At 54.8% G+C, this 60,939-nt stretch overlaps 1 protein-coding gene across 1 annotated transcript; it reads left to right on the top strand.

Moving 5' to 3' along the window:
- Positions 1-29,751: 29,751 nt before the first annotated feature.
- ADGRG1 (adhesion G protein-coupled receptor G1) lies at positions 29,752-60,605 on the top strand (the record flags this gene model as incomplete). The annotated part of the gene is made up of 14 exons (XM_082863190.1): positions 29,752-29,838; positions 48,059-48,153; positions 48,647-49,069; positions 50,787-50,919; positions 51,514-51,661; positions 52,298-52,429; positions 52,779-52,895; positions 53,119-53,164; positions 53,423-53,526; positions 54,307-54,425; positions 56,308-56,576; positions 57,676-57,784; positions 58,794-59,062; positions 60,475-60,605. The coding sequence occupies exons 2-14, from the start codon at positions 48,093-48,095 to the stop codon at positions 60,603-60,605; spliced, it is 2,061 nt and encodes a 686-aa protein (XP_082719316.1). The 5' UTR covers positions 29,752-29,838; positions 48,059-48,092.
- Between the last annotated feature and the right edge of the window lie 334 nt (positions 60,606-60,939).

The raw sequence follows: 60,939 nt of genomic DNA, 5'->3' as shown, positions 1-60,939 counted from the left end.
GACTCCCAACCACTGCGCCACCAGGGAAGCCCGATTTCAATTTTCTTAAATTTACTGAGGCTTGATTTGTGACCCAAGATGTGATCTATCCTAGAGAATGTTCTGTGTGCACTTGAGAAGAAAGTGTAATCTTCTGTTTTTGAATGGAATGTCCTATAAATATCAATTAAATCTATCTGGTCTATTGTGTCATTTAAAGCTTCTGTTTCCTTATTTATTTTCATTTTGGATGATCTGTCCATTGGTGTAAGTGAGGTGTTAAAGTCCCCCACTATTATTGTGTTACTGTCAATTTCCTCTTTCATAGCTGTTAGCAGTTGCCTTATGTATTGAGGTGCTCCTATGTTGGGTGCATATATATTTATAATTGTTATATCTTCTTCTTGGATTGATCCCTTGATCATTATGTAGTGTCCTTCCTTGTGTCTTGTAACATTCTTTATTTTAAAGTCTATTTTATCTGATATGAGAATTGCTACTCCAACTTTCTTTTGATTTCCATTTGCATGGAATATCTTTTTCCACCCCCTCACTTTCAGTCTGTATGTGTCCCTAGGTCTGAAGTGGGTCTCTTGTAGACAGCATATATATGGGTTTTGTTTTTGTATCCATTCAGCAAGCCTGTGTCTTTTGGTTGAAGCATTTAATCCATTCACGTTTAAGGTAATTATCGATATGTATGTTCCTATGACCATTTTCTTAATGTTTTGGGTTTGTTTTTGTAGGTCCTTTTCTTCTCTTGTGTTTCGCACTTAGAGAAGTTCCTTTAGCATTTGTTGTAGAGCTGGTTTGGTGGTGCTGAATTCTCTTAGCTTTTGCTTGTCTGTAAAGCTTTTGATTTCTCCATTGAATCTGAATGAAATCCTTGCGGGGTAGAGTAATCTTGGTTGTAGGTTTTTCCCTTTCATCACGTTATCATGCCACTCCCTTCTGGCTTGTAGAGTTTCTGCTGAGAAATCAGGTGTTAACCTTATGGTAGTTCCCTTGTATGTTATTTGTCGTTTTTCCCTTGTTGCTTTCATAATTCTTCTTTGTCTTTAATTTTTGCCAATTTGATCACTATGTGTCTCAGCATGTTTCTCCTTGGGTTTATCCTGTATGGGACTTGTTGTGCTTCCTGGACTTGGGTGGCTATTTCCTTTCCCATGTTAGGGAAGTTTTCAACTATAATCTCTTCAAATATTTTCTCGGGCCCTTTCTCTCTCTCTTCTCCTTCTGGGACCCTTATAATATCAATGTTGTTGCGTTTAATGTTGTTCCAGAGGTCTCTTAGGCTGTTTTCATTTCTTTTCATTCTTTTTTATTTATTCTGTTCCGCAGCAGTGAATTCCACCATTCTGTCTTCCAGGTCACTTATCTGTTCTTCTACCTCAGTTATTATGTTATTGATTCCTTCTACTGTGGTTTTCATTTCAGTTATTGTATTGTTCATCTCTGTTTGTTTGTTCTTTAATTCTTCTAGGTGTTTGTTAAACATTTCTTGCATCTCCTCGATCTTTGCCTCCATTCTTTTTCCGAGGTCATGGATCATCTTCACTATCATTATTCTGAATTTTTTTTCTGGAAGGTTGCCTATCTCCACTTCATTTAGTTGTTTTTCTGGAGTTTTATCTTGTTCCTTCATCTGGTACATAGCCCTCTGCCTTTTCACCTTGTCTATCTTTCTGTGATTGTGGCTTTTGTTCCACACGCTGCAGGATTGTAGTTCTTCTTGCTTCTGCTGTCTGCCCTCTCGTGGATAAGGCTATCTAAGAGGCTTGTGCAAGCTTCCTGATGGGAGGGACTGGTGGTGGGTAGAGCTGACTGTTGCTCTGGTGGGTAGAGCTCAGTAAAACTTTAATCCACTTGACTGTTGATGGGTGGGGCTGGGTTCCCTCCCTGTTGGTTGTTTGGCCTGAGGCAACCCAACACTGGAGCCTACCTGGGCTTTTTGGTGGGGCTAATGACAGACTCTGGGAGGGCTCACGCTAAGGAGTACTTCCCAGAACTTCTGCTGCCAGTGTTCTTGTCCCCGTGGTGAGCCACAGCCACCCCCCACCTCTGCAGGAGACCCTCCAACACTAGCAGGTAGGTATGGTTCAGTCTCCCCTGGGGTCACTGTTCCTTCCCCTGTGTCCCGATGCGCACACTACTTTGTGTGTGCCCTCCAAGAGTGGAACCTCTGTTTCCCCCAGTCCTGTCCAAGTCCTGCAACCAAATCCCACTAGGCCTCAAAGTCTGATTCTCTAGGAATTCCTCCTCCCATTGCCAGACCCCCAGGTTGGGAAGCCTGACGTGGGGCTCAGAATCTTCACTCCAGTGGGTGGACTTCTGTGGTATAAGTGTTCTCCAGTCTGTGAGTCACCCACCCAGCAGTTATGGGATTTGATTTTACTGTGATTGCGCCCCTCCTCCCATCTCATCGTGGCTTCTCCTTTGTCTTTGGATGTGGGGTATCTTTTTTGGTGAGTTCCAGTGTCTTCCTGTCAATGATTGTCCAGCAGCTAGTTGTGATTCTGGTGTTCTCACAAGAGAGAGTGAGAGCATGTCCTTCTACTCCGCCATCTTGGTTCTTGCAGAGATGTTGAGAGGATTCATTGACAGAATGTACATAAAGCACTTTTTTCTTTCCCTTTGCGCTTATCTAGTTTCATTCGAAGTGCACCCAGCTCTTCAGACCAGAGTTCCTAGTGTGAAACGGCTGTGCCCAACACCTCAGCTCGGCAGGCCATGTGCACGAGTGCTACGCTCAACACTGCAATCTGTTTCTTTTTTTTATATTAATAAAAATTTTTAAATTGAAGTATAGTTGATTTACAATGTTGAGTTAATTTCTGCTGTATAGCAAAGTGATTCAGTTATACATATGTATACCTTCTTTTTTTAAAATTCTTTTCCATTATGGTTTATCATAGGATATTGAATATAGTTCTCTGTACTCTACAGTAGGATCTTGTTGTTTATCCATTCTATATATAATAGCTTACATCTGCTAACCCCAACCTCCCACTCCATCCCTCCCCCAATCCCCCCCCCTTCTTTTATTTGTTTCTGATAGGCAGTTGTGACGCTTAAGGTGGAAAAATTTCTGACCGAGTTCATAACTTGAGGTTCCCTGTCTGCCCCTGGCTATTGTACCTGGAGTGGCAAAGTGCGTGTGTGTCAGTCTATGGTTATAGTTCTCAGAATGGGCTTCTTCCCCTGCTCTTTTGCTTCTGCTCTTCTCAATTCCAAATTGCTTTCTGGGGCCAATGGGAGGGGCATGATTTAGTTCTGGTTTACCCTTTTCCCGAGGAGGGGTTCCCAACCTACATGGGAAGGGTCTGCTTTAAGACTCACCTCCCTTGACTGGCCTTTGGTCTTGACTTCTGTCCTGCTTACCCTGAAAGCCCCCAGATCTAAGCCCAAGTGGGTAACATCTGTCAATACCCTTCATACAGAAGTGGCTTTGGTGGTTCTGTTACTTTGCTTACCTCTCTGGGGTTATATTTTCTCCTCAGTTTTAGCCTGCTGCTTCCCCATGATCTTTTTAGCTCTGCAATTTAAAAAAATATTTTACTCAGCATTTTAAACCATGTTCAGAGGGTAAAGGAAATCTGCCATCACTGAAAACAAAAATCTTAATATCAGTTTTAGATGCACTGGGTCTAAGGGTCTGAGGGCACATTTGCATAAAGGAAAGTCTTCTCTTTATTTAAAAAAAATTTTTTTTTTTTAAATTTTTGGCTGCATTGGGTCTTCATTGCTGCATGCAGGCTTCCTCTAGTTGTGGCGAGCGGAGGATACTCTTTGTTGCAGTGTGCGGGCTTCTCATTGAGGGGACTTCTTTTTTTGCAGAGCATGGCTCTAGGTGCGTGGGCTTCAGTAGTTGCAGCATGCAGGCCCTGGAATGCGTGGGCTTCAGTAGTCGCGGCACTTGGGCTCAGTATTTGTGGCGCACGGGCTCAGAAGTTGTGGCTCATGGGCTCTAGAGCATAGGCTCAGTAGTTGTGGCGCACGGGCTTAGTTGCTCCACGGCCTGTGGGATCTTCCCAGACCAGGGCTCAAACCCATGTCCCATGCACTGGCAGGCGGATTCTTAACCACTGTGCCACCAGAAAGTCTTCTCTTTATAATGCCAGTCTCTACATATATCCAGCCTACAACTTGTCACCACTTTGGTGTACCATTGCCAGGATGCTGTGTCCTCTGAGATGGTGTGAGCAGAAGTGAGTTAGATACGACCGGCAGAACTCAAGGAAAGATCAGATGCCTTCCCTTCCTTGGGGAGGCAGGAAAGTGGAGCCCGACTCCCCAGCTCGTGGCACATCTCCCAGTGACCTCACCTGTGTCCACCTGTCCCCAAACTGCTGCCGTAAGGACCTCTTGCCTCCTCCTCCGTGGATGGCTGGTAAAATGGGCACAGTGCTGTGGGCTGACTGCAGCAATGACTAGGCAGAAATCCTAGCTTCCTCACATACGAGTTATGCAATCCAAGGAAGCTACACCTAACCTCTCCCAGCCTGAGTTGACAGATCTGCAATATGGGACAGTCATAATAGTAACTAGCTTATAGCGTTGATAGGAGAATAAACTAGTTAATAACTGTAATGCCCTTGAGAGAGTGCCTGCAACATAATAGGCACTATAAAATCTTTTTAAAAATGGGATGATAAAAAGTGTCTCACATACCTCTCTAGGTCAACTGAAATAACAGAGAGAATATTACTATTGCATTTACTGTTTTAATCTCACGAAACCCTTCATTTTAGATATGAGAAACTGAGACCCAGAGAGGGCATGGACTCCACCAAAGCCACCCAGAAGGCCACCGGCTCCCTAATCTGCAAAGGGGCGCTCCAGGGTTCTAGCCCCAGCTCTGCCACCACTGTGTGATTGTGGCCTGGTCTGTTCCCTCTCTGTGCCTTGGTTTCCCCATTGGTGAGGGTGTTCGGACCAAGCTCCAAGGTTTGTACTGGGAGATTTGGGGGTTGCAGTTGCCAAGGTGACTCGAGGACCCAAAAGAGCTGGGAGGGTGTGCGCTGGATGATGAGTTGAAGCTGCCTGCCGGGAACCCAGAAGCTTGAGAACTCGCAGCCTCAAACCAGCTGCCTCTACCACCAGTAGCAGCACTTAGGAAGGTGTAACCCAGCCACAGTCTTGGGTAAGTGGCTTCTCACAGGGGGAGGGGTAGATAACAGCAAGGGGTGAGAATTCGCAGCAGCCCTCTGGCTGGGGGGGCCCCAGGCAGGCACGCTGAGCCCTACTCAGACTTGTCTTCCCTGAGCTGAGGCAGGACAGCTAGGCTCCGGCTTCTGTCTGTATGTTTCAAGCCAGTCACCGCCCATTCTGGGCCTCAGTCCCCTGTCAATGAAATGGGACCAGAGACAGCGTAGATAAGTCTCAAGGGCCCCACATGACCTGCGCATCAGGCAGAGGTGTGACTGTCCCTCCTAGTGTGGACACTAGGGTCTCCACCTGCACCACCACAGGGGAAAGGCAGCACTGAGCCTGAGCAGGGGCACTACTGCCCTGACCACCTATCGTCTGACCTCTCTGAGCCTCAGGGCCCCTCACCTGTGCATGAGGAGAGCAGCAGAACCAACATGGCAGGGCCGGGAGGACTACCTGACACTGTCACCCAGGGCCTGACACAGCTGTCAGTGCAAAAAGGAATTCCCACTCACCAAGGCCCCCTCCTGCCAGGCCTTAGGGGCTAGAGGCAGCTCCCAGGCCCCGGCCCCAGACCTCCATGCCCAGAGGGAGCCAGACCTCGGAAGAGGCCCTGGCTGTGGTGGTTCCAGAGCAGGTGTCGCAGCCCCACTCCTTGACCAGGGCTCCCACACACCCATATCCTGCCTCCAGGCCAACCCCCAAATTAGTTGTCATTTAGTTAGGGCCACCAACCCGCAAGCGGTTAATTGTGCCCATTAGCAAAGCAAGAAGAACTTCTTTTAAAAAATGAATTTATTTATTTATTTTTGGCTGCGTTGGGTCTTCATTGCTGTGTGCAGGTTTTCTCTGGTTGCTGCGAGCCGGGGCTACACATCATTGCGGAGCACGGGCTCCAGGTGCGCAGGCTTCATTAGTTGCAGTTCGCGGGCTCTAGAGCGCAGGCTCAGTAGTTGTGGCACACAGGCTTAGTTGCTCCGCGGCATGTGGGATCTTCCCGGACCAGGGCTCGAATTGGTGTCCACTGTATTGGCAGGCGGATTCTTAACCACTGCGCCACCAGGGAAGCCCAGAACAGGTAGAACTTTAATGAGCAATTCATTAACAAAACTGGGGACTGCCAGAGCCTCTTCTTTCAGGAGGGACTGATTTCATTAACCACTTCATCACTCAGGCAAAGGCTGATGATATCGGTGGTTTGCATCCTCCAAGATCCTAGGGGAAATAAAACAACTGCTTCTCATTTACAGAGAGCCAGCTCTGCCCAGCGGTGTGCTTTGCAAACCCCTGCAGATTCAGTCCTTCCAGTGAGGTACTACTATTATGGCCATTTTACAGGTGGGGAAATTGAAGCTCAGAAAGGTTATTCTCTTCCCCAAGGACACATAACTAACTACAAATAGATCCCAGTCTTTCTGACTCCAAAGGTATTTTCTCTTTGACCCCTCAAATACATGTTTCCTTTTATGGATGGAAGGTCTCAGAACCTGTGAGCTAAGAAACTGTCACAGGCTTGCAGGGACGGGGGATGTGGACTGAGTTCTGTTCCTAAAGCAATTCCACTGCTTTAGTGCAAAAGGAAGCCCTTAGGTCCTGAGACACACTGAGGCTGGCTTGTCCCCTCCAGCCACTCTCTTGCCCCTCAAGCCACCCGCCTCCATCCTCAAGTTCTGGATTCTTCCTCTGCAGCTCACTTACCTCTTCTGGGTCTGTGGCTCTTTCCATAAGAGGCAATATGAATGGGAGTTTAGCTGGCACAGGGCAATTAATTTTTAACTTTAGTCTAATGAGTAGCTTTTCATTAATTATGGCATGTGACCCTGGTCATTTAACACAGGATATTGTGTTTTCTTTTAAAAGCAATCATTTGGAATTAAATTTTAAAAGATCCATAGATCTAAAAGAAAATATTAAGTAAATATTTGGCAGACTTGATTTCTAGACTTGGAAAAAACTGTGAAGACAAACTTGCCTGCCTGAGTTGGGGATACCTAGCCTGGATTACCCTCCTACACCCCCTTCTTAATCAAACAGGTCCAAGGAGGTGTTTGTCAGTCTCAAGAGAGTAGTCCTTTCCTGGAGGGGAAGTTGGCCTTCCTCCTTGGCCAACAGGCTCATGCTGCAGCCGGTTTACTTATTTCTCTGAAAATGTTATCAATGTACTACACGCACACAGTTTAGTATCATGGTTGCCTGGGGTGGGAGTGGAGGGGAGGTTGACTCCAAAGGGCACAAAGGAAGTTTGTCGAAAGATGAAAATGCTCTATATCTTGATTGGGGTGTTTGCTACACAAGCGTGCACATTTGTCGAGTCATTGATTTGTACACTTAAAATGTGGAAATTTTATTGCAGGGAGATAAAACCAATTTGAAAACAAAAACCAAAGCCACAGATATTCATTTATACTGGGAGCCACTTCATATTCACTGCCAGTTTTAAATTCTGAGATTCGTGCTTTGCTGCATGACAGTATATGCTGGTCTCATTTAGCTGTCATTTCATTTGCTCCCAAAGTCAGCAGTTACAGAGTTCTGCCACGTGCCGGTCACAACAAGGGTGCTTAAAATGTCAGAGAGTTACATTTGGCAAAGGGACATCGCAAGTCAGCCGGGAGAGGATGGATCAATCAGTAAATGTTGGGACAACTGGCTCTCCATTTAGAAGGAAATAAAATTAGATCCTTACCTCACACGTTATACACACATGTAAACATTCCAGATGGATTAAAGATGGATGGATTAAATGTTATACAAAAACTATAAAAATAAAATATAGAAGAATATTTTTAATAAGGTCCAACCAGTAAAAGCTAAGACATGAGGGCCAAAATTCATAAAGGAACATTATGTTTGACTATATAATAATGTAAAACTTTCTATGACCAAAGAGAATTTAGCTGAAAAGCATACAGTAGACTACTGGAAAATATTGCCTCGTGTGTACTAAAGAATTAAGATTTTTAATATGAAAAGAGGTCCTATAGATCCGTAAGGAAATAAATCAGTGACGAAAAGCCCAATTAAAAATGGATAAAGGATAGATACAGTTGTTTCACACAAGAAGAAATAAAAATGGGAAGTAAAGTTATGAAAAGATGTTCAGACTCCTTCACAATTATGGATAGACACATTAAAATAATGGCATCAGCCCTCTCCGGATTGGCATAAGAAACAGTGGTATGAGTATGGGAAAATGGGCATTTTCACACAGTATTGGTGGGAATCTAACCTGGTACTGCTTTTAGGGAGGGCAATTTAGCAGTATCTATAAAAGTTTTAACCGCACAAACTCTGACCCAGCAGTTCCCCTTATAGGAATCTATTCTTCAGAAATAGCCCCACGTGTGCCCAAAATATATATTCATTGCTGTGAAGCATATTATACTAAAAATTGGAAACTGCCTAAGTTTCCTTCAGTAGGGGGTTATGGAAAAATAAATTTTACATTGTGTGCAATGGAATTCTTGCGTCAATTAGAAAGAATGAAATAGAACTCTATGTACTGGCCTGGAATGATATCCATTATGTCTTAGCAAGAGAAAAGAAAGCAAGTTATAAAACACTATGTATAGCATAATAACCCTATTTTTGTAAAACAATTGCTTATACGAGTTACAAATATATAATGATAATGTCTCACAATTATATATGCTAGCAGCCTGGAATTATTATTATTCCTATTCAGTAGATGAGGAAACTGAGGCACAGAGTGGTTTAATAACTTGCCCAAGGTGGCACAGCTTGCCAGTTGCAGAGCAGGGATTTGAACCCTAGCAGCCTGACTCCACAACTTCAGTGGAGTCAAAATAAGGCTTATTTTGACTTATTTTGGCGTTGTAGGCCCCAAATACTTCTGTTAAGAGTGGTGACCTCCCGGGGCTTCCCTGGTGGCACAGTGGTTAAGAATCCGCCTGCCAGTGCAGGGGACAGGGGTTCGAGCCCTGGCCCAGAAAGATCCCACATGCCGCGGAGCAACTAAACGCGTGTGCCAAAACTACTGAGCCCGCGCTCTAGGGCCCACGAGCCACAACTACTGAGCCCACGTGCCACAACTACTGAAGTCTGCGCTCCTAGAGCCCATGCTCTGCAACAAGAGAAGCCACCGCAATAAGCACGCGCACCGCAACGAAGAGTAGCCCCCGCGCACAGCAACGAAGACCCAACGCAGCCAAAAAAAAAAAAGAGTGGTGACCTCCCAAAACAACACTGCAAGGGCTGAGTCACTTTTTAATAAATACTTTTAAGAGATAGATATTTGGGCTTCCCTGGTGGCGCAGTGGTTGAGAGTCCGCCTGCCGATGCAGGGGACACGGGTTCGTGCCCCGGTCCGCAAAGATCCCACATGCCGCAGTGCGGCTGGGCCCGTGAGCCATGGCCGCCGAGCCTGTGCATCCGGAGCCTGTGCTCCGCAACGGGAGAGGCCACAACAGTGAGAGGCCCACATACCGCAAAAAAAAAAAAAAAAAAAAAAAAAAAGAGATAGATATTTAAAAACACGAACTGGTAAATAGGACTTATCAAAAGGCCCAGTTTCCTGCAAACCCCCTCCTCAGAGTCTACCACTTACTTTAATTTATGTGGTGGTTACCTCCAGGGCAATAAATAACATGCTTATACTGCTATTTCTTGACTTATTAACCTTGGGCATAATTTATGGACTTTGGCAAGCACTGGAAAAGAGAAAATTCAGCTTATCTTTTTTTTTTTTTCCTCTTCCTGTTGTGGTGCAGTTTGCTGCTCTAACTCTAGGCTGGACCCTGGGCTGGGCACTTTATTTACTGTATTGTTGCTAAGACTAGGCCCACTGAGGCTCAGAGTCGAAAGGGACTTGCCCAAGGTCACTGTGAGTCAGTGATGGAGGGGGGACAGGAGCCTGGTCTGCATGTCTCCAGGGCTGGGCTGTTTCTGTGACATCCTGTGGCCCACCCCATGGGTGACTGTGGTACATTCCTGGCCTCTCACTCTGGCAGAGGCTCAGCATGGCTGGGGCGTGGCTGCCCTGGCTGCATGCCCGCCAGGGGCTGACCTCAGGCCTCCTGCTGCTCGGAGGCGTGTTTGTGGAACAGCAGGTGCAGCTTCTGGGTGTCTGGCCAGCAAAGGTTTCATTTTCCACCGCTGACGGGCACAGACGTCGACTCTCTGGGCCTCTGCCTTCTGGATCATTTGCCCCCAAGTACCCTATGCCTCCAGGGGAAAGGCTGAGCCAGTGACTGAGGCTGGGGGAGAAATGGGAGCCTGATAACCCAAGACCCTCCGGAAGAAAACACAACTCTTCCTCTTCCCTAACACTGAAGTCACCTGGTAGGAGAGGCTTGAACAAAATGACCAAAGCTGGGCATCATCCAAAACCAATTAACTCAGAAACTATGGCAGGAGGCCTTGGGTCTAGATGGAGAAGAGCCCAGAGAGGGCAGTGATCCGCCAGAGGTCACACAGTTACTGTGGGTTGAGGACATAGGAGTCCAGTCTTGAAGGCCTCCTCTTCAGCCTGGAGAGAAGCAGGTTGAATTTAGCTATATTTCCAATAAGGAAATGCAGGGCTGGGGCAGAGGGCCCGGGTCTGTGTGTAGTGGGGGTGGTCTTCCCAGCGGGGCCTGGCATGACAAAGATGGGAGAGGGAGGGCAGGGACAGCCATGAAGGGGGCCACACGGACGGTGCTCTAGCTGAGCCGGGCCCCAAGTCACTTCATCCTCTGCAAGAGCTGCGTGCAGGTGGTGGGAACGGCGCCCCTTTCAGGGATTCAGATGGGCTTCTCTCCATGGCAGGGCTCCGAGGCAGGGCATGGAGGGGGCAGTGGGGATGTTGGGGGTGCAGGTAGGGGAATAGGAGAAATGTGGCCCCACAGACCCAAATCCCAGAGCCGCCTCCTCCTCCTGAACTACAGCACTCAGCACCCCTAATCCCACCCTCCAGGCGTCCCAGTGAACCCCTCCTCTGACTCACAGCAGATGGGGCATCACGTGAGCAAACCCAGCAGCTGGGAGAACCAGGACAGATGGCAAGTGGGGGCAGGGCAGGGCTGGCACAGAGGGACCTCTCAAACGGGGTGGGGTGGGGTCCTGGCTGGGCCCCAGCCTCCCAGGCTTGCCCTCCACCAGTCTGGCCCTCACGTCCCATCAGGAGTTCCTTGAGACCCATGGGGAACCCTGCAGATTTGGGGGTCAGGACAGGGCTGCCGAAGGGGAGAGCTTGGAACATACATTTTCTGATCCCTGCCCGGTGTCTGCGCTGGCACCAGTGGGTTGAGACACCCCCTGCAGGCCCCTCAAGCTCCCAGCTCTCCCTGGTTCCCTGGTGGCTCGGCTGGGCTAGAACAGTCCTGGACCCTCCCTGCCCTCGGACTCTGCTGGACCCTGGGCTCAGTGCTTTGCACGCACCTTTATTCCTGCCAGGCACGAGCTCCTGATGTACCCATTTTAGAGATGAGGACACTGAGGCACAGGAGGCTTACTCAGGAGTGACCTCTTTTCTTGGGGGCTCCAGAGTCTGGGCTCTTGTCCACTATATTCTCCTGCCCACCTCATTGGCGAGGGGCCTCCCCAGCCAGGCCAGACTCTGTGCTGGGGGCCAAAGACATGTGCTCTTGTCTTGAACCTCATCCCTGCTGCTGCCAAGCCCAAACCTGTCTTCTGGGGTGAAAGGACCCACTGAGATAGCAAAGCTGCTTGTCTGAGGAGAATCCTGGCTTTGTTTCTCTCTGGCTTTGTGAACTTGGGTGTCTGTGCTTCAGTTTCCTCATCTGGAAAAAGTGGATAAAATAGTATCTACTGTGGGGCTGCTGTGAGCATGAAGGAGTTAATGCAGTAAAGTGTGGACAACAGCACGTGGCCCATATCAATGTTAGCCTTTGTGATCTCCCTGTCGGGCCGATGGGGCACTTGGTCACGTGGCCACATTTAACTGCCAGGGAAACCAGGAAATGATGTCTTTATTCTGGGGAGCTATGAGCCCAGCTAAAAATATGAGGTTCTATTCCACTAAAGGGGCATATAGATATTGGGGAACACCCAAAGGCTCTGACATGGGGTCTGGAGGTTGTCAGTGAGAGGCCCATGGGTGGTGTCTGGCCCTATGTAGGCTTTGACTCTCAAAGGCTTGAAATCCATTTGAACTCATTCTCAACTTTTAACAATTTAGATTCAAATATAAAAATCAGCTTCCGGTTTCTCTCCAAAGACTGAAGGATCAGGCCACACGGGGCCCAAACCCCCTCAAGTGACATTTGGCTGGAGCTGGCAGTCATCCCCAAGTTGGCCCGTGGTCTCCAGATCACCCCGGGCTCCCGCACTCCCTCCTGTCACCCACGTACTCCCACCTCCCTCCTGCCCTCACTAGCTTGGTCTGCCCGGACCTGGTGGGCCCTGCAGTTTGTAGCTCCTGCTCTGGTACAGCCATCAGCTTCCGCAGACAATGAAACTGAGGCACAGAGAAAGGAAGGGACTTGACCAAAGTCACGCAGTGAGCCTGGACAGAGTCGGGACCCCAGCTCCAGCCTGCAAACTCAGCTTCAGCGTGTCTTCTGCCATGCTGGTCACCTGAGGTTCAGGCAGATGTCCACGTGCCCAGGGGGAGAGGATGGGTCAGTGGTTAAGCCAGTGGGCATTGGAGCCTGTCGGGCCTGGGTTCAAATCTCGGCTCTGCTACTTTCCGGGGCAAGTAAACGTTGTGCTCTTCTCTGAGGCGTGTGCTTTTCATTTTGTTTTGACTTTGAGATGAGATCATAACAGAGCCTGCCTCATAGAGTCCGAGGCAGATTCGAGCAGGTGCAGGGTCATTGGCTGCTGGCAGTGAGGCACCCGTCCCCCCACCCCACCCTGCACAAGGCAAATCTAATGTTAGGACAGGAGCTCAGAGACCAGGGAGAAAGCAGATTGGGAGGGCATGGCTGCCCCCTCCGTGTACAGGGGCGGACTTTCCTCCCTCCGGGGCCACGGCAGCCCTAAGTTGCTGAGGCCTCTCGCTGCAAGGCGCCGTCAGTGTTGAGGGGAACGGAACCCGTGTCAGCTGTGCAGGTGGGCCTGAGTCGTGCCTGTGCTGGGCTTCCCCAGAAACAACAGACACTCTCTCTGATGCAGGAGCTGTGCGTGCTCACCTCCTCCCATTTCCTCAGCTTGCTGAGGATTTTAGTTCTGACATGGGTTAGCATAACCTCAGAGAGGCGACCAGCTGCATCTCCTATCAGCTGTTCTAAAGATATACCTCCAGGAATGGCACGTTTTGGGGCCAGCCGCAGCATCCTGGGAGCAGCCCCCATCACACACCCCTCCACAGTGTAACATTTGGTTTCAGGCTCTATTCGTATACAGCTATGTACATAGATACCTATGGTTTTCGTTTTGTTTTGATTGCATTGTGCAAACAACCTTAGAACAGCCCTAATGGAAATAATTCTAAAATGGAAAAAAATACCCACAATCCTTCCAACTGGCTTTGCTTTCTGACAGCGCTGCCTAAGTGCTTGCCGCATGCCGGGTACTGTGCTATCTGTGGTTGCTGTCACTGAAGCTGCACAAACCAAGGTGGTAGGAACAGTTTATAGATGGAGACACTGAGGCACAAGGCTGTTAGGTTACCTTCCCAAGGTCACACAGCAAGTGAGTGGTAGAGCTGGGATTGAACTGGCTCCAGCGTCCTGCGCTTACCCACCCCTCAGGGTTGCCTCTCCTTTCCCCACATCTCTGCTATCTGGAAGCTGGACCCAGAGACACAAATTTGATACCACTGGCTCTTCAGAGTATTTCTGAGTAGCCCCTGGGTACCAGCCCTGCCTCAGAGCAGAGAAACAGGTCCTTGGGATGGGTAGAGATGCCACCTTTGTTTTCTGCTTATTTTCACTGAATTTAGTATTTATAAGCTTTTTTTCTTTTTTTTTTGGCCCTGACCGTATGACCATGAGGTGGGGATGGCCAAATGCCTGGTTTGTCAGGGACCGAGGCATTTCCTGGGGCCCAGAACGTTCAGTGCTAAAGCAGGGACAGGCCGGGGCAAATAGAGACCGTTGGTCGCCCTAGGAGGGGCAGAGCTGGGCTGTGCTTTCGGAGCCATTTCCCGGTGCTGGGCCCTTGGACTGTTTCCAGCTCTTGGGTGGTTGTGTTGGGCGGCCCTGAGACCACAGCTTGTCACTGGAGCACCCTTCCCTCAGGACCCCTTCCTGGTAAGGAGAGACCAGGCTCTCAGGGTTCCTCAGAGGGTATGTTCAGGACTTAGACCCAGCTTTCCTGACCTGTCCCTCATCTGAGCCTGCAGGGAGGTCGGCTGGGGACTTGGGACAGGGCTGAAGGGAGGTGAGGGCCACTGGTGAGCTGGAACCTATCCGTACGGGCTCGCAAGAGCAGGTTATTGGTGGTGAAACACAGCCGTTGTTAAGAATTAAATTGTAAAAACTTAAAATTATAATCAAAATAGTAATAAATATTCAAAATATACTACTTTCTAATTATTATGCCACATTTTGCCATTATCTATTGTTATGGGTTTGTGGAATTGTGTCCTTCCCCCAATTCACAGGTCGGAATCCTAACCTTCAGTACTTGAAAATGTGATCTTATTTGGAGATGGGGGTCTTTACAGAGGGAAACAAGTTAATATGAGGTCATGAGGGTGGGCCCTAATCCAATATGACTGGTGTTCTTCTAAAAGGGAGTCATTTGGACACAGACACACACAGGGAGAATGTCATATAAAGGCAGAGATCAGGGTGAGGCTTCCACAAACCAAGGAACACCAAAGATAGACAGTAAACCACCGGAAGCTGGGAGAAAGGCATAGAACAGATCCCTTCCCACAGCCATCAGAGGGAACCAGCCCTGTCGACACCTTGATCTTGGACTTCCAGCTTCCAGAACTGTGAGACGATACGTTTCTGTTGTTTAAGCTGCTCAGTCTGTGGTACTTCGTCGTGGCAGCCCCAGCAAGAGAGCAATCTATGTTCCTGTGGTTTTTGACATCCATCACACTGGTACAGTAGAAATGCTATAGAATAGTGAGCCACAGCACATCTTTTCTCCGGTTCCACGTTCAATGCTTGCATCTTGGAACTGGCCACAGTGGGAGTATTTATACCACGGAAATCTGCAGATGCTGTAAATCAGGCCTTGGTATATCATTTTGTTGATTGTCTAGATAGACTTAAGGAAGTGGGCAAATTGTTAGTAAGGCACATTCAATCCAGTGTGTCACATCTGTGGTTGTTATCTCGTGAATAGCACAAAACAACAGAAAACTGTTATCCCATTCAGCAGTGTATTCAAAAGCTTTTATGAGTCAGCAAGAATTCCAGGATTCGAGGACTATTATCATATCCAGCAAAAAATCGCTCATGTCGTTGATGAACAAGTGAAGTTCCAACATGTCTTTGTCATTTCAGTTTTGTCTTAAATGTTGATGTAAATGAAAATATCAGTTATGGACTTCCACGCTCCCACTGCAGGGGTCACGGGGCTCGCTATTGGTGAGGGGCAGAGGAGGCCATCTCTGGACCCAAGGCTGCAGAGGGCTGATGGGTAAATGGACAGACAGACTGCTGATGGATGGACAGATACCTGCCTTCCAGCTCTGTGGGAACCAGCTACTGTGGGTGGACCAGAGTCAGTGTCTTCCTCCTGGATGGGTTGGGAGGCTGCCCCACTCTCTGCCCTGGGGGACTTCTGCAGGGTTCCTGCCTGCTTACCTCTGTTAGGACCCTTGATCCAGCCTTGACCAATAGCCTTGACCTGGGCAGGGCAGAGCCTAATCCTACAGCTATTCTCCTTGAAATGTAAATCGATGCCCTCACCCCCTGCTTAAGTCCACCCACGACTTCCTACTGCTCTGGGATCAAGATTGCACCTCCCGCCCTGTCTTCACAGCCCTCCTCTTTGGCCTCATCTCTCTTGCCCAGTGCTCCAGCCACGCTTACCAGCTGCCTGTTTCCCCAACGCTCTGAGCTCATTTCCCACTCTGAGCCTTTGTACATGCTGTTCCTTCTGCCTGGTACACTGTGCCCCAGACCCACTCTTTCCAAGGCTGGCTCTTCCTCATCCATCAGGACTTTGTAACAAATGTCACCTTCTCCAAGAAGCCTTCCCTGATTACCTGGCTAAAGCAGGTTCCCTGTTGCATGCCATCTCTGCCCCTATGTTTTTTGGTTTGCTTTCTTCATTGCCCTTACATTTTATGTAATTATTTTTCTTCATACTTCTTGAATTACTTGATTCATTAATTACATCATTGATTTTTTAAAAAATTCCTCACCCCATCACGCTATAAACTCCATGAGGGCAGGGGTGGTGTCTGTCTCATGTCCACAGAGCCCAGGGTGAGGCCTGGCACTTAGTGGGCACTTGGAAAATGTTTGTTGAATGAATGAATGAAATACATTTACTGAGAAGCTGCCTGAAAGAGACAAATCATGGTCCAACACAGATATGGGTTCAAATGCTGGCTCTGGCACTTACTGGCGATGTGTTCTGGGGTAGGTCACTAAATCTCTTTGGGCCTCAGCCTCCTCGTCTGTAATAGCACCCCTCCGTAGGATCGTTATGGGGATGAAATGAATCAGTCCATGCAGAGTTTAAGGAAGGGGCCTGGCACGGAGGTGCTCAGGAGAGTTGGATGGTAATATTCTTGTAGATAAAGTGCTGCAGGACTTTTGAGATGTCGGGGCTCAGGGAAGGCTGCCCCCAATACGTCACAATGGCACATTGATTATTTTGAATTGAAGTTGCTTGAGAAGCAGCCGATGCAAGAAGGAAGCTCTGACCCTCTTCTGTTCCCCTGAAAAGCAGGAAACAATTCTCTCATGTGAACAGTGCCCTTCCTGCATCTGGAGGAGTAAGGACAGCCTTATCGCCAGAGAGGGAGAATTTGGGGCCAAGAAGCCTGCACAAACAAACCTTGTTACTTCTTTACTAATTTACTGCCCCAAGCCCAAACTCTGTTTAGATTCTTCACTAATTAAGTGCCCAAACCTAAGTTTCTTTATCCTGTCAATTCCTCACAAATTTATTGCTTCTCTGTCTAAAAAGTATAAAAGCTGCCAGCTTTGGCCATTTCTTGGGTCTCATTTTTATTTTTTTTTTTGGCCACGCCGTGTGGCATGCGGGATCTTAGTATACCGACCAGGGATCAGACCCACGCCCCCTGCAGTGGAAGCATGGAGTCTTAACCTCTGGTCCGCCAGGGAAGTCCCTTGGGTCCCATTTCTGAGATCTCCCTGCACACAAATTAAATTTTGTTTCTGTTTCTCCTATTAATGTCTTGTGTCAATTTTATGATTAGTCCAGCCACAAGAACTCAAGAGGAGCAGAGGTAAAACGTCCCCCTTCCCAACAGAGGTTCAGAGGCTGACTTCCCGTAGGGAAGGATGGGATAACTCCAAGAGGGTTTCTTGGAAGAGGGGGCATTTGAACTGGGTTATGGGGGCGGGTGGGTGGGATTTGTCTGGGCAGAGATGGGGTGGGAGATCAGGAGAGACGAGGGACACCCGATCCCTATAAGAGACCCATGGGCAGGTCAGGGCCGTGCTGGGGCTGTGATGAGATGCCCTCCAAGCTTCTCCCAGACACAGGCCCGGCATGAGCTGTTCTAGGCCCACAGCTCCTGCCCCTGTAGTCTTGACGTCGGGTTTGTACCCATTTCCTGTGTTTGGTTGCTACACAGGGAGTGCTGACTCCGAGGAGATGTGGCGGGACCCCAGGAAAAGGTGACTCAGTTGCCCTAGAACTCAGTCACCTTGACACAGGATCAACCCAGAGAGGACCCCTGAGACTACACAAGGACAGCTTCTGCTGTCACGGAATGCCAAAGATGTGGCCTGATGCCACAGAAACACATGGGCTATGAGCAAATTTTTCTCTCTGCCCTTGGTCTCATCTGTAAAATGGGGACAGACACTTGTCAGAGTTGCTGGGATGGTGAAGTGAGTCTTTTGGTTGGCAAAGTGGTTCCCTGCCCCAAGTCTCCTCATGTGAGTCATTTGAAAACACTGCAGCATGGGTCCACTTACTGTCCCCATGACACAGACGGGAACACTGAGGCTCAGAGAAGGGCCCTGACCTGTTCAGCGTCACAGGGCCAGTGAGTGGCAGACCCAGGATTGGAAGCAGGTCTCCTGTGTGCAGACGGATGAGCAGGTACAGACAGAACCTGGAAGGTGTGTGACCAAGGATGCAGATGGTGGAGAATGAACTCCTCACGGGAAGCAGGGTAATGCCCTTGGCTATCTCTCTGCCCATCCCAGCACAGTGAGGGCTGTGGGCTTGTACACCCACATCTGGCCGGGGAGGTCACCTTCTTCCAGATGTGGCCAAAAAGGAGGAAGAGGCCAACTCCGTTCAATACAGAGGCCACAGTGAAGACCAGAAGGGGCTTTATAAGGTCAGTAACTTCAATTCCCCTCTGCATTTGGATATGGCAAACATTGACTTAGCCCTTACCATGTCCCAGCCACTGTTGGAAGCACTCAGCATTTTCTCATTTAATCCTCATGGATTGATACCGCTATCACCCCCATTTTGCAGATAAGCAAACCAAGGCTAAGGGAGGCAAGTGGAACTGGGATGCCTCACCCAGGCAGTCTGCTCTAGAGCCCGACGCCCAATCAGAGCGCTGCTGCCTGCCCTGTCGGCAGTTTGTTTTTGTTTGTTTGTTTCCGGTATGCAGGCCTCTCACTGTTGTGGCCTCTCCCGTCGTGGACAGGCTCAGCGGCCATGGCTCACAGTCCTAGCCGCTCTGCAGCATGTGGGATCTTCCCGGACTGGGGCACGAACCCGTATCCCCTGCATTGGCAGGCGGACTCTCAACCACTGCGCCACCAGGGAAGCCCAGCAGTTTGTTTTTAAAAATGTGAGGAAGGTCCTGGCACCCAGTAGTTATTCTGCAAATATCAATTTAGCGAGTGAATACATGAATTAGTAAAAAGTGGCCCACGTGAATTAACCTGTGATTAGAAAATGATTTTAGAGACCACTGAGTCCTCCTCACAGATGTGGCAGGTGTCTTCTCTGAAACACTCCAGCTGAGCACCTCCTTGGTTTCCCCTGGGGACGGGGAGCTCACTCTCTCCATTGTGGGCAGCACTAGCTCTCAGAGGGAGCTTGGAGACCGAGCCTGAGGTCCTGCTACAGCATGGGAGGTCACAGCTGGGGCCCTTCACACCCCTCCACGCTTCCCCCTTAAAGGAAAGGGTCCGCATGTCCTGAGGCTCCCCTCTGAGTGGGGGTGGGGGGAGCAGAGGGAGGCTGGGCTCGCCCAGGGTCAGATAAAGGGCCCCAGTCCTGGATCAGACTGCCTGGCTATGACCTCAGATGTGTTACTTAACACTCCCCCCACCCCAACCCCGCCTTTATCTGTAAAACTCACATTAAAAAGTGGCTCCTGCCTCATAGGGTGTAGCGAGGAGTTGATGGGATAATCCACAGGTCCTGGATGGGGCTCCTAGAGACCGAGCCCCCGGCCCCACCAATGCTCCTCAGACACCTGCTCTGACAGGTGTCTTTCCCAGGGCACTTTCCTGACCCATCTATCCCTTTTCCTCCCTTGGCCTCTGGAAGACAAGAAGGGCGAAGGCATGTGTTTTCATTTCATAGATGACCTGAGGCACAGAGGTTAAGCAACCTCCCCAAGTGCACCCAGCGAATGAGGGCCCAGCCCAGGGCTGTAGCCCCAGCCCCTCCTGCTCACCTGACAGAGCCTGGTGATTACATCACTAGCCAGGGCCCTGGGGGCAGAGTGGCATAGGGTGGGGGGATGGAGTGTGGGTGTCAGGAGTGGGGGAGTCACCAGCGGGTATACAGGAAGTCAGTGGGACTCCCTTGGTGTCCTTACTGGGGTGGGTGTCATCTCTGGGGCCATGGGCACAGCTCTCAGGACACTGGGGAAACTCCAGGGTTTCAGGGGTCAGGCCCTCTTCCTAAAGGCCTGTTTCTCTCTGACACCCCACTTCTCTCCTGGTGCCCGCATCTGTGCTCAGCCATGGGGGTAGGGGCACAGCTTCCTGCTGAGCAGAGCAGGCACCCGTGCCCATGGGCAGAGCAGAGGCCGTATCAGCAGTTGGAAATTTCCCCAGGTGAACTGGGGAGGTGATCTGGGGACAAGGAACCGCCGTGGGATCTGGGCTAGCCTCCAGGAATGAGTCTGAGCTGTGGCCAAGAGGCAAACCCTCCCTCAGGGGGCTGGAGCTCTACCACACTTCATCAGATCCAGGTCCACCACCCTTGTTCCCATCTGTCCATCTGTACATCCATCCTTCCTTCAACTCCCTGGGCTCCTCTCTACCTCGACCCCTTCATTCAGCCATGCCCGGATCCTCTTTTTTCCTTAAACACACCAAGCAGCCACCTACCACAGGGCCTTTGCATGTGCTGTTCCTGCTACTTGGAATGCTCTCCCTCCAGACATCGCAAAGTCTACCTCCCTTGTCACATCCAGTCTGTGTCAAGTGTCACCTTCTCCAAGAAAATCTAAACCAACCCTCTCTCCTCCATCCTTCTCTCTGCCTCCCTTGCTTTGTTTTGCTCCATAGTTCTTGCCACTGGATATATTTCATATTTATTTCCTTATTTAATTTATTATGTCTCCCACAGCTCTAAGAGGGCAGAGATTTTTGTGTTTTGTTTGCTGCTGTGTCCCCAGTGCCTAGAACAGTGCCTGGTACACAGTAGGCCCTCAGTAGGCACTCTCTAAATGCATGGCTGAATCTATCCACCTGTCCAGCCTTCTGTCCATCCATCATCCGTTCCTTCTCCCCACATTTTCTCCTTCACCCACCAGTCACCCACCAGGCCCTGGGCTGGGGCGTGGCTTTGACGATCTGGCAGGGCACACGGGCTAGGAAAGAAATGACTCTCACACTAGGGGATGGGCCCCAGGTGAGGGGGAACCCAGGGGACTGTGGGAGACATGGTGTGTGTTGGCAGGGGAGGCAAGGGAAGGCTCTCAAGGTTGCAATTATGTACCTCAGTGCCTAGCCTGGGGCCAGCCCACAGTGGCTCCTGGTACAGGCTTTGCCAAATGAATCAACAACTGCCTGGATGGCTTCTTGGAAGAAGAACGGGTGGCTCAGTTCTTAATACTATGGGTACTGGTGGTGGGGGTGGGAATCAGAGCCACCTCGGGGAATGGGTACATGGAGTGAGAACTTTGAAAAGCTCCCCAGGAGAACTACTGGTCTCGGGTGAGGCCTCAAGGGTGATGCAGGGGCTGGGCAGGCAGGGCTCGGGGGGCAAGTGGTCCAGGAGGAGGCTGGGAAGGGTGTACTCAGAGGCTCCGTGGGGACGTCGTGCGTGAAGCAGAGCCTCCCTGGACCACTCCCCTCTGCACCCCGGGATACCCCAATCCCTGCCAAGGAAGAAGCTTCCATTCTTGCCCCCTCCCTTCGTCTGTGTCAGCTCAACATTCTGACAGCGAGGACCGTGCCCCCCGGCCCCCATCACACCCCCGCACTCCACCCTCGCCTCCTGCCTCTAAGTAGATGCTGGTTGCTGGCTTGTTTATCTTGCAGGCAGGTGAGTCTGGGGCCAGGCTTCAGGTGGGGCCTGAGCACGTAGGAGGCAGGTGGAAGCTCGCAGAGTTGGTGATTGCATATGGCGGTGGGGCAGCCACGCCCACCAGCCCTGGGGAGGCGGGCACTCAGAGCCCTTTCGGGGGCCACGCTGGGCCAGCAGCCCAGGGGTCCCTGGGTAGGGGTGCTGAAAGCCCATTAAGGGCTGAGGTGAGGGTTTGGGGCATGCAGCACCCAAGGGGCCAGGTCCGCTCCTGCAGGGAAACGCAGGAATGAGAGAGGGAGGCGGGAGCTGTGAGGCCACCGGAAATCGGGCAACACGGGCAGGCGGAGCCACACCTGGGGCCGCCGGGCCCGGACGAGCTCAGGTCGGTGCCTGTGAGCCCTGGGAGGAGGTGGAAGCGGGACAGGCGGCGCAGGCAGAGTCCGGCCGGGGCCTGCCCAGACCCGAAGGTAAGAAGCTGCTGTTCGGGCCAGGGAGGAAGAGGATGGGGGAGTGTGGCTCCTAGCCTGGCGCGCTCGACCTTGGCCGACCCCCGGTCTCGTTCCACGCCTGAAGGCATGTGTGAGGCCCGGCAAGGCCTCAGGCTTCTGCGCTGATTTGGAGGCCCAGGCTGTCGCGGGGTCACCCCTTGGCGCTCCGAGTGTGGGCCGGCCATGCTCACGTGGTGCTTATGTTGGCACAGGGAAGGGCGCAGGGTGTGAGCTGTGCTCTCTGTGCTCGGATGAGGAGACTGCCGAAGGGAGGGGACTGAGGGGAGGCTGCAGACCTGGGTGCTTGGACGGGGAGGCGGGAGGCGTGCCCCCGGCGCCCAGAGCCTGTTTCCACCGGGGGTCCCACGGAAAACGGGTTTGGGAGCTGCTGGCGCAGGTCGTTTGGCTTTTGACAAGGAGCAGGAGGGCGGCCTCCCCAGGTGAAAGGGAACAGGGCCCAGGCCTGGGGCTGTACCTGCCCCTCTGGCCAGCACAGGGTCCCTCCGCCTCTGCGCGGCTCCCCCAGCGCAGCGCGGCCCTCCCGGCCGTGGCCGCCAGAGGCCGGAGGCGAAAGGCAAGCGGTTCCCCAAATGGCCTCTTGCTGACCCGGGCCAGGCCTCCGTCAGGCGACTCGTAGGTGGCGGCCCAGGACACACCAGGGTGAGGGCCGCCGTCCTGAGGAAAGGGCCGGCCCTGCCGGTGCCCGCTGTGGGAACTTCAGCCAGGCCTGCGGGCTCTGGGCTGGTTCCTTATCTACCTGGACCGAGGTGGTGGGAGCAGAGGTCTGAAAACAAAGACGGGAGCGGCAGCCTTCCAGCCCCACCTCCGCCCCCACACACCCAGGCTCCTGGCTCCACTCGGCAGCCAGACAGAGATGGGTGGCTAGGGCGGGTGGGGTGGGGGCCTGGCGCCCGGCCAGCTCTGCCCCTACCCACTTGGCTCCCTGGGGCATTGCGGTAGCAAAATGGGCCCCCCGTGTTCCCTCTGTTGCTTAGGCCTCCGCTGCTAATGAGTGTCTGTCATCCTTGCCCCATTACGCCTCCTAAGCCATCTGCGCCCCAGCACCTATGGGGAGACCCCGGGGGCGCTCCTTGGCTGCCGGGCCAGACGCACAGGCGGGAAGCAGTGCTTCTGAGAGGCGCTGGGGGTGTCTCTGGGGGCGAGGCTGGCCTTTCCACAAAGTACGCACGACTGTTTATTTCACCAAAAGAGAAGTGATGGCCGCCCCGGTTGCCAGGTGAGCACACTGAGGCACCCTCTTTATGACTCCCAGGTGTGTCTCCTGTGCCGGGTGCCAGTGAATGTGTGTGTGGGTAGTGGGGGGCGGGAGTGGCAGTGGGACACATGGGGACGTCAGAGTCGAGAGCCTGGGCCCTGGGAAGCCTGTGACATTCAAGCGAGATGGCACATTGTCACCCCAAGACAAAACAAGACCTGCCATCTTTGCCCACTGCTGTGCCACCTGGTGGGTAGTCGCTCAACCTCTCTGGGCCTCATTTGCCTCCCTTGGCATGGGCGTGGCGGTGCCTCACCCCTGACCAGAGCCACCTGGCCCAAGTCTTGGGCGTCTGAGCAGCCGCCACCCAAACCTCAAGGGCCAGGGCTGGGGTGGGGGGCACTGACAGAAGGGGCACAACCACAGAGACGTCGGCGGCAGCTGGGATGGCCTGTCTGGGCCCTCATGTTCAGGAAGGGAGGCTCCTATGAAGGAGTTAGAAGCCTCTTCTGCTCCTCCCACGGGGGGCATCTGCATTGAAAAGAGAGCCTGGGATAATGACGGTACCTGTTACTCCCCGGAGGCCCTGGCTGCAGACAAGCCCGCGCGGCCCCATTTTACACCCTTGGACCCTGAGGCTCAGAAGCTCAGATCTGGACAGTTTGATGCCACGTCCCATGCAGTGCTGTTTGGAGGACTTTGGGGGCAATGCTGGGAGGAATCTGGGGGGGTGGGGTGATGAGGGGCAGTTTGGAGCCTCCCAAACCCAGTCACCGGGTCTCCCCCAGGCAAACCTGCCTCTGAGCAGAGCCCCAGGGGGGGTCCCCTTGGGAAGAGTGGTTCTCCCAGGTGTCACACCCCAAGGAAGGGCTGCACTTCTAGCTCCAGTGACTGAGTGGTGAAGCACCACCCAGCCCACGGGCTCCAATCCCCTGAGCTGCAAAGGGGCACCCTGTGTTTACAGATGGTTAGGGTCTCACCTGAGGAACCCAGGCCTCTGGGTACCCGGTTCTGTGCCTGCTTCCTGCAGTAAGGGTGGTCCAGGCCAGTGGCATGGGAGTGGGGTTGTGGAGAGGGCTTGTAGCCTGTCGTTGGTGGGCCTTCCCTTGCCCTGGGATCAGGGGCTTCTGAAGGCTGGGAGGCAGGAGTGTGGCCTGTTCTGGCTGGATTCAACCTTCCTGCCAAGTGTACTTGAGGGGCTGGGCTGAGGTCAGACATTCCGTCATACCTAGGAAGAGCAGGCGGCCACCCTGTCTACCTTCTATCTTGGGTAGCTGGGCACCCAGCCATGCCCGCCTCCCGGAAAGGTCAGCAGGGGTGGCCCTTGGAGACCCAGCCAACCTGAACTTTGTCTAAGGCCCTGAATTATGTTCCTGGGCAGGAACAGGGTGACCGTGGGGTTTGGGGGATGTCCGTCTGTCTGCCTGCCTGTCTGGGGCAGGTCCAAGGACACTTCTCGTAGGCATGTGGTCACTGGAACCAGGAAGAGGGTATTGGGGGAGGAAGGAAGCCTTGAAGTCAGATCCTGTGTGACCTTGGGCTGGGCGCCCTCCCTCTCTGAGCCTGTCTCTTCCTTCAGCAAAAGAGGCAAGGCTTCCTGGGCAGGATCATGGGAGAAAATGCAAGTCACTTGCGTGGTACACAGTAAGAGCTCAACAGTGGTGCATGGGCTCTGAGTCTGAAGCCTTCAGGGGGAAGGGGTGGAGAGAGGTCAGTGCTGGGGACAGGAGCCCAGACCACAAGCCCCAGTACTTTTGAAACCTGATGCAGGTAAACGTGGGTGGGGCACCTGCCTGGGCTCCACCCCCGAGAGAGCCAATGGGGTTGAGTCTGTCCTTGGAGCTCCAAATAAGGCCTCAGAAAACCGGCTTGGACCTGGGCAGTCCCTGCCCTTCTGCTCGCCTGGCCCTTCATTCCATCACTGGGGCTGGCACCAGCCTCCTGCACCCCAAGCCTGGGCTTGAATCTCCATTAGACTTGTCCTGTTGGCTGATGGTGCCTCTAATTCTCCCTGCGTCTTGGATATGTCAGGCTCCCCGCTCCTTCTGCAGCTGGGGGATGGGTGGTGGGTAAGGGCGGCAGGCCTGAGGCACTGGGCACACAGTTCCCTTTGTGAGGGCAGCTGAGTCACATGGGCATTGCCATCCCCCTGGGCCTGGGACGGCTGTGATGGTGTTATCATGGGACTGCGGCTGCCCCCGCGCCTGCGGCCAGGAGGCTTTCCCACGAGAATGTACTGGGAGGTGGCTGGGAGCATTGGCCACAAAGCACGTAGTCTGGGTCACAAGACAAGGGTTCGAATCCTGGCTCTGCTGCTGCTGTGCTGTGAGGCTTTGGGAAAGTTCTCTCTCTGTGCCTTGGTTTCCATCTCTGTTAAGTGGGATCAGTCATCACAGTTTGTAGAGGAGACACTGGCCATGAAAGGGCTCTGTCAATGGCGGAGTGCTGGGCCCTTGACATTTGTGTTGACTTGATGATAATCATGACATTGGCCAACATTTGTTGAGCACCTACTGTGTGCCAGGCGTGGTGCTCAGTGATTTACAAGACCACTCAGCTTGCAAGGGAGAAGCCTGAACTCGAACAGCTCTTGTCCAATGGAAACCCACCTACACACAGGCAGTGGTTGCCCATGACTCTTCCTGCAGGTGGGCACGGCTCTTCACTGGTTGCAAGGCTGCCCAGGCTGGAGAGTTAGAGATGGAAAAGGGTGAGGCTTCCAGGAAGAAGCCCTGCTGTGTCCTCCCACTTGCCCAAGCCTCTGTCACAGTGGCCACCACGGATGTCCCGTCCTCCCTCCTGTCTTGGGGAACACACGCCCTCCCACCTCCCTGGCAGCCCCCTCTCTGTCTCCTTCTCAGGCTGCTCTGAACAGCAAAGCCCTCACAATACATCAGAGCACGCATTTGTGCCAGGGCTAGGCCATGAGCTTTACGTACGTGGCCTCATTTTTACTATTGGTGGTGCTGTTATTATCCCCACTTGACAGTGAGACAGCGGATGGCTAGAGAGATGCTGCCTGAGTCACCCCGGCTGGCAGAGCCGAGCAGAAGTCCGTTGGCCTGAGCCCAGAGTCTGAACCAACCTCCAGGTGGTAACATTACCCCCTCTCCTCCATCCCTTCAAATGAAGACCTTTCTGCAACTTTCTGCACTCTCCACCCCATCTCTGGTCACCGTCACCAGCCAGTAATGTCTATGACCTTCCCTGGGCTTGGGGGACCCCAGCCCTTCACCCTTGAGTCCTAGCGATATGTTTCCAGTTGCCTTTTGGAGGGTTTCCCAATATGTCACAAGGGTACCCCCATTCCACTGTGCCTGTCTTCCAGATCTGTACCCCGTCCCATCCCCCCACATACTTGAGGGAAGTTTCTGACATCTTATCCCCTCTCACATGTGAGAAGAGGTCCTAGCCCTGCTTCTGGTTTCTTGGACCAAAGTCTCCCCCCTAGCCTCCCACCCACCTCCATCTTCTCCAGTGCCCCCGCTGGGTCCTGGCCTCCTCTCCACATCCCATCCCATCCATCATTGCTGGTATAGCCCCTAGAGTAGACCAAAATTTCTCCTGCTTTAACAAACGCTGGGGGACTTCCCTGGCAGTCCAGTGGTCCATGCTTCCACTGCAGGGGACACTGGTTCGATCCCTGGTTGGGGAACTAAGATCCCACATGCCATGCGATGTGGCAAAAAACAAATGCTGGAACCACCTGGGATCTTGTTCAGATATATATTCTGATTCACCAGGTCTGGGACACACCTGAGATGCTGGATTTCTGACAACTTCTCTGGTCATGCCATAGGTCTGTGGGCCATTCTGAGTGCTTCTCAGCAACTTTGACGAAATACCATCAAAGGCAAACTCCATGCTTTCAGAATCTGCCATCTGCCCTTAGCCCCCTAATTAGATTCTACTTCCTTCCAAGGATGTCTCCCATGTCCCACCTCTCCCCCTCTGTTGATGCCGTTCCCTCTACCCAGAATGCCCTTCCTGCTGGTCTCTGTTCACTGAAACCGCTTCTTCAAGACCCAGCTGGGGCTCAGGGGCCGACGAGCCTGGTTCAAACCCTGGCTCTGACCCTGAAAGGTGAGGGCAAGGTCCTCGCCCTCTCTGTGCCTCCTTCCTCTTCTGTGGAGCAGGATAGCAGCTGTCGTGAGAGGCAGAGGAGACGATGAATGTGATGAACCTGGCAGGGGCCTGGCACCTGGTGGGTGCTTGGTTGGAGCCCACAGGTCTGGAGGTCCAGCCACAGACCAGCTGTGTCTCTGACATACCAGTGGGACCAGCCTACAGGGTTGGGAGGATACAGTGAGAAGGATCCACAGAGAGCAGAGGTCTTAGACAGTGAACCCTATGGACACAGCCCCTGTTATCAATCCCATAGACGTATCGAGGCTAATAAGAGGTAGTGTTGTAATTAATAATAACTTATTTGGTTTCTCTCCTCTGACTCTCAGAGGCCTCTGGGGCTCTACGGTGCTGATAACTGACTGTCTGGTGTCACCACCACGTGAGCCAGGGTTGTCTCCACCCTCTGGAGCCTAGCACAGTGCCCAGCACACAGCAGGTCTCTGAGCAGCCTGATGGTGAGAGGGCAGGCAGAGCTTGGCAAGCAACTCCTGCCCCGGCTGGGCCACCGCATAGGCCTTTCCTGGGTGGCCAGGGTGGCAGCTGGCTCCAGGCTTCTCCATCCCTTGCTTGGACATCCAGCTCAGCAAGCCCGTGCCAACCGCAAAGTAGCGCCACTGACCCTCCATCTGTGCCCTGCAGGCCAGCACCCTCTGTGGCATGTGTGTGTGTGTGTGTGTGAATGGGTGGGTGACTGCTGTCTGGCTGGCCTGGACCCCGGGGAACAGCTGAGGCTGCCCCAGTGAACAGCTGGCCCAGCCCTGAAGGACAGACCTTGGGGAAAGTGAACCCTAGAGGTGGTAACTTGCCCAAAGACATGCATGTAAGGGAATCCCCATCCTTTCCCGGATCCTTTCCACCCCATCCTTTTTCTGCTGCCTTGTTTCGTGGTCCCCCTGGGGAGGCTAAATTCATGAGTGGTTAGGACAGCAGGCTATGGAGCCGGATCACCTGGGCTCCCACCCCATCTCTGCCACTTCCCAGCTGTGTCATCTTGGGCGAGTTAACTCCCTTCTCTGGGCTTCATATCTCTTCCTTCTGTATCACCACATTCACCATGAATATTGACCGAGGGCTCATCAAGTGTCAGGCGCTGGTCTGAGCAACACGTTTTCCTGTGGCACCATGGCGACAGTGCCAGGGAAGGGTCTGGAATGTAGTAAATGGTCAGTGAATGTAATCATTATTATTATTACTCTTGGTATTGTTGCTGTCATCGCTTGTCCTCATTAGGTTGTGAAATCCTTCCAGCATCTGTGACTTGGGAATCATCTGTTCACATTGGAGGGATGAGGGAAGAAGGGGTTCCCCGCTCCGTGGAGGGTGGGGGGGATGCCCTGGGCCATCCGAAGCTTCCTGACTCCCAGGATGGCCATGAACCTTAGCAGTGGGAGGGAAATGCTGACAGAGGCCAGTGACCAGAAGGGGAATGGGGGCATCGGCCCATTTCCAGATTTCTCTCTTTGAGCTTTTGGAACCACCAGGAATGGTTCCTCACCTGGGCCTCAGTTTCCCCTTTGGCCCAGCAGATGGACTGGGCGGCCATTTCCAGAAGCCCCTGGGGTCTCAGAATCCAGATCTTGAGTCTTGGAATGTTGAAACTGTGAGTGCTTGGGGGAGCGCTGAGGTGGATCCCCTTGCCGGGGGGGACTAACAGAGGCTCAGGGAGGAGTCAGGTCAGGTAGCCAGTTGTGTGTGGCCTGGGTGGCCGCATGCCAGGCTGCTTGACACCCCCCTTCCCCAGCGTGCCTTCCGCCCTGCTGGTCAGCGCCGGCTCCTGCCTGCTGCCCAGGAGGCTGGGCTTTCTTTCAGGAAAGGGCCGTTGTTGCCGGGCCTGGGTGCGGGGTCGGGGTGGGGGGGGCAGCATCGGGGTGGCCTGTTGCCATAGCAACCCTGGCCTCTCGGGCGGGAACTCTGTGGAGAACAGCCCTGGGGAAGTAACAGATGGAGGGCGAGGAGGAAGACTTATCTCCGACCAGCATCCGTCCATGAAGCCTGGCACCTGTCTGCCTGGATCGGGGGCGGGTGAGGCTGAAGTGCCCCCCTTGCCCAGAGCTGAGTCATGGGCATCCCCCAGTGTCCCCGCCTCGGCTCTCTCAGCCCTGCCCCCTCCCAGCCTCCCTCTGAGAAATCTGTGACTCACGTACGGTCCCGTCATCCCCAGCCGAGCTGGGAGCAGGGAGGAGCCCAGCTGGGGCAGGAGGGGGGTGTCCCCCGACCCAAAAACACAAGCCGGCGCGTCTCCGGGCTCCACACTGGCTGCCTGCCTTGCCCTGCCTCAGGAGAGGGGCTGGTAGCCTCCACACTCACCAGCTCTCTCAGAAACGGGACCACAGCTGGCAGGTTAAGCCTCGGAGGGGGATCTTGAAAGGCGGTTCAGCTGCCCGGCCCCGCGCAGGACCTTCTACCCAGGTACCAGATCAAGGGCATGACGGCAGGAGGGAGGAGGGATGGGAGTGTGTGCAGCAGAGGGTGGGGTGGCAGTGGACCGGGGCGCCGAAGTCTTGGTATCTGGGTGGGAGCTAGCCCACAAGAGCAGTGCTGTGCAGGGTCTCTAGAGTTGGGGGTGGATGGACAGGGAGACGCCTGGGAAGGGGACGGGCCTGAGAGGATGGAACCTCTCAGAGCCACTAGCCATTTGTTAGCTGGGGAAACTGAGGCTCAAAGTGATAGAGTCCCTGGGCGCTGCAAGCTGGGTCTGCTCTGTGGGTGGTGAGATACTGTGCTCTCCTGCCCCCACTGTACAGATGGGAGAACCAAGCTTGTGAGAGGACAGGGGCCTTACCTAAGGTCACAGAACAAGTCTGGGGATGGAAAGCCAGCCTCCCGCCTCGGGGAGGAAAGGATGCTGCCGGGGGCTGAGCATGGGCACGTGAGGGCAGCCTTGCCTCAGCTGCCCGGATGCTGCATCTGGGGCCCCCCAGTGAAACAGGGGCAGTCTGGCTCTTCATGGCCCGGGCCACCTTTAGGAGGAGATGGTCCTGGCAGTGGGGTCTGAACATGGGGGACCTGGGATGAGAGAGAACGTCCAGGAAACCAGCAGCAGTAGACGGGGAAGCAGCGGCTGAGGGCTGGAGCGCTCCCTGCTTGTTAACCGCCAGACCCCAGGCCCCCGTCTGCCCGGTGCTGATAGGGTTTCCCCACCTGGGAACTGCTGGTTCCTCTCCTCCCCGCCTCCCCAGCCAGCCTCCTTCCTGTGGTAACGAGTTGGGGTCTCTCATGGCCCCATGGGAAGGGGCTGGTGTTCATTCTACTGAGGCAGTGGGGGGGGGCGTGAGTTAAGGCAGGACCCTCTCACCTGCCCCACTCCCATCCTGCCTTGGAGCAGCTCTGGCCTGGGCTAGGTGGGGTGGGGAGGAATAGCCTTTGTGGCTCTAGAGGGCCAAAGAAGTTTTGTTTTTTTTAAAATAAATTATTTTATTTATTTATTTTCGGCTGCGTTGGGTCTTCGTTGCTGTGCGCGGGCTTTCTCTAGTTGCGGCGAGCGGGGGCTACTCTTCGTTGCAGTGCGCGGGCTTCTCGTTGCGGTGGCTTCTCTTGTTGCGGAGCACAGGCTCTAGGTGCGCGGGCTTCAGTAGTTGTGGCACGTGGGCTCAGTAGTTGTACCTCGCAGGCTTAGTTGCTCCACGGCATGTGGGATCTTCCCAGACCAGGGATTGAACCCATGTCCCCTGCATTGGCAGGCGGATTCTTAACTACTGTGCTACCAGGGAAGTCCCAGAAGTTATTCATATAAACAATTATTGAGCACCTACTGTGTGCCTGGTACTGTTCTGGGGGGGGACACAGCAGCGAATGAGACAAATGAGGTGTGGGTGGTCCAGAGCCAAGTCCCTGCCCCCTTGCTGCAGATACCCTGAGGGCAGAGGGTTGATTCCTCTCGATTGGAGGCTGAGTGGGGAGAAGCGTCTCGGGTCAGTGAGAGCCACCAGCTGCTGAGTTGGTTCCCCAGAGCCCAGGCCAGGGGTCCCGTGAGGTCTTCCCTGCCAATATCCAGGGCAGGAATAGATCTTGGGACCAGATCTGAGTCCCTTTACTGCAGGGACTCTAGGGACCTGAGATGCAGCCCCACCTTGGTCATAGTATCACCGTGGCCGCCTTGCCTTGCCTCTGTCTCTGGGCCTCAGTTTTCCCAGCTGCTAAGTGGGCATGTGGGGTGGGTTAATAGCTGCCCTGCCTGCTGTGGTCCCAGTCTTGGCTCCGAGAACGTCAGGGTCGTGAAGGACGCCTCTCCAAGTGTGGTGTGGGAGGCGGAGGCTGTGCTAGGGAGGCTGCACTGTTGTGCTGGCTTTGGTGCCCTGGGCCACTGGGCAGGACCTGGTCAGCCTGGCCGGGACACCCTCATCTTGCCAGGGACACAAACAAGGCAGGATCTGAGGCTGACGAGTGAGATAAGCTTGCTGGTGGAGGAGGAGAGAACCTCCTGACCTGGGAGGACCCGGAGGCTCTGCAGAGGGCCCAGAGTCTGGCCTTGGGTGCTGGTGGGGAGGGGAGGAGGGTTTGGTGTACACGTATGGGGATTGGAGGGAAGAGGGAGGCAGCATTCCTGGCAGAGGAAGCTGCATGGGAAAAGGTTTGGGAATGATGAGAACTGCGGGGAGTGGGGCAGGCAATGGCACTGGAGACCCGGCATGCGTCATTTTGGGGACCTGGAGTGCCAGGCTGGCAGATCCCAATCTGCTCTCAGGGGAAGGGATGGCGGGGAGACTTGGGTGGTACTGCAGCCAGGCCAGGTGGGTGCCAGGTGGGGTCTGGGTGCCCAGGATGCCACCCCAGCTGGGTAAGGAGGGCAGGGTTGTGATGCAGGGCTGACCTGGTTGCCCCAGGCCCGGGGCTTCTACTTGGAGGGCAGCTTCATGGCTGTGGGGATAGAGAGGGGCGGTGGTCGCCCAGCCCAGGAGAAGGGCAGGTAAAAGAGGGGCCGGGGCTGTGGCCGGGTCTGTGTGTAGTCGGGGTCGCCTTCCCAGCGGGGCCCGGCATGACAGATTTGGGAGGGGCAGGGCAGGGACAGCCATGAAGGGGGCCACACGACGGTGCTCTCGCTGAGCCGGGCCCCAAGTCACTTCATCCTCCGCAAGAGCTGCGTGTGGGTGATGGGTGGTGGGACTGCGCCCCTTTCGGGGATGCAGTGAAGAGTCAGGGGCAGGGCTGGTGAGAGTGGTGGGGGAAATGTGGCAACACAGCCCAAATGTCAGTGCCGCCAGCCCACCCAGAACCAGAGCAGTCTCAGCACCCCAGCCCGACCCGGGGTGGCCCTGTGGACCTTCCTTCCGACTCGCAGCAGATGGGGCATCACATGAGCAAACGCGGCAGCTGGGGCACCAGGACCCCGGGGACCAGGCAGATGGCAAGTGGGGGCAGGGCGGGGCTGGCACAGAGGGACCTCTCAAACGGGGTGGGGTGGGGTCCTGGCTGGGCCCCAGCCTCCCAGGCTTGCCCTCCCCCAGTCTGGTCCTCACACCCCATCAGGAGTTCCTTGAGACCCATGGGGAAGCCTGCAGATTTGGGGGTCAGGACAGGGCTGCTGAAGGGGAGAGCTTGGGACATACATTTTCTGATCCCTGCCCGGTGCCTGCACTGGCACCAGTGGGTTGAGACACCCCCTGCAGGCCCCTCAAGCCCCCAGCTCTCCCTGGTTCCCTGGTGGCTCGGCTGGGCTAGAACAGTCCTGGACCCTCCCTGCCCTCGGACTCTGCTGGACCCTGGGCTCAGTGCTTTGCACACATGTTTTTGTTTTGTTTTGTTCTTTTGGCCATACCATGTGACCTGTGGGACCTTGGTTCCCTGACCAGGTATCGAACCCAGGCCCCCTGCATTGGAAGCACGGAGGTGTAACCACTGGACCGCCAGGGAAGCCCCTGCACACACATTTATTCCTGCCAGGCACAAGCTCCTGATGTGCCCATTTTAGAGATGAGGACACTGAGGCACAGAGGCTTACCCAGGAGTGACCGCTTATCTCCAGAGTCTGGGCTCTTTTCACTGTGCTCTCCTGCCCCCCTCAGTGGGGAGGGGGCTCCTCAGCCAGGCCAGAGTCTATGCTGGGGTCCCGCGGACATGTGCCCTTGTCTTGAACCCCATCCCTGCCGCTCCTAAGCCCATGCTCTTCTGGGGCGACAGGACCCACAGAGATAGCAAGGCTGCTTGTCTGGGGAGAATTTTGTTCCTCTCGGGTTGTGTGAACTTGGGCGTCTGCCTCATTTTCCTCATCTGGAAAAAGCAGATAACACTATTAGTGTCTACTTCAGGGGGCTGTTTTGAGCGTCAAGGTGTTAATGCAGTAAAGTGTTTACAACAGCACGTGGCCCATATGTTAGCCTTTACTATTAGGATCCTCCCCTTGGGCAAATGGGTGCACTGAGGCCCAGAGATAACGTGTAATAACTTGGGGGCAGTTCTTCCTGCCTTCCCGCCCTAAGGGAGCTGGAGCCACCTGGGCATCAGCAGGACTCTGCCCACCCCCACCTGCAGCCTGACTTGTGCTTTGGTGGGGAGGCCAGGGTGGTGGGAGTTGGGCTGGCGCTGGCTCAGGCGGTTTGTGGTGCACTTGGCAGTTCCAGGCAGGCCGAGATAAAAGCTGAGCCCTGGAGGAGCTGGCAGGGCTTCCAGGCACCAGGGAACAGGCCTCTGCATTAGAGGAAGATGGCCTGGGGGTGGGGGCCTCTCTGTCCGGGAGCCAGTCCTGCTCCAGTGCCCTGAAAGGCCGGTGGTTAGAGCAGAAGGCGTGAGGCAGGAGGGTGTGATGGAGGAGTTGGGAAGGGGGATGCTCACCTCCCAAATTATCAGGGAGCCGATGCTGCCCCTCGCTCTCCCTCATCCGATAGGCCTGCGCCTGGTAGATGCGTGCCTGGCCTCGTTGTGGGACTTCCATCTCCCACACACCTGCATGTGGCATTGCCTGGCGAGAGCTGTGGGCAGTGGGCAGGGCCGGAAGGAATCCTTGTGCGATTTCCTCAAAGCTGTACTTATCCTTTGTCCATGACCATACCTGGTGCACTCTCACGGGGCTATGCACACACCCCAGACCAGATGGGCAGAGTCTCTTCTCCGTCTCCTTGGCTGGCAGCCAAGAATGTGCAGGTCCCAATACCTGGGCCGGGCCCTGGTGCAGCACACGTCGCCATTTGTACTGGAAAGGACAGCCAATGTCTCCTCAAGGAAACCCTGCGCCGGGTGTCAGCACACCCAGGAGTCTGGCCTCTGCTCCCCCAACCTGGGTTTGGGGAACCGGAGTTGGGAGCTGTAGTAACTGTTGTCCAGGTAGGATGGGGATGCTTGCAGACCCCAGGAGCCTAGGGATGAGGGTCTGGCTCCTGGGCTGCGATGCCTTGGACCCACGGCACATCCTCTTGGGCCTCGTGCCATTCCCTAGGGAGGTTGTCACCTCCTCTCCATGTCCTACAGATTCCAGTGCTGCAGATGGGGTGCCGTGCGAGACAATGGGGGCAGCACGGGCAAAGGAGCGCACAGAGCTGGGTGTGGGTCCAGTTTCATCAGCTGTGTGACCCCACCCGGGAGAAGCCAGCTGGGAGAGTGGCTTCTTTCTGAGCCTCAGTTTTCCCAGTTGTAAAATGGGCTTAATAATGCCCACCGCTCACAGAGTGGCTGTGTGCATTGCAGGAGGCCAGGTGCACATCGTGTGGTTCGTCCTCCCGTGTGGTTCCCGTCACTGCCCCAGCTCCCTCACGAATCTCTGCAGGCTGGTTCTTGGGATACACCTGCCCCCAGGTGCCTAGACCCCAGGATCCTCCCTGGCCACAGGCACGTGCCATTTCCCCTCCTTGCTCCACCTTAGGGAGCCCACGGGGAGTCCAGACAGAAGCTTTGGCATTTGCAGCAGTGGGAATGTGACCCACCTTCATCAGCAAATCCCATGCCTGTGCCTCCTCTAGCCCTGGGCCCCAGGAGCAGGTGGTTGAGGGGCGTGGCGGTGGTTACTTTGCCTTCATGTAGAGAGAAAACTCAAATTTTGATCACAGATTCAGATGGGATCTCAGACCTCAAATAATCCAGCACCTGCAAAAGTATGTCTGTGGTCCCATTGGTTTAGGAAAGCCTTGTGCGCCCAGGCTTCTGCACTGCAGGACTTCTTAAGAGCCTTTACCAGGTGGCTCTGTATTGGATGTGAAGTTTCGGGTCCTGTCCTGGCTCTTAGGCTGTGCACAGTCTTGGGAGCTCCTCTCTGGCCAAGCACCTGGCAAAGGTGTATATGCCCCTAATCCCATCAAAGGCTGGGGAGTGGGGACAGCTCAGTGCTGGAATCTCCCTGCCCTGAGCATCAGGAACTGGCTCCGATTGGGAAGAGGCTTGGAGCCGGCCTGGCCTAGTCAGAGTCCCAGCTCTGTCTCATTCACTCATTCATTTATTAACTAGCTGTCATTGAGCATCTACCGTGGACCAGGCACTGTGGTACTAGGTACTGGAGATATGAGTGATGAGCAAGATGGATGAGACAGAGCAAACATGGAGAAATGGATAACAAGCACATTGCAGGGTCATTTCAGACAGTGTGAAGTGCTATAAAGTTCATAAGATACGGTGACATGGAAGAGAGTGATGAATGGGGAGGATAATTTTGGTTGGGTTGACATGGAAAGCTTAGGAGAGGGGACATTTGAATTAAGACCCGAGAAGGAACCAGTCAGGGAAAGAACCCCGAAAGAATGTTCTACGTTGAAGGGAAAGCATGTGCAAAGGCCCTGAGGTGTGTCTGAGAATAGAAAGAGGGCTCATGTGCTGGAGTTGGTGAAAGCAAGGAAGACGTAGGGTGGCGTAAGGTGGAGGGATTGGAGGGGGTCGCTAGCTTGTTTTCTTGGCAGTCGTGCTGCTCCGTGAGCGTCAGTTATCTGATTTATGAGGCTTACCATTTTGTCGCCGACCTCCACGCTGGTCAGGAGCGTTGTGGGTGTTAGATGAGGATAGTCAATCTCTCTGGCAGAGACTTGGTTCTGGGCAGCCCTGCGTTATTGTAGGTTTTAAAAATTATTGTCATTACAAGTGCTTAGTGACTATGGGTGGAACCGGGGATCCTGTGCCTCTGTTTCTCTGCGTGTCACTGCAGTTAGTGAGTGCCAAGTGTGTGTACAAGGCCAGGGGTGCCCCATCTGTGCCCTCCCTCTGGCTTCACTGAACCACAGCCCCCTGCCAGCTCCTTTTAAGTGTAGGATCTTTTGATCCAACAGTGATTGCCTTCTCTGGCCCAGCAGGCCCTGGAATCCTTTCCAGGCAAAGGTTCCACTGAGAACAGGAACTCCTTTCTTTGCTTTCTTTTCCTCTTCCTCTGGGGGCCAAAAATAGTGCCTGAATAGGACACAGCTCTGGGCCTGCAGTGAGACAATAGCCGCCTCCTGGCTCTGGTCCATCGGTGGGGGAGGAGGTGATGTTGGTGCAGGGGCACACCATCCCAAGGACCCCAGCCCCTGCTGCTTTTCCCATGGCCTCGGCCAGAAAGCATCCCAGAGCCCCTTGGAGTATGATTGCCAAAGGGATTCCTGCTTTTTCTGGGGAAGTGCTCTGAAGACCCTGGGCCCCTGAGCAGCCCCACTCTGCCTCCTGATCTGCTGCTGGTCTGGAGCTGAAGGCCTCAGTGGGGGCGCCCGACGGCCCTGGTTCTCTTCTGGGCCCTGGGTTCTCATGGGGCCACCCCATAGCTTTGATGTCCTTTTCCCTTTGACTCAGTGGCTACGAAAGACGTTTTAGAGATCAAAGGGATGTGTCCTCTTCAGATGAGGTGAGCTCCCTGTCACTGGAGGTGATCAAATAAAGTTTGGATGTGCACTGAATGGGGGGTGGGATTAGTCAAGCATCAGATGGATATTGGGTCTTGATGTCGTCGTGTCTCAGAGGAGATCGTGGGTTGAATTCCATACACCGCTCTTACCAGCTGGGTGGTCTTGAGCAAGTCACATCATGTTCCTGAGCCTCTCTCTCCGCATCTGTAAGATGGGTTCAACAGGGCTAACCTCGCAGAGTGGTGGGAATGGATCTCCAGAATGCTCAGTGTAGTGCCTGGCACATAGGCAGGGTTTCAGAAGCTTTGCCTCTGTTCTCCTCCCTCCCCAGACTGGTACTCACTCTGGGGTACAGAAAGGACCCACTCTTGGCCCCCAGGGAACTCTGGAGGAAAGCCAGGGGGAACCCCCAGCCCCAGGGCTAACTCAGAAAGAAGATTCCTGGTGGATTGTGGCAATCTGGGAAGGCTTCCTGGAGGAGGTACTCCCCTAAGATGCTTCCAGTGAAGTATTGTGCACATTCTGTGCTCATGGCAGCCAGTGGTGGAGATTAGACGGGTGTCTAGTGTGGGTCAAGGCCAAGGCCACAAGCTGGCAGCCTTCAGGGGCATATGTAGCTGATAGCAGGCATTTTTCATCACAGGGGTAGCCCCCACTAGTGTTCTAAAAAGATTTGGTTTTTAAGTCAATATTGACAAACATAGGCAGGTGTCCGCCAACGTACCCCATAATCTGGTGTCCTAAACTCTGCCTTTCTTCCTGCCAGCTCCCTACCTGGCCAGCATCCAAGTAAGGGGACTTGGGCACAGGACAAGTCAGGGCCTGCGCTGTGCTGGGTTGGAGCTGGGCAGTGACGTAGTCCCTGCAGCTGCCAACGGTTGCCAGGGCAACGGTTGCCAGGGGCTGCTGTCACCTGCGCCCCTTTTCCCGGGTTGGCGGCTGGGACTTGCAGCCCGTCTTCCCAGGCTGCCCGCTTTGTTTGAGGCTCCGGTGAGGGGGGCAGGGACCGAGGCTGGGGAGGCTCAGCTTCAAAGTGCCCGTCTGGCCTCTCGAAGTGGGGAGAAACTGACCCACCACCCCAGCGGGCTGCATCCTGCAAACAAGGCGAGCCCTTGGCCCACTCATTCACGCTCTTTATGTCTTTATAATCCACTTGATGACACGAAGGAGGAATCCAGGTATGATTCTTCCCCTCCTCCCGCCATTGCTTTCATTCGTGCTCCCGCTCCCCTCTCCTCACCAAATCCCCGCTTCTTATCCCCTCTCCCCTTTCCCTTGTTCACCCCCTCCCCCTCCATCTCTCTTCCCCTGTATCATCATCTTCTCCCTCCTCCTCTCCCCTCCATTTCCCCTCCATCCCCCTTCCCCCTCTCCCTTCTTCCCAACACTGAGAACTTAGCGGATGGGTAAGGTGGGGTTGGGGCTGGGGTGACACTAGGGACCCTGGGAGAGTCAGAGATGCTACTCTGAGGGGACCTGGTCAGTGAAGCAGACAGCAGATCAGAACCACCAGGAAGTGGTTGGGGGTAAGGGCCTCACACCCCACACCCCTTCCCTCTGCCACACTCCAGCTAAAATTCAGTTTCTGGGCTGTACCCCCATCGTCAAAGACAAGCCTCCGAGGATGCTGGAAGGGGAGGTCCAGGGCCTGCAGGTGGCTGAGAGTGTAGGAGTGGGGCTGGGATACGGTCCTGACAGAGCTCCAGGTCCAGGGTCCTCGGAGGAAAGTGTTCATCTCATCTCGAGGAAACACATTTTTGGAAGCATCTTTTACTACGAATTTTAAAGAGAAGCCCTTTCTAACAGTCAGTTCATGTCCAGGGGAAACGCTGCAAAGTCAAGAGCATGGGTTCTGGAGTCAGGCTCTGAGGCTGCACCTCGAGCTGTGTGATCTCCGGCAGGTAACTTGATCTTCTAGGGCCTTGTTTGTTAAATGGGCATAATGGTACTCGTCTCATAAGATTTGGGGGAGGATTAAATGTGTTCGCTTGTGTAGAGAGCTTAGAATCAAGTCTTGCATTTTCAGAGAGCTTCATTGATGCTAGCTTTGTGACCAAGATCTATTAGTGATGGCATCGTGGGTCTGCGACATTTGGTAATTCTGTTAGAGGGCAAGATAGAATACTATATTTCCACTTTTTCTGTTAGACATCCCTAACAAATTTTATATTATACTCCAATAAAAATTAATTAAAAAAAGAAAAAAAAAATGCTAGCTTTGTGGCTGGAGGTGGTGAGTGCCCTGTCTGTGGGCGTGTGCAAACAGCAGTGGAGGACCCGGTGAGGCAGCGATGTATGCTCAGAGAGCTGGGATGGGATCCTGGTCTGTGCCTCCGCCGACCTTTCCCGGAGGGAGCTGGAACCTCAGCCTCGCCCAGGCCCACTGCCCTCGTGGGGGAGGACGCCTGGCTGTGTGTCCTGTCCACCCCTCAGCCAGGGATCTGGGACCCAGAAGAGAAGATAAAAAAGGGAGGGCTGGCGGCTGACCTTGGGAACGCTAAGGGTCCTGTGCTCCAAAGGCGGGCATTCTGCCAGGCCCGGGGGAGTCGAACTGCAGCCCCCCTCAAAATGAGCAGGGAGGTGACTGGGCTGACCTTGTAAGCCTGGCCTTGGGCAGTTCGGGAATATAGATGCTGAAGGGGAACTGCAGCCATACAGCTGAGGTCCGTCTGTGGTTTGAGAGGGAAGACAGGCTGGCCAGGAGAGGAGATGGCCAGCATCTTTTCCCTTTGCTGGCAGCTGGGAGGTAAGCCCTGCCCTTCCCTGGAAGCATCCTGAGACCCTGGGCTATGGAGAAGACAGACAGGGGACAGGGATCATAGTCACCTCCTCGACGGAGGAAGAAGCTGAGGCCCAGGGAGGGGACAGGCTGGTCCAAAGGTCTCAGGGCCAGTTAGCTGTGGAGCTGGTCCTGGACCCTATGCTCCCCCTGCTCTGGGAGTCTGCATTCCTTGGGCAGGTGCTGACTGGTGAGTGCTCTGGGGTCCTGGGGTCCAGCCTCAGCTGCTCCTCTTGGGGAGGGCTGTGGGGAGACTTGGCTGTGGGCTGCAGGCTGCCCCAGGGGCGCGGAGCTGGGCAGGGCCGGAGCCACTGTCCCGGGACAGCTCGTGAGAAGTCCTGCTGCCTGAGCCCCACTCCAGACTGGGCCAGACCTGGGACCCTTCCTAATCCCTCCTCTTCCCTGAGGTTCTAGGTCTTTTCCATCCCCACTCAGATTCTGAAAGGCTTTGATTCTCAGCTCCTAGAAGCTCTTGCATTCTCATCGCCTCTTTCTCCCTCTCTTTCTTTTTCTCTCTCTCCCTCCCTCCCTTTCAGTCCCAACATTCTAAGTGTCTCAGCTGCTTGAGGTGACTGTGGCTGGCTTTAATGGAATAGCCAATCTGGAAGCAGGGATGGTAGTGCCCCTTTCCCCAAGAGCTGGTGCTGCCGGCCAAAGGGAGGTGGGATGGGGCCGAATATAACCCAGGCTCCCCCAGGACCTCTCACCTGGAAGTGTCAAAGATGGTGATGAGTTGCCCTCGGGCACATCACAGCCTAAATGGCTCCTGCTAGTTAATGGCCTCTGGGACAGCTCGGAGGGGAGGGGAGGGGAGGGGAGGGGGCTTAGAGGCTGGGAGGGGGCATGCTGACAGGCTTCTTTTCTATGTGGTGTCAAGATTTCCGAGAGCTCCTTTTTTCATGTTGGTAACCGGCGTCCTGCAAAAGAGGCTGCACCTCCACATTGGGCTGGGAAACTAAGCCTGACCAAGCTCTGTAGATTTTCTTTCTGCAGGACTTATCAGAACCTTTGATGTGTTAATTCACAAGACCAAGTAGTGCCTGCAGTATTTCTCTAACTTGGGAACTAGAGCTTCTTAGGAAGTGCTTAGCAAAGTTACCTCTTGGTAAAATCAGGGAGGTAGCCCCAGAGAAGGGAAGGAAGGGACTCCGGAGGCCACAGTGGCTAAAAGCACGGGCTTTGAGATCTGGCCGACTGGAGTTTGAATCCTGGCTTGGCTACTTGCTCTGTGATCCTGGCTGCCACTTAGCCTCTTTGGACTTTCGTTTCCTTGTCTTTAACGTGGGGGTAATAAGAGCATTTGTTTCACAGAGGTAAGGTGAGGATTGAACGATCATTTGGGAAAAGTGCTTTGCACGGTGCCGGGCGCAAAGTGAGCGCTTGCTGAACGGGAACTGTCATCCCCCTCACTCTTCTTCTTGGATTCCAGGGCCCTTTTCACTGTGCCAGACAGACCTCTGTTTATTCCCACTCGCCATCTGCTGTTCTGCCAGGCACTGTGTGGCTGGAGTGTGGGGGGCAGTTGGGTGAGGATGTGGAGGCCTGAGGCCCAGGGTGTGGGGACCTTCACAGACGTGTCACAAGGCTGGCATCCCAGGGAGGAGGACTGGTGTGTGCAGAGCTTTGGAGGTGGGAACACTCAAGCCCAGGCTCATCTCTGGTGACTGTCGGTTGGCCTCTCTGAGGCCTCGTAAGTAAACACTCCAGTTCCAGATAAAGCAGGTCACCAGGTGGGTGGCTCTGGTTAGCTGGCTTTCCGGGAGAACCCAGCGTCCTTTCACCTGGGCAGGTGCCCCGTTCCTCCCCTTCCCGGTCTCCCCGCAAGGCCAGGGCCCGTCTGGGCACGCAGAGGGAGCCATGGCCCAGGGACGTGGCTGGACCACAAGGTGTGGGGTGGTGGGCCCTGCGCGGGCGGGGCAGCCCTCCAGCAGGTCTGGTGCACGAGTGTGGGACCCATCCAGGCAGTGAGCAGGCCAGGCCTTGGCATCCGCCGGCCCCTGCGGGCAGGCAGCTAGCTTAATTTTTATTCTCTTTTATTGTAGAAAAATTCCTGAAACCTGAGGTCACTCTGTTTTCCCCAGCCAGGCCAGAACACCCTTCCTGTGGGGAGTTCTGTGTGGTCACCTAGCTGGGGCCTCGGTCACCTGGCTTGCAGAGCAGGACGAGAGGGAGGAGAGAGGGGCTCCATGTGTGCCAGCTGTGCTGCCAGGAGCCACGGGCACTGCTGAGAGGCTGGCGGCTGGGCTGGGAGTGAGGCGTGGTCCGGGGTCCCACCGGCTCTGATGGGGTACCTCATTTGTTTGTTGGGTACGTGGTGTTTCTAAGTTAGATTGACATTTACAAAAGAGTTTGGAAACGGCTGGTGGAGGGTCCTCTCCACCCCCGACACCACTCCTGTGGAGGAAACACCTGCGGTAGAGCCTCTGCTCTCTTCTAACGTTCCTCCTCACTCTCGCACACGTGTGGTGCGCACACGTGCGCGCACACCTACATCCACACTCGTGTGTGCTTCTACCCTCAAGGACTTCACGCTCGCCAACCCTCTCTTGGCCAAATCCTTCTTTCCTAAGGCCCTTTGCCCAGGGCTGGGGGAGGGGCCTAGCCGGCAGCTCCGTTTTGCCCCCTCTTCCCCTCCCCCCACTGGAGAGCAGTTGAGGATGGGGGCTGGAGCTGCAGAGCTGAGCTGGGTCGTCTCCCTACTGTCCCTCCCCCCGCCTCCCCCAGGAGGGCAAGACCAGGCTCACACCTGAAGACCCACTCAGGCAGGGGCTCCTTCCCCCACCCACGCCCTCCTGCGCCCAGCTGTGCCTTGGGAGGCTCCTTCCAGGTTCCTGGCACCCTGCTAAATGCTGGGTGAACCAGCCAGGGTGGTGATTCATCCTCACCACCAGTGAGGTTGAGAAGAGGTACTGCGGGGAAGCAAGCTGTCCCGGACCCTGTCCAGGGCCAACCTCTCACCATCTGAGTGATTCGGGGCTGGGCCCTCCCCGCCTCTGCCTCTGGTAAACAGGACTCCTGGTGTTATCCCCAGACCTGCAGCATCTGCTCCTCCGGGTGCAGGGGCCTGTGAATCTGCATTTTAGTGAACTTCCTCGGGTGGTTCTGACCCGTGGGTGGGTTTGGGTACCTCTGATAGTAACGCCTCATGGCAAAGGGAGCACATAGGGTTGAGTGTAGGTCATGGTTGGCCCCCTTCCCTGAGCCCCACCCAGAACACAGAAGTTAGTTCTGATGGCAGATGGGCCCTTAGGCAAAGCTTCATGGGGAGGGTGTGTCTTCACTGAGTTTCAAAGGATGAGTTGGGTCATGGAGTTAGGAAAGGCATTCCAGACAAAGAGACAGGTTGGCCGGGGGGTGGATAAGTTTGTGGTCCACAGTGTATGTTACGGGCAGGAGAAGGAAAGGTATGGGGGCCCAGGTCCAGGTCATCTTCCTGGGGAGGTGCCTTCCCAGGAAGGGTTAACCGCAGAGCTGCCCAGGTCCTGTCCACTCAACTTCCACCTCCATCCTCCGAGGAAATGGGTTTTCCAGGAGCCTGGACTGGGCCCGCGGTGACTCGTGGCTCTACATGGATGGCAGAGGAAGTGACTCAGGCCCCGGCGGGAGAAAGTGAGCCACGGGTGCCCTGCCTGTTTCCCCCTCCCCCACCACGAGGATGGGCAGGGCTGGGCCTGCAGCCCGGGCCCAGCCAGCCCTGGGGATGGGCAGCCGGGGAGTCTCGGCTTAAAGGAGCCCTGGTCCCCTCCGCTCTGCCTGGATCCTTGGGGACTCTGTGATCGTGGCCCCCATTGTGTCAGGCTGGGCCAGACTGTTTTGTTCTCTGTGTTTACGGAAGGCCTGAGGTCAAGGGCAGCTGCTCCAGAAGGGGAGCTGGGGGATGGGGGCATCCCTAGGGGGCTCGGCCCCCCCAAATCCTCTCTCCCAGGCTGGAGTTGTCTGCACTGCCTGTGGTCTTGGCTGACCCCGGCCCCACCATTTTTCTCTCCTTTTCTTTGGGGGTCTGCCAAAGCCAGGGGGGCATGCATCTCTAGAAACTGACAGTGCCAGCGCTGCAAGGAGTTCTCTAGGGTGAGACGGAGGTCTGTGTCTTGGCTCCACTGGTGGAGATCTCGGAACAGATGGCCCTTCCCTAGTCTCAGTTTCCTGATCTGTGAAATGGCAAAGGATTTCTTGATAACGTAGATGGTGCCCCAGTTCAGCTCTCCTGTCCTTCAGAGGCTTCTGGGGACAGGCTCAGTTCCAGGCTGTGAGGAGGGAAGTTTTCTGGGTGGGGTTTCAGTCTTCCCGGAAAGGAAATTCATGCTCTAAGAATTTCCCATCAAGGTGCTTTGGAAGTTGAGCTGGCTGTGGGGGCCCCGAGGGGATTACATGGAGGGTGGGAGGGAAGGTATAGGAGTAGGAACCCGTGACAGGCCCAGGGGTTGATTGAGGGGCACGCGTGAGCTGGTCAGGAAGGATACAGAGATATCTAGCCGACACCTATGGTGCCTGCCGTGTGCATGGCCCTGCTCTAAGTCCTCTACAGGTATCAATTCATTTAATTCTCACAACGACCCTTGCAGGAGTCTCAATTTTTATTCCTATCTACAGGTGATGAGAGTGAGGCCCAGAGAGGGTGAGTAACTAGCCCAAGGATACACAGCTATTGAGTAGGGGGACTGGGATTTGAACCCAGACAGTCTGCCTCCAGAGTCTACTAAGGGTGGGTTAAAGGAAGCCAGGCAGTCCCTCCCCTCAAATCCCAAGAATGTCCATAGGACTAGAGTTGTTCACCTTGGAGTGGCTATTCAAGTTGCCAAGGTAGAGTGGGGATGAGCCAGGAATGTCAGGTCATGCCATTGATCCCTGTCTGTTGGAATCATGGTAGTTCACAGTGGTGCAGCCTCACTTGTATCCCTCCAGTGATGGGGAGCTCACTCTCTGTTTCCACCTTTTTGCTCTCAAAGGAATCAGTCCAGGAGGATTGATGAAAGCAGATGATTCTGCCCTGTCCTGGGCCCTGTATACCGATAGTGGTAGCTCACTTTGAAGGTCAGTGGGCCGGAGAGATACATGGATTCTGGCCAGCTCCATCCTTGTTTTCTGTATGATGTCAGGAAATCACTGGCCCTCTCTGGGCCTTGAGTCCAAATGCCATAGATGGAAAATTGGGGCCAAATCTGCAAAGTGATTGTGAGCTCTGAGTTCAGAAATATAAAGCAGGGGTCAAAGCAGGGGTCGGGGGGGGGCTTCCTGGAGGAGGTGTCATTTGGATTGGGGATCAGATGTAGACAGCGACCGGCAGAAAAAAGAAGGAAAGAGAAAGGGTCCAGGAGAGACATGTTTCTGTCCCTGGATGCTGGATTTCCTTTCACTGGTCTGGAGTGGCAGTTTCAAAAGGAGCCAAAATGGGAGACACTGCTTTGGAAAGATCCCCAGTGTTCTCCTTACTTGCAGCAAGTAATAAATCAATCCTTCTCCCTAAAAACAAAAACACCAAAAACCAAAAAAAAAAACCCCAAAAGGAGCCAAAATGCTCAGAGAGGACGCAGAGTGAAACCTTAAATATCACAATGTAGGAAACAGCGGCCATTCCCCCAAACACTTTCACATCCTTCCTCTCAGGGGTCTTGTGATGTCACCAGGGCAGGATGATGAAGCCAACTGACCAATGATTAGACTGACCAGGCCCTAGAAATTGGGGTTCCATTACACATGGTGGGACACTGGAGACGGGCTCTAGCTTGAGGGGGCCAGCTTTGTTCAGGGAAGGCCCAGCCCAGGAAGGAGACAGTGAACTCCTGCATGGACCACCCCTCCATTTAATGCTGCCCTTAAATATTCCATCCAAAAGCCACTTCTTCCTGGAAGCCCTCCTTGGTTTCCTCCCAAAGTCAAACTCCTCTCATGCCCCATAGTTGCCAGGCTTCCTTTTGTCTGGCTTGTGGCAGATGATTGCATCTGTCACCACAGCCATATGTAGTGCCTCACAGGATGAGGATGGCTGTTCGTGACTGCCAGCACCCAGCTCAGTCATAAGGCCAGCTGGCAGTGGGGAGGGCCAAGCCACCCAGCATCTCTCTATAAGTACCAGGCACGCAGGTTCCCTGCCAGGCACTACAGTCCTGACCAGGCAGAGAAAGCCCTTGGTGTCTGGAACAATCTCGGGCAAATCATTTAATTCATTGGATCTCAGGTTCCCTGTCTGTGAAATGGGCCAATGGTAGGGCTGACTTCACAGGGGAATGAAGATTAATACAGGTATAGGGGTGAGGGGGTGGGTCAGCACAGGCTGGCAGGTAGTAGGTACTAAGCTAATAGAGGCTGGGGTGGGGGGCATTCTACAAGAGGATGGGGCTGAGGGGAACTGGATCTCCCCCGACTTGGGCCACACTATGTCTCCCGGCCAGACTGGGACGTCCCCCTGCCTTTCCAGCTGCCCTGGGAACTGGCTCCCCCTGGTGGCCATAACAGGAAGTGCTTGTCTCCTCTATCCCCTGGCTGTAGAGGGCGCTGTGGCTGCACTGATCCTTCACTCCATTTCCCTCACTGTCCACCTGCCCAGCGACCTCCGTGCACACTAGGCCCTGTGCACAGAGATGGACCAGCAGCTCCCTGGCTAGCACCAGGAGGAGGGATGTACCATCCTGCACCTCCCAGAGTTGGCTAACGGGACCCTATGAAACAGAAACAGACACACAGACATAGAGAGCCAAAGGAGGCCAGGACTGACTGTAGAGGGAGTTGAGGAAGGCTTCCTGAAGGAGGTGACCTCTGAGCTGGGTCTTAGGGATGATGATGGTGAGGTTCCAGGAGGAGAGCCCTGCAAGCCCCCTTTTTCCTGTGTCTTCTTCAGGCCTGGAGGGGGCAGCGTGGTTGGGGTGGTTCCTGGTGGTGCTGGGGAACCTCTCCCCCCACCAGTTCTAGCCTGATGAGCCCATCACTGCTGGATCTGGAGGGAGGTACTATTATTCGTCCTGTTTTCCACGACCCTTTTACAGGGTCATGCAGCGAGCAAGAGGTGGAGCTGGGACTTGAACTCAGCCACTGCCTCTTTTTAATTTTTTTAATTTTTGCATTTTAATTTTATTTTATTGAAGAATAGTTGATTTGCAATGTATTGATTTCTGCTGTACAGCAAAGTGACAGTTATACATATATATTCTTCTTCATATTCTTTTCCATTATGGTTTATCACAGGTTACTGAATATAGTTCCCTGTGCTATAAAGTAGGATCTTGTTGTTTATCCATCCTATATGTAATAGTTTGTATGTACTAATCCCAAACTCACAATCTGTCCCTTCCCCACCCCTCCCTTGGCAACCACAAGTCTGTTCTCTATGTGTGTCTGTTTCTGCTTCATAGATAATGTTCATTTGTGTCATATTTTAGATTTCACATATAAGTGGTAGCATATGGTATTTGTTTTTCTCTGTCTGACTTACTTCACTTAGCATGATAATTTCTAGGTCCATCTGTGTTGCTGCAAATGGCATTATTTCATTTTTTTATGGCTGAGTAGTATTCCGTTGTATATATGTACCACATTTTCTTTATCCATTCTTCTGTCAATGGACATGTAGGTTGTTTTCACATCTTGGCTGTTGTAAACAGTGCTGCTATGAACATAGGTGTGCATGCATCTTTCTGAATTATAGTTTTGTCTGGGTATATGCCCAGGATTGGGATTACTGGATCATATGGCAACTCTATTTTTAGTTTTCTGAGGAACCTCCATACTGTTCTCCATAGTGGCTGCACCAATTCACATTCCCACCCACAGTGTAGGAGGGTTCCCTCTTCTCCACACCCTCTCCAGCATTTGTTATTTGTAGACTTTTTAATGATGGCCATTCTACCTGTGTGTTGATACCTCACTGTAGTTTGGATCTGCATTTCTCTAATAATTAGCGCTGTGGAGCATCTTTTCGTGTGCCTGTTGGCCATCTGTATGTCTTCTTTTAGCCACTGCCTCTTGATGCTCAGCTCCTGGCAGCTCTGGGGAGGTCCACGGACTGTTTCCACACTTGCCTCCCCACCTCATATGCCACATCCATGCTACCCTGGCTTCTCCCTCTTCAGGGTTGGCACAGCCACCCTGTGGGTCAGGACCTCGAGCCAACACTCCTGTCCTCTTTCAGGCGGTGACTTCTCAGGGTGACTTTGGGGAGGAAGATGGCTGCCCAAGTGCTGCTGCAGACAGTGCCGTTCCTGCTGGGTCTGCTCCTGGTTCCAGGTAGGCTTTCCTGGAGGTACCCTAGGACTTAGTTAAAATGCCATCCTTATGTTAAGGATGTCTAGGTCAGCTGCCAGCACATCCACTAACCCCTTTGGGCAGGCACAGGCCTGAGGACACAGCTTAGCAAGTGGATGATGGTACCTTGGAGAAAGGAACATGGACTGGGTTTTGGCCCTACTCACCTCTGCAGCCAGTGCATCCTTGTGCAGTACACAGCCTGCACAACTGTCTGTGGCAGGCATGGCCTCATTAAATGTTTTATTGCTATTTAAAATATTATTTTGTCTTTGAAATTATTATTGATTTTGAGTTTGTTCTTTTCATATTTTGAAGCCAATAATCTTTGAACAGGGTAGACTCACATTTTTGGAGACCCTTTGAGGTATAGGTCCTTGGAATGTGTGTGGGTCCTAGGCACTGGGCTCCTGTGTTCTGGGCCCGGAGCCTGCCCCTGGGCCCAGAGTCCCATCTGCAGTCTCTGCTTCCTCAGGTGCCCGTGGCGGGGGCCCCCGGGAAGACTTCCGCTTCTGTGGCCAGCGGAACCAGACGCAGAACAGCAGCCTCCATTATAAGCGGACATCTGAGCTGCACATCTCCATCAAGAACACTGAGGAGGCCCTCGTAGTCCATGCGCCCTTCCCTGGAGCCCATCTGGCTCCTAGGTCATTCCCTCATCCCAGGGGCCTCTACCACTTCTGCCTCTACTGGAACCGCCATGCTGGGAAACTGCATCTTCGCTACGGCAAGAGCGACTTCGTGCTGAGTAACCAAGCCTCTGACCTACTGTGCTTCTGGCAGCAGGAGAAGAGCCTGGCCGAGGGGGCCCCACTGTTCGCCACCTCTGTCAGCTCCTGGTGGAACCCCCAGAACACCAGTCTGCCCAGTGCGGCCGGCTTCATCTTCTCCTTCCACAGTAAGGCGACTTCCAGGCACAAGGAGCAGCTGGGCCGAAGGCCTGGAGGCGGGGAAGGCAAAATGCGCGGCGGGGTTAAAGCAGACGGGCCCGAATGTCAGGTCACGGAGCAGGGGCTCTGTCCACAGGCAGTGGGGAGCCAGGGAAGGTGTCCGAGGAGTGGAAGAGTGTGATCCACGGTGTGCTTTGGGGAGGTTTGTGGGAAGTTAGGGGTGAGGGCGGAGGGGCGAAGTGCCGTCCAGCGGCTGCGGGGAAGGCCCAGGTAGAGGACGGTGAGTGAACGGGGTGGGAGCAGAGCGAATGGAGCGACGGGACTGCGGGGAAGGCCCAGGTAGAGGACGGTGAGTGAACGGGGTGGGAGCAGAGCGAATGGAGCAACGGGACTGCGGGGAAGGCCCAGGTAGAGGACGGTGAGTGAACGGGGTGGGAGCAGAGCGAATGGAGAGACGGGCCTGGAGGTCAGGAGGCGGAGGAAAAATTCTGCTTCGTCAGCATCACCTAGAGTGTTTATCCCCATTTCTCGGAGGAGAAACTGAGGCACAAAGTTGCACAGCTAGTGAGTGAGGGAGCCAGGATCTGAACCCCGCAGCTGACTGGCATGAGGGGATGGGGGCAGGGGTGCGGGAGAGAGCAAGAGGTGAGAGGTCAGGACGCAGCGAGGCCGGAGGCTGACACAGGTGTGCAGACTGTGTGTCTGGCTGGGGTGTGACAGGTGTGGTGTGGCCGCTGCCTTCTATTCAGTGCTGAGTGGGGGCAGGGAGGAGGGGGTGGCCCAAAGGAGGTGGAGGCTCTACTCAGGGTCTAGGATTTCCCTGATTCTGGGGCCTTTCAGGCAGCTCCAGTTTGGGGCGGGGCTGCCCTGGGCGGGGGGGGGGGGGGGGGGGGGGGGGGGGGGGCAAATGGCGTTGAATATGTTAGCAGCTCTGGGCCCTTGGAAATGCTAAGGGGTAGCAGCAGTGGGCCCAGGTGCTGCCGAGGGCAGCAGACAGGGGCCAGGGCGGTAGATAGGGCTCCCTGCCCCCAGGCTGGGATTCTGCCCCAACCTGGGAGGGTTTAGGGCAAAGTCAGGCATAGCTGCAAATTGACTTCCTGAAGAGCAGATCTGGCCTGGCCTTATTTGGTCTGTAGAGAGTTTTTTGAAAACATGAGCCAGGGTTTTCAAATGATCTAAAAATCAGGCTTTCTGCCTTGTAAATTCAGATGGGAGCACAGGGCCTGCCTTCCTTGCTGGCATAGGGCATGCCCCCTCCCCACATGTCCTTCCTCCCGTCTGCCTACCTCATCTGAGTCCCATCTGAGCCCTGGAGGTGCCTGAGTCTGCAGCCCTTGGGTGCATGGTACCCGGGTGGAGGGCCTGGAGCCAGCACACAAGCCCCCCACCCCCCAGCTCCTCCTGAAGGGGGCCTGGCTGGCCCTGGGGAACTGGCCCTCCCAGCTCCCTGTGTGTGTCAGAAGCATGCCTGGGTAGGTGTGTCCCAGCCCACCCTGCTGGGGCTGGAGTTGCCGGGGGCTCCACAGGACAGAGCCCCGTCTGGCTGGCTGCAGCTCTGAGTGACTTGGGGGAGTCCACTGCACCTCTTGGAGTCTCAGTTTCCTGCTCCATAAAATGGGGATAGAAGCTTTCAGAATCACTGGAGGATTAACGGAGAGTGTAATGAGTGTGGCCGGGCACCTCATTCAACAGCCGTTGGTGGGTCTGTCCATCCCTCTCCCCCAGCTCCTCCCCTGAAGACCTCCCACAGCGCCTCGGTGGACACATGTGAGCTGAAAAGGGACCTCCAGCGGCTCAGCCAGTTTCTGAAGCATCCCCGGAAGAGCTCAAGGAGACCCCCGTTCACCCCCACGGACCAGTAAGTGTGGGTCCCAGTGTGTGAGGGGGAAGGAGGAGGCATCCCCCAGACCCGGGTAGGGCAGGGCAGGGCAGGGACCTGGAGCAGGCGGCTATATGGAAACCTCCCCTGGGGCTGGAATGTTCTCATCTTTCCATCTTCTCCGGGAGAAACTGAGATACAGCCCTGGAGGCCAAGCCCCTCCCCTGCCTGAGTCGTTAAAAACAAATGTCACACCCACCAGCCCAGGTCAGCGGCACCCAAGCCCTCCTCTCCACCAATAAAGTGAAAAGGATTGACCCATTTTACAGCTCAGCAGACTGAGGCCCAGAGATGGGTAGGGCTGCTCTGTTGCACATAGTGGGTCGGTCCAGGCAGAACTGGGCCCACAACCTGGTGGCCGAGTCCGAGGATAGGTCCCCACCCGCCTCCTTTCCTGTTTACTCTGACGCTCTGGCTAACTCCCTGCCACCCCCGCAGGTCATTCTGTCTGCCCCACATTCTTTCCTGTGTATCTGCCTGAATCTCTCCTCTCCCTCTGTCTCCCTGCCTACTTGCCCGCCTGGATCCGCCCCTCACACCCAGCAGTCACCCACCCTCTCTCCCCACTGCCAGGCAGCTGCAGAGCCTGGAGTCGAAGCTGACCTCCGTGAACTTCACAGGGGACACGGTGTCCTTTGAGGAAGATCTGGTCAACGCCACGGTGTGGAAGCTCCAGCCCACAGCCAGCCTCCAGGACCTGCGCATCCACTCCCAGCGGGAGGTCAGGGGTCAGGATAGTGGCCAGGGCAGGAAGCAGATGTGGAGGCCGTGAGCACTCCCCTCCTCTGGGCCTCCGGGAGCCAGATGTGTGCTGATGAGGAAGGCCTCAGGCCCAAAGACTACCTCAGTCAGTGGCTACCCGGTGGAACTGAGGACCCTTCCTGATACAGTGGTGGGGACAGAGGTGGGGAGGGACCTGGTCCCTGCACAGGGGGCTCCTGTGGCACGTCCTTGTGGACAGACAACCAACACCAAAATGCCTGTGCCTGCAGCCCTCTTGTGAGCCTGCCCTTGGTGGGCCTAGTTGGGGGCAGAGGGCTACACACCCTGCCTTTCTTATGCCCCAGCACACCAGGGAGCCATAGGCAGGGTCAGTGTCTGAAGCCCAGACACCAGAATACCACGTGATTCTCCCAGGCCCATTTGCCCCTGGGGCCCTGGGCTCTAACGACAAGCGCCCCAGCCAGCGCTGGTGCCAGGGAAAGGAGGGGTGAGAAGGGCTGTTGTGAGTCAGGCCTGGCTTCCTGGAGGAGGTGGGCTTGGAGATGGCAGCGTCCAGGAAGGCATGTGCTGGGGGGATGTGGGGGGATCTGGAGGCCCACCTCTGGCTGAACCCCCGTGGGACCCTGGTCTGCAGGGGGAGCAGAGCGAGATCCTGGAGTACTCGGTGCTGCTGCCCCGCGAGCTCTTCCAGAAGACCAAGGGCCAGAGGCAGGAGGCTGAGAAGAGACTCCTGCTGGTAGACTTCAGCAGCCAAGCCCTGTTCCAGGTATGGGGCTGTCGTCCTCGGGCCCTCCCCCGGGGGAAAGCAGCTTCTGTCTGACGGAGAGGTGGAAGGGTAGGCATGGAGCCCAGCCCCTTCCTCCAAGAGTCCTTGTAAAGTCAGAAATCGGACAGCAACGTGCAGGTCTCCCTGGGAGATTTAGACCTGGGAGAGAGTTATTCTCACTATGGTGTAAATGACTACCCTCGCAAGAATTGTTTCCAGAGGGAGACTCAAAATCTGGGAGCAATGTGCTGGGCAGAGACAGGAGTCTAGAAGGTCTGGGGAACTCCTGAGCTTTTCTTCTCAGTCCTGAGCCCCCTCCCTACCCTCTTCCCCCACCCCATATACCTAGGACAAGAACTCCAGCCAGGTCTTGGGGGAGAAGGTCTTGGGTATCGTCGTGCAGAACACCAAAGTAGCCAACCTCTCGGAGCCCATGGTGCTCACCTTCCAGCACCAGCCACAGCCGGTGAGTGTGAGCAAAGCAACCGAGGACACAAGGGTCCCCGTTGTCCATGTCCTCCTGTCCCCCTCTCTGCTGAATCACTTGTCTTTAACGAAATGACCGACTGGCTGAGGGCATCGGCCAGTCAGGTACAAAAGGGGTGGGGCCCTGGCACTGACTCCCTCAGCCTGGCTGGAAAGGAGTAGGCTGTCGTGAGACCCACTCCCCTTCTTTCTTGTCCCTACAGAAGAATGTGACTCTACAGTGTGTATTCTGGGTTGAAGACCTAACATGTGAGTGTGGAGGGGCCTCTGAGCTGGGCAGGTACCTGGAGGCAGGTACCAGGGGGTCCTGGAAGGTGGGGGAGATGGAGTTAATCAAGGGGGGCTTCCTGGAGGAAGGTGGGCTTTGAAGAGGGAGTGATGTCAGGCTAGGGATCTGCGGAGGGGAGCAGAGGCTCAGAAGAGTGATGCAGTCGTGCATTTGTGGGGTATAGTGGGGTGCTGGGGTGCTGGGCTTGATCTCAGAGCCCCATGCTGGCCCCTCCTCAGTGAGCAGCCCCGGGAGCTGGAGCGATGTGGGCTGTGAGACCATCAGGAGAGAGACGCAGACGTCCTGCCTCTGCAACCACCTGACCTACTTTGCAGTGCTGATGGTGCGTGGCCCCCTCCTTCCCTGCTCCCATACACAGGCCGGGTTCTTGCTGTGTGGCCGCCACTTCTCGCATATATGTCATCCATTCCTCACAACAAGCCCCGAGGTGACTCCTGTTGTTGTCCCATGTTATAGATAAGGAAACTGAGGCTCAGAGAGGTTAGGCAATTTACTCAAGTTCACACAGCTAGTAGTAAGTAGAAGAGCTGGTCTCTAAAGCCCTTGTTCTTTATTCCCAAAATCTGGTGCATGATAAAAATGCAGGTTCCTGGTCCTAACCTAGGGTTCTGATTCCACAGGGCTGGGGTGGGGCCAGGAGTATGTTTCTAAGGAGCCCTGAAGGGGATGCTGAGGCCCTTGTGATGGACCTCAGTGCCCCCAAGATCTCAGAAGCTTTGTGTCCTAGGCTCATTCTCCCCAGCTCTTAGGACCCTAGCATCTGAGGGACCGGAGTGGTCTTCCAGCTCTCTCTGGGCGTGGCGAGCTCACTGCCTCACAGGAAACTTATTTCTGTTTTGAATGCTACAGAAAAATAATTAGTGCCAGGACAGAAAAGGGATTCTCCGGTGGAGGGTTCTTGACCTTGGTGGGACGGGGATCCATTTGAGAATGTGGTGAAAAATGCACTCATGGGACCACACTCTTCTCAGTTTGGGGGGCAGGTGTGGTTCATAGACGCCCAAGGCCGTCCAGGGACCACGGGTTAGACCTCCATCTGGGCAAACCCTCAGTGTCGAGTTGGGGGCACTGAGGCCAGCCCTGACCTGCCTCGTGGACCCAGGTTACCTCTGTGGAGGTGGACGCCATCCACAAGCACTACCTGACTCTCCTCTCGTACGTGGGCTGTGTCATCTCCGCCGTGGCCTGCGTCCTCACCATCGCTGCCTACCTCTGCTCTAGGTAGGACCTGGGAGCAAGAGGGAAGGGGGCAGGGAGAACCTCCATTCCAGGCCCCCGGGCTGGGACCCCACGTTGAGGGAGACCCACCCTGGAGATTGGCCTGACCCCGAAACGTGTGTATAGTTTTGGAAGCCCTGGGAGGTGCAGCCAGCTGACCCCCAGGGGGGCATTTCCTGCTCAGATCTGTGGTGTTTGGGTAACATAGCATTTCCGGTTTACATTAACTGCCAACATTTAAAATTGGGAGAGTTGACATAAGAATCTAGATTCCTGTCTTCGAATAACCAGATGTGCTACCGCTGGGGGCACAAGATAATATGACAGTGATGGTAATGATAACGGTGGACAGTTACATCAAGCGGCCCACATGCCGCACACTGTTCTAAGTGCTTTACACGCGTGAACTTGGTTCATCCTCGCAAGGGCCCTATGGAAGAGTGCTCAGAGAGAGCAAGTGACTTGACTGAGGTCACACAGCGGGGAAGTGGTAGCAGCAGGCTTGAACCCAAGCAGGCTGGCTCCAGGCCCACAAGGCCTGGGTTAGCGGAGCTGCCTGGCAGTGGCCGCTGTGGACAGGTAGAGCCCCCAGCCCCTGTTCCCTAGTGCCTGTTTTGAGGCCCGACCCCTGGCTCCATGGAGGCGTGTGTCACCCCAGTCGTTGGGGTGCCTGCTGAGAGAAGGGGCCGCCTTCGGTGGAGTGAAGAACGCCTCCACCCACCCTCAGACCGGCTGTGTGTGGGTCTGGATTGGCAGTGCTGGGCTCGGCCTAAACTGAGGTCCACCTGTAGTTGGGCCCTGGACCCGTCTGGGTGGAAGGGAGACATCCTTAGTTCTGCTGTAGAATGAAGACTCTTGGAGTGTGCTCACTGTTCTTGCGGGGACCGGGGAGGGTAGAGCCGTGTGAAGGCGTGGCCACAGCTGCACACGTGGTGGGGCTGGAGCAGGCGGTGAGGAGGGACGGCTGGCAGGCTGAGTGGAGAGCTGGGGGTGAGGGCACAAGCCCCTCCCAGCACCTGCCCATTGATCACAAAAGTGCCCCAGGACAAAGGGACAGGAACCCTTAGGGACTGAGCACCTTATCTGTGCCGGATGCTTCATATCAGTGTAACTCTCACCCCAACCCTGCGAGGGGGGCCGTCCTCCCACTTCACAGATGAGTACACTGAGGGTGAGGGGGATGGGGCCAGCCTAAGGTGGTGCCTCAAGTTAGGGGTAGGGTGGGCATGGGGATCCAGGATGGTAGGTGTTCTTCTGCACTCTCTGGAGCAGGCAGTGGATGGTGCCAGGCGGACAGAAAGGCTGGGGACAGGAAGGCTGACAGTGCCCTGCACCACACAGTATCTTGGGATGGGAGCAGGACGTGCACACACAGACTTGCAACCTCAAGGACACAGGCCACACAGCGTGTGCTCACAGATGCACAGTAGTGCAGACAGACAGGCAGACACAGAACATGGGTGGCATGGATTCTCCAAAACAGCAAAAAAAAGTCTTTCCCTTCTGACTTTGGGAGCATCTGGTTGATTGTAGTGGCTGATTTGTCTTCCTCGCTGTGCTTGGTTAAATCTGCCGTTAGATGCACACACGGTGCCTGAGCCTGTGGGTGTTGGACACATGGAAGGTGCATGGGGACAGAGCCTAGCTGTAGCCACGGGAGGCCGCGCGTGTGTGTAGCCTGGGAAGGCTGCCTGGAGGAGGAGGGGTGGGCGGGCATACCTCCCTCCTCCCTCCTCCCTCCTCCCTCCTCCCTCCTCCCTCCTCCCTCCTCCCTCCTCCCTCCTCCCTCCTCCCTCCTCCCTCCTCCCTCCTCCCTCCTCCCTGCCTTCCCACGCTGGCCACCAGAGTGACCCTGCCTGCCCTACCTCCACCCTCCCCTGTGCAGGAGGAAGTCTAGGGATTACACCGTCAAGGTGCACATGAACCTGCTGCTGGCCGTCTTCCTGCTGGATGTGAGCTTCCTGCTCAGCGAGCCGGTGGCCCTGGCAGGCTCCGAGGCTGCCTGCCGCGCCAGTGCCATCTTTCTGCACTTCTCCCTGCTCGCCTGCCTCTCCTGGATGGGCCTCGAGGGCTACAACCTCTACCGACTCGTGGTCGAGGTCTTCGGCACCTATGTGCCAGGCTACCTGCTCAAGCTGGGCATCGTGGGCTGGGGTGAGTTGGTGGAGGGGGTTGGTGGGCCCCCCAGACCTGCCTTTTCCTCTTGGTTTCTGGCAAAACATGGGCACCTGGTTCCACTTCTCCACCTGCCCCTCTGACCATTCCCTCACTGCTTCCTTCACTCACCCATTCTCAGGGGTTGTTCACCTTGGCTAGGTCAGGGTCCTCTTTAGGAAGATGAGGTGATGAGCCCTGTCCCCACGAAACGCTTACATATTCTCTACATCTGTCACTCTTTTACAAGTGGGGTTTGCAGACGGAGCCACCATGTATGGATGTGCAGGTTGCGCACTGCTCAAAGGCACCCAGCTGTGGATGAGTGGGGCCGTAATTCAGTCCTCACCTGATTCACCCAGGCTCATGGTGGCCCTGCCTGTGGATCCCCATGAACCTCAGGTAACAGGTTCCCCGTGGCTCTGGTATTTGTTCTTGGCCGACAGCAACCCAATTCACCTGTGGCCCAGACCTCTCTTTGTCAGATCTGGAGGCCCAGGGGCACACACCACAAGTCCTTGAACATCGCACAGGCCCACCAACCTCCACATGTCCCCGACCCCAACTTGTGGCTCCTCCCGTGTTTCTCATTCGGCCCTTTCTTGGTTCACTTCATTGATATATATGAAATTCCTTCAGAGTTGATTCTTTGTCAAAATCCAGGTGTTTGGTGGTGGGCAACCCTTCCAGGGAGCTCTCAATCTCCACCTCACGGACAAGGTCGAGGCCCAGGGCAGACATCCCCTCGGGGTATAACTCTAGATGTCCCCTGTTGAACTGTCCTCCACCCCACCAATGTCCTGTCTGCTCCTCCAGTCTCTCCTTGTGACAGCCAGCCCCTCAGCAGGGAATTGCAGGCCCTCTCCCCTAGGGGGCCCCAGGATGCTGAGGGTGCAGGGGTAAGGTCAGGGGAGATGGGCTCCCTTTATGAGAAACCAGAACTGGAAAGGAGAAGGGTGGGTCCGAGCTTGGAGGACCTGCCCCAGATGGGACTGGGTAAGCTCTGGGACCACAGGTCTGAGAGGGGGTCTCACCAGAGGGAAGGGGAGGGCAGGCCTCAGAGGGCGGGAGATGGAGCTCCATGCTTTGTTGCCTGCAGGCTTCCCCATCTTCCTGGTGACGTTGGTGGCACTGGTGGATGTGAACAACTATGGCCCCATCATCCTAGCTGTGCACAGGACCCCAGAGAGTGTCATCTACCCTTCCATGTGAGTGGCTTGTGCAGTGGGGGCAGGAAGGTGGGCCTCATGGTGCAGAGGTCAGAGAGTAGCCTGGGCCCAGGTCACGCTGACCAGGAGACTCCTGGGTGCCAAGCTGCTGGAGGTATTGGGGTGACCCTTTTCTCAGGGAGGGTGAGAACGGGCCTGGATCTGCCAGTCACTTGCCAGATGACCTTGCACAGGTCCTAGCCCCTCTCTGGGCCTCAGTTTCCCCACTTGCAAGTGGGAGTATGGGTTGGTGCAGCTGAGCCTCCAGCATGTTCCTTTGCTGCACCCTTCTATCCTCTTCCCCATGGAAAAATGGAAAGGCTGAGACCCAGAGAAGGCAGGAATCCACACCACGCTGCTCAAAGGCACCCAGCTGGGGGATGAGTGGGGCTGAAGTCCAGTCCTCCTCCACTCACCTAATTCACCCAAGCTGGTGGTGGCCTGGCCTGTGTGTCCCCCTGAACCAGACTAGACTCCAGGGCTCCTGAGCCCTAGGCTAGGAAGGAACCCTTTCCATTCCTTCAATGTTTTGAAAATTTCAGTTGATTCTGCCTCACTTTGTGCCATCTGTATTATTATTTGTTTAATTGTTTTCTTTAAATCATCTGGCTTGTTAAATGTATTTTTTAAAAAATTATATCAACTCTAAATGGGAAATAAGCATTACTTGTCCTAAACAGTGAGTAGTCATGAAAGCAAACACAGGAATAAGGAAACCCTGGTACTAAATTCTTGATGAAAGCAGTGGGCCTAAAGTCTGGCTTTTTTTGGAAAGGGAGACTAGCAAGTGTTAGAAGTGTTAAAAACGTTTTAGGACCAAATTAAGCCTTTCTCTTGACTACAGAGAAGGAATAAAGGATAATTGAAAGGAGAGTGGCTTTTTGGCCCTTGAGTCAGTGGTGTTTAAAGCAGCTGCCCTGTACTCGGGCTCACTGTGGTGCTTGCCCAGGGCCCAGGAAGCACCGTGCCAACCCGGCCTTGCAATGAACCTTCGTGCCCTTGCCCATAGGTGCTGGATCCGGGACTCCTTGGTCAGCCACGTCACCAACCTGGGCCTCTTCAGCCTGGTGTTTCTGTTCAACATGGCCATGCTGGGCACGATGGTGGTGCAGATCGTGCGGCTGCGCCCACACGCCCAGAAGTGGCCCCACGTGCTGACCCTGCTGGGTCTCAGTCTGGTCCTCGGCCTGCCCTGGGCCTTGGTCTTCTTCTCCTTTGCTTCTGGCACCTTCCAGCTTGTGGTCCTCTACTTTTTCAGCATCATCACCTCCTTCCAAGGTAGGCATGGAGAAAACCCCACCCCCTGGCCCAGGCAGGGTGCCCATACATAGAGCACAGACCAGGGAAGGGATGACCCAGATGACCTGAAGGGCCTTCTTTGGACCTCAGCCTTCCCATTCGTAAAATGGGGGCATCCAGGCCATAGTTGACAAGTCTTTGTTGAGTACTTATAGTGCACAGGCCCTGTGTTAAGCCCTAGTGCTGTAGTTGTGAACTGGTCGTGCAAGGGCCTTTTGCTTCCACAGAGCTCATCTCTACTGGGAAGGCCAGGTGTGACAAGCAAGGTCGCAGACATCAAAGGGCATCTAGGAGAGGAGGGAAGCAATAGTGGGCGATGTGATGGACAGTCTGAGCTTGGGTGGGGGACACTGGGGGAGGGAAGCCTCTCTGTACAGGAGACATTTGAAGATAGCAGAAGGATCCAGCCATGGAGAGATCAAGGGCCCGTTACTCCAGGTGTGTTCCTCAGACCAGCAGCATCATCAGGGGCTTGTTACAAACACCGACTCCGGCCCACCCCAGGCCTGCCGAGTCAGAATCCTCCTTGTAACAGACACCCAGGGGATGCAGCGCATGTTACAGGCTGAGCAGACCGGGTCTGGGGGTGGAGTGCTCCAGGCAGAGGGAGAAGCACGAGCAAAGGTCCTGAGGCTAGAACTAGGTTATGTGTTGGAAGAATAGTGAGGAGCACGGCTAAGGAGTAGTGAGGCAGGGGAGGGGGGGAGGGGAGGGGAGCAGAGGGGCTGGATCATGAGGGCCTGGCTTGATGCCATCAGGGTCCCTTCCTGCTCTACCTGCACCCCTCTACCCCCGCCCCCCAACATCTCACACACACACCTACCTTTGTTTTTGGCCACACTGGGTAGGGAGGAGGCCTTGCCTTCCCTGTTTTCCTGCCCGAGTCCTCCCCATTGCATGGGGTCCCCATGCAGTGGGAGTGGGGTGTGAGGGAGGTGAGTCTTTTTTTCTCATCTGTGAAGTGAAGGGGACTCTGTAGGGATTATAAATGATGCCCATAAATGCACACATTTACTGAGCTATTAATAAATCACAGTATTATGATTTGGGGAGGAGCGTATCACATGGTACTTAAGCAGGTGGGCTCTGGAGGCTGACCACTGCTGCTTGACTCCTGGCTCAGCCAGGCCCCTTACCTTCATGGGCCTCCGTCTCCTCGTTTGTAAAACAGAATAGTAATGATGAGGTCTGATCTCAAGGAACCTGGAGAGAATGAAGTGAGATGATGTACAGGGCACTGTCCAGTGCCTGGCGCATAGCAGGTGCTCCGGGGATCACATCGGTGTGGGGAACCTGTGTAGGGAGGAGGACAGGGGCAGATCTGGGTCCAAGGAAGGGAGCGGGGTTGGGCTGGGGCTGCCCCCAGCCTCTGAGCCCTGTGCCCCCCACAGGCTTCCTCATCTTCCTCTGGTACTGGTCCATGCGCCTGCAGGCCCGGGGTGGGCCCTCCCCTCTGAAGAGCAGCTCGGACAGTACCAGGCTCCCTATCAGCTCGGGCAGCACCTCGTCCAGCCGCATCTAGGCCGCCAGCCCCCCGCCGATGCGAGGAAGCAGAGTTGCGGTCTCTCTTCACTGCTGCTTGCGGCCCCTGCAGCCAGGCCAAGCCAGCCGGAGACTTGAGAAGGCCCAAGGACCTCGGAAGGTTGGGGCTGTTGCCATGGCAGCCAGACTCCCAAGCTGGGCCTTCTGAATTGGCCGGGGGGCTACTTGCCTCTTGGGTCCAGCTCAGGGGGCTCAAGGCTGGTCTTAATGCACCACCACTGGACTGGCCCTCACGGCTGGAATCTGCAGGCCTTGGACCTTGGAGGCTGGTGGCATCCTTGGCCCTGTGCCCCAGCCCAGGACAGGAATGTGCC

This window comes from Leucopleurus acutus, assembly GCF_964270905.1.
Source record: "Leucopleurus acutus genome assembly, chromosome: 20".
In the NCBI taxonomy this organism is placed as follows: Eukaryota; Metazoa; Chordata; class Mammalia; order Artiodactyla; family Delphinidae; genus Leucopleurus; species Leucopleurus acutus.
This window is presented reverse-complemented; position numbering and strand designations above follow the sequence as displayed.